The 72,089-nt window shown below is 43.8% G+C and overlaps 1 protein-coding gene across 2 annotated transcripts; it reads right to left on the bottom strand.

Annotated features, from left to right (window-relative positions):
• Positions 1-14,735: 14,735 nt before the first annotated feature.
• LOC121278734 (oxidative stress-induced growth inhibitor 2-like) lies at positions 14,736-55,741 on the bottom strand. 2 transcript variants are annotated; one of them, XM_041189106.1, is made up of 7 exons: positions 55,334-55,738; positions 54,491-54,695; positions 47,417-47,561; positions 31,059-31,195; positions 26,224-26,415; positions 24,329-24,420; positions 14,736-16,780 (listed from the first exon to the last, which is right to left on the bottom strand). In XM_041189106.1, exons 3-7 carry the CDS (start codon positions 47,481-47,483, stop codon positions 15,745-15,747), a joined length of 1,524 nt encoding a protein of 507 aa, XP_041045040.1. In that variant the 5' UTR covers positions 47,484-47,561; positions 54,491-54,695; positions 55,334-55,738; the 3' UTR covers positions 14,736-15,744. The 2 variants fall into 2 exon arrangements, with proteins under 2 accessions (XP_041045040.1, XP_041045041.1); XM_041189107.1 differs by lacking the exon at positions 47,417-47,561 and having other exon boundaries at positions 55,334-55,741.
• Between the last annotated feature and the right edge of the window lie 16,348 nt (positions 55,742-72,089).

Genomic DNA, 72,089 nt, shown 5'->3' with positions numbered 1-72,089 from the left:
ACGAGCTGTTCTAAGAAATGATCTCAAAGACATACTATGACCTCCTCATCTGCACTACCTTTGCACATTTGATTTTTCCAGGCTATATGTAGATTAAAATCCCCCATGATTATTGCTGTATCTTTCTGCCAAACTCCCATTATCTCTTCTTTTATACTCTATCCTACTGTGTAGTTACAACTAGGGGGCCTGTACACCACTCCCAAAAGTGATTTCTTGCCTTTATCATTCCTCAGCTCAATCCAAACCACTTCTACATCCTTAGATAAAAACAAAACACTGCAGATGCTGGAAATCCAAAACAAAAACAGAAACAGAAATACCTGGAAAAACTCAGCAGGTCTGGCAGCATCGGCGGAGAAGAGCACAGTTGACATTTCAAGTCCTCATGACCCTTCAACAGAACTAAGTAAAAATAAGAAAGGGGTGAAATATCAGCTGGTTTAAGGGTTGGGGGGGGTGCGGGGGGTGGTGGTGGTGGGGGGAGGTGGTTAGGACAAGCAGCCAGTGATAGAAGGAGATAACCAAAAGATGTCACAGACAAAAGAACAAAGAGGTGTTGAAGGTGGTAATATTATTTAAAGGAATGTGCTAATTAAAAGTGGAGAGCAGGACAAGCAAGGTACAGATAGCTCTAGTGGGGGTGGGATGAAATAAGACTAAAAGGGCATAAAAAGTATAGATAAACGATGGGTGGAAATACATTTAAAAATAATGGAAATAGTTGGGAAAAGAAAAATCTATATAAATTATTGGAAAAAACACAAAGGAGGGGGAAGAAACAGAAAGGGGGTGGGGATGGAGGAGGGAGTTCAAGATCTAAAGTTGTTGAACTCAATATTCAGTCCGGAAGCCTGTAAAGTGCCTAGTTGGAAGATGAGGTGCTGTTCCTCCAGTTTGCATTGAGCTTCACTGGAACAATACAAGGACAGACATGTGGGCAAGAGTGTTGAAATGGCAAGCAACAGGGAGGTCTGGGTAATGCTTGTGGACAGACCGAAGGTGTTCTGCAAAACGGTCACCCAGTTTGCATTCGGTCTCTCCAATGTAGAGGAAACCACATTGGGAGCAATGAATGCAGTAGACTAAGTTGAGGGAAGTAGTGCAAGTGAAATGCTGCTTCACTTGAAAGGAGTGCTTGGCCCTTGGATGGTGAGGAGAGAGGAAGCGAAGGGGCAGGTGTTGCATTTTCTGCATTTGCTTGGGGAGGTGCCGTGGGAGGGGGTTGAGGAGTAGGGGGTAATGGAGGAGTGGACCAGGGTGTCACGGAGGGAATGATCCCTACGGAATGCCGCCAGGAGTGGTGAAGGGAAGATGTGAAGAGAAGGGTGGTGGCATCATGCTGGAGTTGGCGCAAATAACAGAGGATGGTCCTTTGAATGCGGAGGCTGGTGGGGTGATAAGTGAGGACAAGGGGGACCCTATCATGTTTCTGGGAGGGAGGAGAAGGCGTGAGGGTGGATGCTCGGGAGATGTGCCGGACACAGTTGAGGGCCCTGTCAACTACTGTGGGTGGAAAACCTCAGTTAAGGAAGAAGGAGGACATGTCAGAGGAACTGTTTTTGAAAGTGGCATCATCAGAACAGATGCGACGGAGGCGAAGGAACTGAGAGAATGGGATGGAAGTGGGGTGTCAGGAGCTGTAGTCGAGGTAGCTATGGGAGTCGGTAGGCTTGTAATAGATATTGGTGGAAAGTCTATCACCAGAAATTGAAACAGAGAGGTCAAGGAAGGGAAGGGAAGTGTCAGAGATGGACCATGTGAAAATGATGGAGGGGTGGAGATTGGAAGCAAAATTAATAAATTTTTCCAAGTCCTGACGAGAACATGAAGCAGCGCCGAAGTAATCATCGATGTACCGGAGAAAGAGTTGTGGGAGGGGGCTGGAGTAGGACTGGAACAAGGAATGTCCCACATACCCCATAAAGAGACAGGCATAGCTGGAGCCCATCTGGATACCCATAGCCACACTTTTTATTTGGAGGAAGAGAGAGGAGTTAAAGGAGAAATTGTTCAGTGTGAGAACAAGTACCTGCATGGGCCCCGGCTATGCCTGTCTCTTTATGGGGAAAATGGAACATTCCTTGTTCTAGTTCTACTCCAGCCCCTCAGGTATGATTTCCCCCTCATAAAGCCATGCTGACTCTGCTTGATTATATTATGCATTTCTAAATGCTCTACAATTACATCCTTTATAATAGACTAACTTTTTCCCATTGACGGATGTTAAGCTTACTGGCCTACAGTTACCTGTTTTTTGTCTGCCTCCCTTTTTGAATAAGGGTGTTACATTGGCAGTTTTCCTATCCTCTGGGACATTTCCAGAACCTAAGGATTCTTGGAAGATTACTACCAATTCATCCACTATCTCTGTAGCTACTTCCTCTAATGTGCTAGGATGCAACCCATCAGTTCCAGGGGGACTTATCAGCCTTTAGTCCCATTAGTTTCTCTAGTACTTTTTCTCCACTGATAGCTATTGTATTTATTTCCTCTGTTTCCCCACCCCTCCCCAGCCCCCAACCTTGATTTGGCTCTTAATTACTTAGTGTTTTGGAATGCTATTAGGGTATCCTACTGTGAAGACTGATGCAAAGTATTTATTCAACTCATCTACCATTTCCTGGTTCCCCATTATTATTTCCCCAGGCTCATAAGGGGCTTATGTTCACTTTAGTCTCTTTCTTCATTTTTATATATTTAAAGAATCACTTACTGTCCATTTCTATATTACTAGCTGGTTTACCCTCAATGTTTATTTTCTCCCTTTTTTTTGGTCATCTTCTGTTGGTTTTTAAAACTTTCCCAATCCTCTGGCTTAACACTAATTTTTGCCTCATTGTATGTTTTCCTTTCAATTTGATACCATCCTTAACTTACTTGGCTAACCATGGTTAGTTTATCCCCTTCCTAGAATCCTTCTTGCTCACTATCTTTGTTGTGAGTCATGAACTATTTTCTTAAACATCTGACATTGTTCAGAAACCATTTTTTCTGCTAAACTCCTTTCACAGTCCACTCCAGCCAATTCTGCCCTCATTCCTTTGTAATTACCCTTATTTAAGCTTAGTACAGTTGTTTCTGACCCAAGTTTCTCATTCTCAAATTGAATGCTAAATTCTACCATATTATGGTTACTGTTTCCTAGGGTATCATTTACACTGAGATAATTTATTACACCTGCCCCATTACACATTACCAGATCTAAAATAGCCTGATCCCTGGTTGGATCCGCAACATATTATTCTAGGAAACTGTCCAGAATACACTCTATGAGTTCTTGCTCGTGGCTACCTCTACCAGTTTGATTTTCCCAATCTATATGAAGATTAAAGTCACCTATGATTAATGTACTGCCTTTTTTACATGCCCTCATTATCTCCTGATTTATTCTCTGTCCTATAGTATAGTTTCTGTTAGGGGGCCTAAATACTACTCCCGCCAGTATCTTCTTCCCCTTGTTATTTCTTACCTCCACCCATATGGATTCTACATCTTCTGATCCAAGAAACATTCTTGTGATTGTTTTTATTCCATCTTGTACAAACAAAGCTACCCCTCCACCCTTTCCTTCCTGCTTGTCCATTTGAAAAGTCATATACCCTTTGTCATGAAGCTATTAATGTATATATTTTGGAAAATATTTTTCCCCTTAAAATAGAGGTTTAGTCTGTGGGTGTGTCTTAATTGGATTAAAACCAGCTAGTCTGGATTCTTTGATGTATGCTAGTTTTGATATGTAAGAGAGATAGCATTCATTTGCATTTTTTGAATAAAGCATTCAAGAAGTGGGGTGAAAACTTGACGCCTATGTGGCAGATACCAAGCAATGTGTTTATATTATGAATAAAGTTGGTACTTTGAAAGAGGTTTTATTGTTAGAGAGGTTAAGTTCAGAGGTTGTTGATACAATGAGAATTAACTTTCGATGGGTGTAATAGATATAACTTCAGCAGCTTTCAGGTATGCAGAGCAGAGGCAATGTGAGATCAAAAGGCAGCCATCAGCCTTCAACTGGCTCCACAGGGACCAAATGAAAAGAACCTCATTTTGAATTTGTAAGGTGATAATGCTTTGCCTGGGGTTTGGTTACTGTTGCCTTAATGGAGGTTAGTTTGGGAATTTGTTAAAGGTTATGACAGTAGTAATTTGTAGCCATGTGTATATATATATTTTTTTAACCTGTGTAAATTTAAAAAAATCTTTCATGTAGATTAATGTAAAACCTCAAGAACTGGCGGTCTGATTCCTGAATTCAGAGTTGCATCTCAAGTATTACACTTAAAATTATAGGTTATGAAAATTGTTTAAAGTTTCCCCCTGTGATTTTTAAAAATAACTCAGCTGTACCAAATGCAATTGTCATAACAGTTGGGGGCTCGTCTGGGAATAAATTATATTTCTAATTTCTCGACTGGTTAGGAATTGGTGAATCTTAAGCTTACAAATATGAGAGGCACTTTGAATTCAGGAGTTGGTGAGGTATCTTAGAAGTCATGAGACTGCAAGATGGTTTTGCCAATTGCTAAGAATTGTCTGGGAATAGAAGAAATAACTCTGATTGGGTTGGAGAGAATAATCAAAAGCAAGTTAACAGAATTGGTAGATAGGTTAAAATTGGGGTTATCTTCACGGCTAGGAATCAGATATAGTGAAAAGTATAGCACAGCATCTACAGTTCGAAGTAAAACCTGACACTGGTGTGTCACAGCTGGAGGTAGCGAGACTTCAGTTACAAATGAAGAAGCTTGAATTTGAACAAGCAAAGGATCTGAAAAAGCTTGAATTTGAACAAGCAAGGGAATTAGGAATTGTGAAGATGGAGAAGTAAGAAAGAGAGAGGGAAAGAAAATTCCAAATAAAAACGTTGGCAGTTAGAAAAGAGATATCAAAAGGTGAAGAACAATTTATCTCTAGAATAGAACCCACTGGGGATATGTTTAACTTTGTACAAACTTCCAAAGTTTGAGGAAAAATATATTGAAGCATTCTTTATTTCATTTGAGAAGCTAGCTAAACAGTTGAAATGGCCAGAGGAAAACTATACATTAGGTAGGGGGCTTGAGGTATATGCTTCGCTTTCAGAAGAAATGTTGGTGAATTATGATGTGGTGAAAAAAGCTATTTTGAGTGCATATGAGTTGGTTCCTGAAGCATACAGGCAGAAATTTAGGAATATGAGAAGACAGCCTGGGCAGACTTATAATGAGCTTGAAAGAGTAAAATAAAGTAATTTTGATTGGTGGATACAGGCTTTAAAAATAGACAACATATTCAACTCTTAGGGAAGTAATTTTTTGGAAGAATTTAAAGATTCAATCACTTTGCTAGTGAGAACTCATGTGGAGGAACAGAGTGTTGATTCTGTAAGACAAGCAGCCGAGATAGCTGATGATTATGAGTTAGTTCATAGAGCTAAACCTTTTTCCTGTCACCATTTCAAATTGGAAAAGGATAAAAAGTGGGAAGGTGAAAGGAAGATAGGTGGTCAGGGAAGAGAAGGAGTAGCTGGAAGTTCCCAGGAAGTTTTTTTCTCAGAACAAAAAGGAAGGTACTGAAGGTAGAAGTGACATTTGAAAATTGATGTGTTTTCATTGTAATAAAGTTGGGCATATGAAGTCAGTGTGTTGGAGGTTGCAGGAAAAGTCTGTAGGAATTGTAGGGGTCCAGCAAAACTCTGGAAGTAAAGGTACTGTGGGTTCTGAAGTTCAGGGACAGGAGAAACCAATGGTTTGTGTATGGGTGAAACAGGAAGAATCAGTAAAAGAAAAAGTAGTAGGATTATGTTCACAATTTACTCAAGAGAATTCTGAGGAGCAGGTTGAAGAAATGGTTAAAGACTTTGTATGTGAAGGGAAAGTCTTTCCATGTGTATGGGGTAGAGTAGGTAAAGATGTTAAAATTTGAAGAGACACAGGAGCTAGTCAATCCTTAATTTTGTGGGATTGTGATTTTGTTGCTCAAAGGGAGTGTTACAGGAGAATGTAATAATAAGTGGGGTTCATGGAGATGCTAAATCTTTTCCATCTTGGAAGGTAAATCTAAAGAGCAGATGGAAGATGTGTGAAGTTATAGTTGGAGTGGTGGAAAAATTGCCCATTGCAGGGGTTCAAATTATTTTGGGTAGTGAGCAGCCTGTAGAAGTGTTTTCAACAGAAGTGCTACAAAAGGAACATCCTGGATTGTTTCCTGATTGTGTTATAACAAGATCAAAGGCCCAGCAGGAAGAACAAAATAAAAAGCAGGCAGTTTAAAGGCAAGAAGAAGATGTCAAAATCCAATTAGCTGGCACTGTATTTGATAACATTGTTCAGGAGGAAAGAATGCAGGACAGTTCAGTTGAAGTGTTTAACTCAAAGAGGTTAGTGGAGTTACAAAAAAATGATTTGCAATTAAAACAGTTATATCAGAAAACTTATTCAGAAACTGAAGCAAAATGTATTCCCATATGTTATTATCTTTGGGAAGATATTCTAATGAGAAAGTGGCAGTCGGATCATGTCTCAGCAAATGAAAGCTGGAGGGAGGTGCATCAGATTGTTATCCCATTAGGGTATAGAAATGAAATTCTGAGGATTGCTCATGAAATTCTAATGGGGACATTTAGGAATTAGGAAAACACAGGAAAAAAAACAGAGGGTGTTTTTTGGCCAGGATTGCATAGGGATGTAGTCAAATTCTGTAGAAGCTGTCATATATGTCAACTAACAGGAAAACCACAAGCAGTGATTAAGCCAGCACCTTTAATCCCAATACCAGCATTTGAAGAACCTTTTTACCAGGGTCATGATTGATTGTGTAGAACCCCTCCCTAAGACTAAAAATGGAAATCAATACTTACTGACAATAGTGGATGTGTCTACAAAGTTTACTGAAGTGATACCTTTAAGGAATATTACAACTAATAAGGTCGTGGAGGAGCTAATTATTATTTTTTTTACAAGATATGGTTTACCTAAGGAAATACAATCAGATCAGGGTTCAAATTTCATGTCACAGCTGTTTAAGGAAGTAATGAACAGTTTGGGGATAAAACAGTTCAAGTCAACAGCTTATCATCCAGATTTACAAGGAGCTTTGGAGAGGTGGCATCAAACTTTAAAGGCTATGATAAGAGCATACTGTCTTGATTATGCACAGGATTGGGATACAGGAATTCCATTTTTGTTATTTGCAATTAGAGACACTCTCAATGCATTGACTGGTTTTAGCCCTTTTGAAATAATTTATGGTCATGAGGTAAGGGGACCACTGAAATTGATTCAGGAAAAATTGTTGGGTCACAATTCAGAAACTACTCTCCTGGATTACGTATCAAATTTCATGGAAAGATTGAAAAGAGCATGTGAGTTGATTAGGGAGCATTTGAAGATCTCACAGCAAGTGATGAAAGTGAAAGCAGATAAGAAGGCTAAAATTCAGAGTTTTGTTTCTGGAGAGAAAGTGCAAGTTTTGTTACCAGTTCTGGATGATTCATTAAATGTAAGATTTAGTGGGCTTTACAGGATTGAAAAGAAATTGAGTGAAGTAAATTATTTAATAAATACTCCAGATAGAAAAAAGAAGCAGAGGGCGTGTCATGTAAATATGCTTTAAAAAGTGTTTTTACAGGGAAGAGGAACAAAAAGAGGTGTTAGTGATGGTGGATGATGAGAAAGGAGTAGAAGTGCAGGACTCTGAAATTGATTTTCCTCTAATCAAATTTGATAATGAGGGAGTGCTTGAAAATTTAAATGCAATATTGAGTTACTTTCAAAGTAAGTGTCAAAGTGATTTGGAAAAGCTATTGCAGTCATTCAAACCTGGTTGTGGAAATAAGTTGGGAAAGACACATTTAGCTTTACATGATGTATGTAGAAATATCACCTTCAATAAGGCAACATTATAGATTAAATCTGGCAAAGTTATCGCAAGTACAAAAAGAAATTGATTTCATGCTTCAAAATGATATCATTGAGTCTAGTTGCAGTAACTGGAGTTCACCTGTTGTACTGGTACCAAAACCAGATGGAATACAAAAGCTGTGTGTGGACTATCGAAAGGTGAATGTGGTGATAAAAGCAGATTCATATCCCATACCATGGTTGGATTGTATTGAGAAAGTGGGACAATCAAAATTTATCACAAAAATTGATTTGATAAAAGGGTATTGGCAGGTACCATTGTTGGAGGAAACAAAGGAGATATCGGCTTTTGTAATGCCAAGTGGACTATATCAGTTTAAAGTCATGCCATTTGGTATGACGAATACACCTGCGACATTTCAAAGACTGACAAACTAAGTAATTGCAGGTCTGAGCAATTGTGCGGTTTACATTGATGATCTAATTGTTTTCAGTCAGATGTGGGAGGAGCATTTACAGCATCCGGAAGAATTATTTACTCAACCACAAGAAGCTAATTTGGTGATGAACTTGGCTAAAAGTGAACTTGCAGAAGCGCGGGTTACGTATCTAGGCCATACCATTGGATATGGTAAGGTGACTCCAAGAGATGGGAAAGTCAAGGCTATCATGGATTTCCCAATGCTTACAACAAACCGAGAAGTTTTGAGATTTCTGGGCATAAGTGGGTTTTACCGGAAATTAGTACCAAATTTTAGCCAAGTGGTTGCTCCACTGACCGAACGATTAAAAAAGAACAAGAAGTTTCAATGGACACAGGAGTGTCAGAAGTCATATCATAGTTTGAAAACTGTATTAACTACGACACCAGTGTTGGCTTTACCCAATTATGCCAAGCAATTCAAGTTGGCCATTGACGCAAGCGATATAGGCATTGGGGCTGTACTGTTACAAGAAGATGACACTGGAATTGAAAAATGGATAGGTTATTTTTCACTGAAGCTGAATGTACAACAAAGAAGATATTCAACAGTCGAGAAAGAGACTTTGAGTTTTGTGTTAGCACTGCAGCATTTTGAAATTTATGTTGCAAATAATGCATCAGAAACAATCATTTATACAGACCGTAATCCTTTGAAGTTTTTGGACAAATTTCGAGACAAAAGTGCAAGTACTTTCAGATGGAGTCTATTATTACAACCATTTAATCTATGGGTTATACATATTGCAGATGTGTTTGCCCTGGATCACAATGTTATCCAGGAGCTCCCACATGCTCCAGCCTTGACACATCACCTGTCTTGCCATCCTTAATGTGTTTTAAATAATTACTTAGGTCAGAATTTTTAGGTCTTTGGGCAGGCATGGCAGGCACGCCCGGGAGTAGCCAGGAAAGGGTCCACCACCCGCGATAGGGCCCCGACCGCAATTTCATGCTGGCTGGCCAATTAATGACTGTCCAGCGTGAAATGCAGCTCTGCACTGACTGGGAAAGGCCAAGTGGGGTCGGGGGCCTGTTAGCTGCCGAGTTCAATGGTGACCTGGCAGCTGGTTTAAAAGCGGCTCAGGCAGCCCCTGGAAGGCTGCCACAGAAGGACATCTCCTGTACTCTCGCTATAGATTTAAGTGTGGTTGGGCATGGCAGGCGGGACAGCAGGTTGGGTGAGCACTTGGCCTCTGCTTTTTAGATGAGTGCCTCATCGTCCTCCCAGAGGAGGTAGCTGCCAGGAGCGACACCCTTGGCCCCAGGGATGGGAGGAGGAGGCCACCACATCTCACCAAGAGGGCATGGGAGGAGGTTGCAGCAATGGTTAACAGCCATGATGTGGTGCAGCGCACATGGATGCATTGCTGGAAGTGCTTCAATGACCTGCTACACTCAGGAAGGGTGAGTACCATGTTGGCATGGATCTGTGTGCAGTTGTGTTAAGGTGTGGCCGTCCCAACCATGGTCCTCGGGGGTGCTAGAATCTGAGTGCCAACTGTTAAAGACGCCGGAGCTGGCTAAGGGGGTGAGCCCTGGCTACTTGGGCTGAGTGCCTTGTGGCTTGAGGCCCACGACTTGGATGTGCCCTGCCAGGCGCTCCTCAGCTGGGGTTGGCCAGGCTGCATTGGAGCTGCAGGTACAGGGTGGACTAATCAATGCTCCCCTGTTGTTTCAGGAGAGGACAGCCCACAGTACTGTAAGGTCACGGACTGCCAGAGGACCCGCTAGCCTCCTAATCCTGTCCAGATATGAGCGAGATGCCCTGAAGCTTGAAAGCTGACTCATGCCCCACGCAACTGGGCGTGGAGAGGTGGGGGTGCCAGATGAAGGTAAGAGCACAGTACACAGAGGTGAGACTTTCAGATTGTGCAACCATTCTAATGTAGTCTCTTCATCGATGGGATCCTCAAACCTGGAGTCCCCATTGATCATTGGAAAAGGATGGCACCATGATGTAGATCTCCATTGTCTCACCGGAGTTCCTGGCATGCACAGTGACAGTGTGATGACTTTAATTAATGACAAATCCTTGTTCTCTCTTTTAAATTCGCCGGTAGATGTGCGCTCTGCAGACCTCAAAGGGCCACACCTGATACCGGAGGACCACCGAGCTTCTGTTGCACCTGTGTCACACCTGCTCTCTAAAGCAGGCACCAGCACAGATACCAGCACCTTGGTGGGCATTAGATTGGTGGCTAGTATCTTGATGCACATTAGTGAGGGCACTTCACAGTTGCTTGAGATGCAGGTGGAGGCAGAGAGCCCAGGGTGCCAGCAGTCGGAGGACTGCTGGAGAACAGGACGATGCTCAGTCGAAGGCTGATGATTAGATGTGTGGGAGGATCTGACAGAGATCCATGAGGGTATGGTCTCCAAGATGGAGGAGTTCATGCGGAGCATCAGTACTGCTTTGACTGTCATGGCCGAGTGTACTGCCTCCTCCATGGAGAGAGTGGTGACTCTCATGGAGCAGCAGCTCCAGGAACAGAATCAGGGGTTCCTGGGGTTGCGGTTGGACCTGCAAACCCTCACAGAGCCAATTACCTCAGGTGGTCCTAGTATCCCAGCTAGGTGCCTATCCATCAATGGTGAGCAGGGAGAACAAGAGCGACCTCACGTTGGTGCAGGAGCTGCCTGTCGTCTCTGTGGGCTCCTCTCAGGGTGCTCTGGATGATGGCAGCAGCTCCTCTGCCCCTCCCCCAGTTACCGTGGCATCTGAAGAGGTTGCAGTGACTGGGGAAGATGCCAGCTGTGGCACTGGCTGCTCCCTCCCAGGTGGGGCCAGCACAGGCTCCACTGACCAGAGGACAGCCGCCAAAGTCATCAAGGCCAACAAGACAGCAGAGTCAGCAGGCTATCTCCAATACTGGTGCCTGCAAGGGGGTGGGGGGGGGGGGGGGGGGGGGGGGGGGGGGGGGAGGGGGGAAACACCAAGATGTAGCACACTCAAACGTAAGTTAAAGGCACCATGAGCACAAGAAGGACAGGTCATGAGTGATTTTATGTTCATTTATGTTGACTTTATATGCACTGGTCTGGGGTTGAAGACCAGAAACATTTATGTGTATATTATTGAACTGTCAGAATGAGATAAACTGTGTTTTTGTTGTCATGGCCTGAGTATGATTCACCTTTTTATTTCATTGGTGCAGGGAATGCCAGTATGTAATGCTGGACATAGGTGGATCTCAACTTTATCGCACAGGCACTGTGTTCATTGTGTTCAAATGAAAAGGTCCTTTCGGACATCTGGGATGGAGGCAACAACCCTGGCATGTGGTCGAAGCTGATCTTTGGTACCCTAGCTGAAGGAGCATTGGATCAAGGTGTCCCTACCTCCCTGCAGGTTCCCAAGGTCTGACTCCATGCCCTCAGCATTCTCATCTTCAGACTCACTACTGGATTCAGCATCTGTGACCTGTGCAGAAGCGTCAAGATCCTCTTCCTCCAGTGGCTCCCCCTTTGCCAGTTCCAGATTATGGAGAGCGCAGCATGCAAACATTATCAGTGACACCCGCTCTGGGAGGCATTGAAGTGCTCCTTCTGAACGGTCTAGGCATCAGAAGCGCAACTTGAGAAGACTGATGGTCCTGTCTACCACCGCCCTTTTGACGGCATGACTCGTAGCGCTTCTCTGCCTCTGTTCATGGGTGGCAGTAGGCATCATGAGCCACCTCTTTAATGGATAGCCCTTGTCACCCAGCAGCCATCCATCCAGTCGGGTTGGAGCACTGAAGAGTTTTGGTACCTGAGGATGTGTCATGGCAACTGCCAGGGTATCTTGCACAGACTTGTAGAATCTGCATCCTGTGATCACACACTATCTGCACATTCATGGAGTGGATGCCCTTCCTCTTGAGGAAAGCACCCGACTGACCTGCTGGCACCTTGATGGCCACATTTGTGCAGTCGATGGCACCCTGGACGCAGGGGAGCCAAGAAAATGCTGCAAAGCCGCTGGCTTGCTCAGCCTGGCTGGCCTCATGTGTATGGTAAAGAATAAAGGTCAGAACCTGCCTTAACGGAGCTTCTGTCACCAGCTTGATGCAAATATGGACAGCTGATTGGACACTCTACACCCATCCCCCATTGACCCCTGGAAAGATCCACAGGTAAAGAAGTTGAGGGCCACTGTGACCTTCAGAGCCACTGACATGGGGTGTCCACCCACACAGTCGGAGCTGATCTCAAGCCCAATCATCTGGCAAATAGAGGTTACTGTCTCCCTTGAGAAGCGGAACCTCTTTCGGCATTGTACCTCAGACATATTGAGGTAGCTGCATTGCCACCTATAAATCCTGGCAGCAGGATAGTGGCATCTTCTGTGGCCCCTTCTGCCTTGGACTTCTGCTAGCCATGCGCACCTTGTGCCTACGCCTCTCCTCCCACAAGTCCCTCCCCTGGAGGCTGCATTGGGACACTTGGTCCCCTCTCCCTCCTGCCTCTCTCTTCCTCCTCAGAGGAGGTGCCTCCAGCAGAGAGCACAACCCCCATTACCAGAGTAGCAAAAGGCTGTCTGATAAGGGTCCACTCAGTCTGAATCCTCTGGGGGCCTTGCAGACACCAAGAAGTCCTGAACTGAAGCCTGGAAATGCTAAGAATGAAGCATCGAATAGAGGTGGGGCTACCAAATACCAATAAGCAACCAGCAGCAAACTATCCTTGAAACTCTTCACTACTTACTGGACGCTCACCCAACATCATTGCATGCAATTTTAGGCACGATCGGGTCTGGCACGCACCACCCACAGGATGTAAATTCTGCCCTTAATTATATTAATCACTTAGTTATGATGTTTTCTTAAATATTTTATTAACCTTACCACCAAATTATGTACTATTTTAAACCTTTGGGATAGAATAGAACTTACCCACTTACCAGATATTCACCCAACAGCTAACTCCTTTCCCTGTAGCTAAGCAAGAATGAATTTCTATAGATTGAGAAAGATAGAAAGAGGAAACGAACAATCCCTTCTCTCCCTTCCCTGAACTTCCCTCTCACCAAACTCCAAGTCTTCACTCAGTTAGTCAGTTGCACTCTGTTTGCCAAGTCTGCCTAAAGGACCCTGAATTTATAGTAAACTGAACTGGAGCTACAGTAACCAGATTCAACCAGTTAGCTAATTAACTACTCAGCTCCTACAGCTGGGAATGAGTTTACCCTGTCTAAACTGCAAGAAAGAACTTAACCTGCTTACACAGTACTTTCCAGTTACTGCTAATTACAGGCTAGATTAGACTTTAAGAACAAAATTAACACTTAAAACTCCCCCTCTCACCAAACTCCAAGTCTCCACTCAGTCAGCTGAACTTCGTTTGAACTAAGGTTCTATGAAGTCATTATACACAAATGCACAGCAGTGAGGTGTCACAAATCAGATCCATTCCGGCCCCTTAACCACCGTGCAGTCCTATTGCATCTAGGACAAGATTCCAAATGCAACTGGGAACAACATCCAACCTAATCCAAGCTCACTGAGAGTCATTAAAGAAACCTCAAGATCTGGGCATACTAGCAGATTACCTTTATGTTTCAGAGACTCATGTATTCATCAGTTCTATACACTTATGTAATGTTAACTAAGCTTGAACATGTATCGTAAATAGTTATACTTCTTTGGAGGGGGGCATATTTTTAAAAAGAAAGGGATATGTTGTAATATGTCTTTAAAGGATAGCAGCATTCCATCATCAGAAAGGAAGTGTGCCATGTGATCCAGTCTTGGTTTCACTTTGAGCTGTGAGCAGAACTCAGCTCTGCTGTTGAGTTTTTCAAATTTTCTACCTTTGTTCTTAAGTGCCTAGTCTAAATAAATGAACCCACAACATGCTTAACCAATCCCTTATGAGTGATTGGTGCTTTTATATCTTCATAAAAACATGCTACCTCCTGAGGAGGGATGATGGTTGTACTCTGATCTTTTGCATACCTTCCTGGAAAATTTTCACATCTGTTGAAAGTCGAAGTTTTAGCTCTGCTGGCCAATTTAAGCTACTGCAAGACTTTAAATCCTGCATCTGTATTCAGCTTTCCACCGCCCATATGGCAAACTCCTAATGAGTGGTGTTCCTGATGTCAGTGGATTGATTGCTTTTATTATATTAATTCTGCTCACCTTTAAACTCCAGTGCTCAGCCCACTTCTGTGCAGGCAAGTGCATATCATACTCAGCCATTTTTCTGCTTGGATTTTTGCTCAAGTTGATAATCTAGGTTCAAATCTCTTGACTGAGGTTGGTACATGGAACAGGACAACTCAAGAAACTGAAAAGGCCTGAAGATTCCTTCAAAAGCAGCAAAATTGTCTTCAACCAAAAAAGAAAAAGCACGTTCAGAAACACACTTTGTCACCTTTATAAATAAAAGAACACTTCTGGATTTAACCAAAAAGAGACAAATGATTTTCATTCTAAAAAAAAGCTTTTTATAAAACTGCAGAGTTAATTTTCCAACTTTGGACTTCCACCAGGAAACCTCTTCCCATAACAGCGCACATTAGAGATGTTGGTGTGCATTCTGCATGAATTCCCAACTATTCAATTCAATATATTACAATCACATGGAGCACACATCAAGATTTCTGTTATGCAATGTTGGTGGTTGAGATTCCCTTGGTAACAATGACAAGAAAAATCACTCTAAGGGCTTTAATATAAGCGCAAAGACACTGATTTTCTTCTCCTTACTGGTACAGTGGTGTCACTTATGGAGACATTGCTCTGTGATATTCTTGCAACATCCACTCCATTTTAAATATTCTAGTATAAATATTCTAAATTGTCAGCACAATTTCTCATCAGATGAAGGAATGTGTACGTAATCAGAGAAGCTTTACATTTTGAAGATCTTTAAATGTTTTATGTACTGTTTCCTAAACAGCATAATTGTGATTGAAAACCTTAATAATTACTTAAATGTTCACATCTTATTAATGTCTATTGGGGATAATATACTTAGGAATAGTTGATCATTGAAAATATTAAACCATCCAATGGAGTGGAGGAAGAAAATAGATGGGCAGAAGGCCAAAGCATGAAGCAATTCAGACATGGATTTTAATTTTGCAATCAATTTTTAGGTGCACATTTCTTTTTACAGAATGATTGTATTTTGATATTCAGTTCTAATAACGGATTCCTCGGAATGGACTTGCCCACGCCTTGTTGGTTGTTTGCCAAGTTCATTGCCATTTGTTGCATAAAGAAATGTGCGCATTTTAAATTATTGCAGGGTGCCAATGTTACTACTGAGTACACATTAACTACTTACTGAACTATTTCCTCCACTCCATTATCACAGTATGAGCTGGACCTTGACTGACTTATCTGTATCTTGAAACCATAAAGGACTGCAGTTGGTGACTTGTCATTGTAAACAGAAGTCAAAATTCATCATTAATCCTGAGATTTGTTACCCTTCATCACTTCCTATTTCAGAAATTAACTGTCCCTTTTTCTTCAAGCGTTTCATTAAACAACTTGTGATGCCCAGAGCTCCACCTTTAAGAAAGCGGACAAAGTTGTCCCCAATTAGTGGGCCCATACCAAAGAAGTGAGCTTCTTTGGTACATTCAAATGTATAAGGATCAATTTCAATAGGATTTCGCTTACACGAAATGGGCTTACTTGGATCCATTCCTAAGTACTTTCCATGCTCTTTAAGAAAGGATAGATTAGGGTAACTACCTATCAGCACCAGGGCCATCGAGATATTTAAGACAATGTTCTCTCCTGAGGCACTCTGAAGAATGCACTTCATATCTGGTTGGAAAGAAACAATGCAGCTTTCAGGGAAGCTTGTGTAGTTAGGATGTGAGGTTGTGGTATGGGACTGCTTGCACATCCTGCGATAAACCTTGTGATATTCCGGATAAAGCTTCTTAGGAAGCTGTTTGAAGATCAAGCCTGGATCAGTGACATTTCTTCGGAATGTATGAATAACAGGGATTTTGTGGTGAGAGGCACACAGTACTGCATCTGCTGCAGTCAGCCCTGCACCAACAATGAGAACAGGATCTGATAACTGGTTGACTTTGCAGCTTTTGATGGCAGACTCAAAGGCTGAGATACTGTGAAATACAAAAGGCAAGTCTTCACCCTCAACCCCCAGCCTTGCAGGTAAATCGTAGGTACCAGTGGCTAAGACAACATTTTCAGTGAAAAGGCAAAAAGGTACATGTGATCCATCTCCAATTCTTTGATATCCTCTGACTTCCCAAAGGCTGAGAGCTGGTCCATTTTCAGTAGCAGGCAGCTGCTGTGTGGTAATATCCTTTTTGATACTCTTAAGCATTTTGTCCTTCATATTCTCTTGATCTTGCTGCAACTTTGAGACAGAAGTGACCCAAGTGTTGTTAACAAAGTTTTTCTGAAGACCCATAATCTTAACGTAGTCTTTATAATATGAAGCTATTTCTTCTGGAGTTGCTCTGTCATTCATTAGGTTTCTGTAGAAAAAAAACCACTTGTATTAAATACATACTATTGACCTGGACACCTGCCTATTAATGGTTATAGTTGTTTGTTTATCAGTCTAAAAACTAATACAACTGATTCTTAAAGGATTATTGTGGTTCAAGTCTTTAATCTCAGGTTGCATTTGAACAAAGTTCGTTATGTTGTTCCTATGTATTCAATTATTTACTGGAGCCAAATACTTTATGGAATTCAGCCTTATTTAGAAGTGCGTCACTAAGCACTAAGTATAAAATCCAACCAAACATTCTTAATTAAGTAACAATGTGCGTGGTTAGATGAACAATATTTCTTCTAAATGTTATAGGTAAAACAAAGCATCAGTTCAAACATACTCAGCCATATTTAATTATGCTCAAGCTTTTTAAGCTGAAATGGAAATAACAACACCAAAAATTTCCCAAGGTAAGAACACTGCATGATTAATAAATAATAAAATAATCATTGCTCCATTTACACTTTGACATAGCTGGTCCAGTGTTTGTTTGCACAGTAAAATAGTAATACATGAGATAAGATCACATGAAGTTAGGGGTAATAAATTAGCTTAGATAGAGGATTAGCTAACCACCAGAAAGCAGAGATTCGGGATAAATGGGTCTTTACTGGATGGCAAGCTGTAACTAGTGGGGTGTCACAGGGTTCGGTCCTTGGGCTCCAACTATTTACAATCTATATTAATGACTTGGTTTCAGAGATAGAAGGTACTATTGCTAAGTTTGCAGATGACACCAAAATATATGGGAAAGTAAGTTGCAATGAAGAAATAAGAAATTTACAAATGGATATGGACAGGTTAGATGAATGGGCCAAAATTTGACAGATGGAGTTTAACATGGATAAGTATGGTTATCCATTTTGGTCGGAAGAATGAAAAGGTGACTTATTATTTAAATGCAGAGAAACTTCAGAATGCTTCAATGCAGAGGGATCTGGGTGTCCTTGTGCATGAATCACTGAAAGCTAGTATGCAGGTAATAAGGAAGGCAAATGGAATTTTAGCATTTATTGCTAAAGGAATACAGTATAAAAATAGGGAAGTAGTTGCATTGGAGGCAGTTCAGAGGAGGTTCATTAGATTGATTCCAGAGTTGGGGGGGGCTTGTCTTATGAGGAGAGATTGAGCAGTTTTGGTCCTTTCTCACAAGAGTTTAGAAGGATGAAAGGAGATCTAATTGAGGTATATAAGATGCTAAAGGGGATAGACAAAGTAGACATGGAGCAGATATTTCCCCTTGTAGGACCTTCTAGAATGAGAGGCCATAGTTTTAGGCTAATGGGTGGTAGATTTAAATCAGAGATAAGGAACTACTTTTCTCAAAGTGTCGTGAATCTGTGGAATTCACTACCTCAGAGTGCAGTGGATGCCAGGACGCTGACTAAATTTAAGGAGGAGATAGACAGATTTTTAATTAGTAACGGGTTGAAAGGTTATGGGGAGAGGGCAGGAAATTGGAGTTGAGGCCAAAATGAGATCAACCATGATCGTATTGAATGGCGGGGCAGGCTCGAGGGGCTGCATTGCCTACTTCTGCTCCTAGTTCTCATGTTATTTCCTTGTCTTTTACACAGCTGCCTTGCCTACTTTCAGCTTGTGCAGTGTTTTAACTGTTGGGTTTATGTTGTGCATCATGTAGGCTCTGTATTTTGTGTCAATGACAGGTGTCATCACAATTGAATAGGTCTCAAACCAGTCCTTGTTACGGGTTCTGCCTTTATCAAATGATGCTTCATAGATAACTCAGCTTCATAGATAATTCATCTTAATGACTTCCAGGCTTCATCTATAGCAGTATCAGCCCCTCCCAGTTAACCTTTAGTGGGTAGAAATTGTTCTATTAACAGGTTGAAGTGCTGGTATTTGGCATCATTACTTGTGCAAGGGGTATTGATGCGTGGTGAGCCATTGTGTTTGGAATTGTGAAACCTTCAGGGTACACCTTCATTCGGCTGCTGACAGGAGAGTGGTTGGTGTCACAATCTGTATTGTGATAGGTGTGGGTGTGGAGGATATGCAGATCGAGCCTTCCCATGATGACCAGGTCAAGTTGGTGCCAATGTCCAGACCTCAGTGATGCCATGATACCTCATGGTGATGTCTGCATGGAAGAAGGTGTTTACTTTTTATTTATTCATGGGATGTGAGCTTGATTGGCTAGGCCAGGATTCATTACCCATCCCTAATTGCCCCTAAGAAGGTGCTGGTGAGCTGCCTTCTTCAATCGTTGCAGTGCATTTGGGGTTGGTACACCCACAGTGCTGCTAGGTGGGGGGAGGAAGCTCGGGATTTTGATCCAGAGTTCATTCTGATACAGAGCTCGTTCAGGGCACAAAGCTCAAGAAGGTATTGTCCATTAACATTGATCTTGCCCACCCCATGATGATTGAGGCACATCACATGAATCTCCGTCTGTCCCAACAAGTTTGTTGAAATCACCGAGGATGAACAGCCTCTCACCATTTGGAATGTTCTTAAGGAGTCAGAGAAATACTCTTTGCCTGAGACCTTGTCATACAGAGTTGATACATAGGCACATATGATGTTGACTGTGCCTCCATCAGTTGATACTTGCAGGGAGATGAGGCGCTCTAAGGTTGCAAATGGTGGCTCAATTGACTGTGTCAGCCCATTGCTCACTGGGAAGCCTACACCATGCTCATGATGGTACTCAGCACCCTTTTTGTGCCAGTAGAAGGTGTAATTAACCTCTCCAACAGAGCCTGCATCAGCTAATCTGGTTTCCTGTGCAGCGGCAATGCCAACACAATAACACCCCATTGAAAGTGGTTAGCAAATTCTGCTACATTGGGTCCATGGTAACAGACAATTGTCCCTGATGCAGAGCTAGATACACACATAGGGAAAGCAGCTACCACATTTCACTGATTCACGAAATGTGTATAGGATGACACTAGCAGACCCTTAAGCCCAAGCTGATGGTTTATAAGGCCTGTGTTCTCGGCCCCTTGCTCTATGGGTGTGAATCATGGCAGCTTACATCAACCAGGAAAAGCTCATTAATTTCAATCTTTGCTGTCTGTGGCACATTATGGATATATCCTGGCAGAACAAAATCACGAATGCAGCGGTTCTATCAAAGGCAGAGCTCCCAAGTGTGTTGTCACTAATCAAACAGAGGCAGCTACGGTAGATCAGGCATGTCCACAGAATGGAATACAGTCACATACCCAAGGACTTCCTGTAAGGGGAGTTAGTCAGGTCCATATGAGCAGCGGGGTGCCAAAGGCTCTACCTCAAGGATGCTTGTAAGTGTGACAAGAAGGCCCTTAACAGCGACTGTCAAATCTGAGAGTCACTAGCTGTTGGAAGAGGGAAATGGGAACAGCTCCTGTGGGCTGGCGTGCACTGACACAACATTTATGGCAGAACCTGCCTCATTGGCCTCCACTGCCATCAGCAAAGGTGCACCAAATGTAGAAACCCCCAACTAAATGGATTTTTGCTGTGCCTATCATCTCTAAAAATGGAAGGATGTCATTACAATTTACACTTTGAAACTTATTGCAGGAGATCTGTTGTGTGAATTTTAGTTAATTTGCCAAAAATATCTTTAACATTTGCGCTGTGTAGTATTTAATTAAATTCAAACAGTTAAATGTGGCAATACAAATACTGGGCATGAGAACCTACAACCTCTATATCTGTGCCTGTTGTATCTACGTTGCTGCTGGTATTGCTCCATCACCTTCTTATGCCTCTGTAACATCATCCAGCCCTGACCCTGACTTGGCTCAACTGCTGCTGAGACCTTTCTCTATGTCTTTGTTACCTCCAGACTTACCTATTCCAATGGTCTCCTAGCGAGGCTCCCAGCTCCACCACCAAAAACTTGAGCTCATCCAAAACTCTGCCATCTGTATGCTAACTCACACTAAGTCCCGTGCTTACTGACCTACACAGACGGTGGGAGAACCTGCAGGAACAGACCATTGGAGGGCCACCAGATGTGGAAAGGGACACTCCCCCACCCCCCCAACTTATTGCATGAGGCCCGAGCAGGGTGACCTGCCGAGCTTCATCCTTACCCCTGAACTCTACCCACCAGCCTCAAAATTAAGGGTCATTTCCTACCTGGCCTCAAGTGGCAATAATTGGTCACTTAAGGGTGAACTTAATCCTTGCCTTCCCCATGTAAAATTGCAGACAGGCTGTGGTAAGGTCACCCACGCATCTTTACTGGCCCCAGACCCCTGCATTCAAACCCAGCAGTGGGGGTCCCTAAAATTCTTGACCATAGGCTGCAACAAGCATGGGAGGTCATGCCTGACAAATCTGTTAGAATTCTTTGAGGAGATAAAGAGTAGGTTAGACAAAGGAGAGCCAATGGATGTTATCTACTTAGACTTCCAGAAGGCCTTTGACAAGGTGCCGCACAGGAGGCTGCTTGTAAGATAAGAGCCCATGGTGTTAGAGGCAAGGTACTAGCATGGATAGAAGATTGGCTGTCGGGCAGGAGGCAGAGAGTGGGGATAAGGGGGTCCTTCTCAGGATGGCACCTGGTGACTAGTGGAATTCTGCAGGGGTCAGTGTTGGGACCACAACTTTTCACTTTATACATTAATGATCTAAATGAAGGAACTGAGGGCATCCTGGCTAAGTTTGCAGATGATACAAAGATAGGTGGAGGGGCAGGTAGTATTGAGGAGGCAGGGAGGCTGCAGAAGGATTTGGACAGATTAGGAGAATGGGCAAAGAATTGGCAGATGGAATACAACATGGGGAAGTGTGAGGTCATGCACTTTGGTAGGAAGAATAGAGGCATAGACTATTTTCTACATGGGGGAGAGAATTCAAAAATCTAGAGTGCAAAGGGAGTTGGGAGTCCTAGTCCATGATTCTTTTATGGTTAACTTACAGGGTGAGTCAGTAGTTAGGAAGGCAAATGCAATGTAGGCATTTATTTCGAGAGGACTAGAATATAAAAGCAGGGATGTGCTGCTGAGGCTTTATAAGGCTCTGGTCAGACCACATTTAGAATATTGTGAGCACTTTTGGGCCCCGTATCTCAGGATGGATGTGCTGGCCCTGGAGAGGGTCCAGAGGAGGTTCACGAGAACGATCCCAGGAATGAAAGGCTTAACATATGAGGAACGTGTGAGGACTCTGGGTCTATACTGGATGGAGTTTAGAAGGATGAGATCTGATTGAAACTTACAGAATACTGAAAGGCCTGGATAGAGTGGACGAGGGGAAGATGTTTCCATTAGTAGGAGAGACTAGGACCCGGGGGCACATCCTCAGAGTAAAGGGAAGACCTTTTAGAACAGAGATGAGGAGAAACTTCTTTAGCCAGAGAGTGGTGAATCTATGGAATTCATTGCCACAGAAGGCTGTGGAGGCCAGGTCATTGAGTGTATTTAAGACCAAGATAGATAGGTTCTTGATTGGTAAGGGGATCAAAGATTATGGGAGGAAGGCGGGAGAATGGAGTTGAGAAACTTATCATCCATGATTGAATGGTGGAGCAGACTCGATGGGCTGATTGGCCTTATTTCTGCTCCTATGTCTTATGGTCTTATAGTCTAATAAAAGTGAGTTGATGAGAGTAATGTGGTTGATGTACATGAGATTTCAGATTTCATTTAAAAAAGAGTACTGGTCTCTACTGAGACTATAACAGTGCACAAATCATTAAAGGTAGCAGGGCAGGTTGAGAAAGTGGCTACAAAAGGTATGCTGCGCTTTATAAGTAGAGGCACAGAGTACAAAAGCAAAGAAGTTATGATGAACCTTTATAAAACCCTGCCTGGCCTCAACTGAAGCATGGTGTCCAATTCTGGGCACTACACTTTAGGAAGGATGTGAAGGTTTTAGAAAGGATGCAGAAAAGAGTTACAAGAATGGTTCCAGGAATTAGGAATTTCAGTTGCTAAAGGATAGTTTAGTGAAGATGGGATTTTTCTCCTTAGAGAACAGAAAGTTCAGAGGAGATTTTATAGAACTGATCAAAATCTTGGGAGAGCCTAGACAGAGAGAAACTTCCCATTGGCGGAAGAGTCAAGAACCAGAGGACACTGATTTAAAAGGTGATTGGCAAAAGAACCAATGGTGACATGAGAAAAACATTTTAACACGGCCAGCAGTTAGGATCTGGAATGCACTGCCTGAAAGTGTGGTGGAGGCAAATTCAGTTGTTGCTTTGAAAAGTGAGCTGGATAAACATCTCAAGAGAAAAAATATACAGGGATATGGGGAAAAGGCTGGGGATGGAACTAACTAAGGTGGTCTTGAAGAGAGCTGGCAGAGACTTGAAGGACTGAATGGCCTCCCTTTGAGCTGTAAGCATTCTATGATTCTAAATGAGATGGAAGTACCAGTTTTGCATGCTTCCCACCTCCAACCTAATTGGCTAGGATGGGTTGTGAATCACGAATACCACCCAGAAAAACAGGGCAAGCATTATTTCCCCCCTCAATATCATCACTCTCCAGAAACGTCAGAGTACCTGTATCATCGTTAGAATGGAATCATATAATGGTTACAACACAGAAGGAGACCATTCAGCCTGTCGAGCCTGTGCTGGCTCTCTGCAGTAGCTACTTAGAAGTCTCAAGGGAGCCCCACTTCCTTATCTTTTCCTTGTAGTCCCGCAAATTTTTTCCTCCTTCAGGAACTTATCCAAAGCCCTTTTGAAAGCCATGATTGAATTTGCCTCCACTAATTTTTTAGGCACTGCATTTAAGATTGTAACCACTCGCTGCATCACAATAGTTTTTTCTCAGGTCACCTTTCATTCTCTTGCTGAACACTTTAAACTTATATCTTCTAGTTCTCAACTTTCTGCCAATGGAAACAGTTTCCCTCTATCTATACTATTGATATGGAGAGGAATTTGCTGTGCCTGTGTCTAAGGCCACTGGACTACAATTAAGTAGACAAAAAAAAATTGGTTCAGCTCCATCATGGATATGTCCCCTCTCACGCTCGAATTTTCTGTATTTATTGTGCTCAGGTGATTTAGCAAGTGTAGGAGCAGGAAAGTCAATGCCATGGGGATTGATTTTAATGGACCTCTCTGCCCCTTTAGTGAACAGAAGCATCGCAAGCAAAGTGAACTGCACCTATCCAGGCCCTGGTGCGCCAACATTTCCTATCCTGGTCTTTAACACAGTAAGAGGGGGAATGGACATCAAAACAGGAAGTGCCGGAAAAACTCAGCAGGCCTGGCAGCGTCTGTGGAGAGAGAAACAGAGTTATTGGTTCAAGTCCAATATGACTTCTTCAGGTTCTGAAGTAGAGTCACATTGAAAACAAAACATTAACTCTATTTCTTTAAACAATTTAGGTCAAAAATAGTTTTTACTTTGTATTAGTATGTCTGAAGAGAAGGATTATGCAGAAGTCAATTCTTAGCATCTTTAAATTAACTGCACAATACTAGACAACAGTTGACAAAGCTTTCATTTCCTACAAAGGATACACTTCCATATGTAGAGACTTAAGTAATACTTTGAAGAGATTTTCTTGGAGATTCTAGAGATTTTATTATTCTGGATACCTCCATTTATTGTTGGTCCAGTCTTTTAATTTCAATCCAGGTAGCTCCATCCAGTTGTCCAAACTAATCGTCAGCATGGACCCTTTCATGACCTAAGAACATGCAACAGATTATTTTTATTGAGACACATGAAGGGCCAGACCTATAGTGCTGATAGCATTAATGTTGAAAAAAAGAGATCATATAAATTTATAAAACTAGTCATCAAATGGTGACAAGCTTGGGTTCTAGAAACCTGAAAGTTGGAGGAGAAAGGGTATACTGAGGGAGGTGTGGAGTTACATTGAACGATTGGAGAACAAATGAGTTACAGTAGAATGTCATATGATGAACCTCGAAACAGAAAATATAGGGAGGAATAACAGGATGTGGATTGTGAAAGAGGTGTGGGAGTAATATTGAAATGTTGCCAAACTTGGATTAAGTTAAGAGTTATGAGGGAAAGTAAGTATTTAGAATCAAAGGGATTTAGAAACAAAGGCTATTTTATTAGTGGAGGATACGCCGGAGTTCCCTTTTGAGTTGCCTAGGTAGTGCAGTTACACTGATAAATGAAGAAAGACTACAAGTGGACCATTGAAGGTAGGAAACAGTAGCTGCTGGTTAGGGATACAAAAAAACTGAAGGAAACAAGAGGCCCAATATTCTGCATCCCTTCTGGCATGATTCTATCATAAACTCAATAGGAATACGACAGAATGAACATTAGGTTGGATGCATTGAATCCTCCAAAGTATAGCCTGGCACATCAGAGATGGTGTGACTGGGGTAAAGGAATTAAAAACCAATTTTGAGGCCCACATGGAGATCCAAGCATGGCCTATACCCCCAAAACTTTAAAACTATTTGGCAAATTTTCAGGGACCCTATAATGGGGTTAATGAACATACTTGAAGCAACTTTCCTACAGTCCACATTAATATTCCTGGCCTCTCCTCACTAGTAGATGCCCAAGGTATTTCTATAATGGTGCAGCCACATGCCACAGACATTATAATGAGGTGATGATCCTGTTCATTTCAACAGGATCAACATCAGAGTTAATTAATGGATTGTTTCCAGCACTTAAACTAGGGTAAAAGGCCTATAAGTTTTAAAAAAAAAATTTCATTGACCCATTGTAAAAAAAAAGTTGATGCGAATAATCAGGTTTTTCACTACAAGATGACTGTAGACTGTTAGTACAGATAAATGCAGCATGATGTACTATGTATGAGCAATTCCAAGCACGTATACATCATGTAGCAAGGTGTGCTCAAGAATGTCGAGCTGGTGAATCACAAATCACTGAAGGTCCAATGCTGCGAGACTCTTGAAAAAGTAAATATGCATTTGGATGTATTGTCCAGACATTCAAATGTAAGATTAGAAATACTACCGTTTCTGGGGCTGAAACCCTTATTGTTGCACTTATTGCTTTTGTCACTCCAGGCTTGATTACTCAATATTCTTTTTGCTTACAGATAAACTCTATCCTCATTAACCAACACTAGCTCCCTACCTAGCTTATTCAATTTAAAATGATCTTCCATGTCTTGAAATCTATCCAGCCTTTCCTGTTTCTGTATTAATTGCCAGGCTTACTTCCTAATGCAGTTATTCTTCGATTTCTGGATCCCTGTTCACCCTTCTCTCCATCTACCCCATCACTGTTGACTGATATTTTAGTTTCTCTCTGGAATTCTGCTCCTAAACCCTAGATGGTCTCTATTTCTGTGCTTGTTGTATGAAGTTCTGTGCTGGGAATGCTAATTTATAAAATCTACCCTTATATTCCATGTTCCCACTGTAACTCAAGCAATTATCCTCAACTGTCATTTTGGTAACTTTAGGATATTTAATTATCATTCAATATGCTATACAATATTACGTTCCATATGAAATAAGATACTAACATGCCATGCACCACCGGGCGGACCTTTTCCCAGCACCAAATGAGGAATGCTCTTGTGCTTTTCTAGCTTCCACTGTAGGACTGATGGATAATCAAATCTAAAGTCTGCATCAGGATGAAGAAGAGTGTCAAAGAGAAGTGCCACAGGATTGGATGACCTGCCTTCAAGACCTTCGGATAAATATTCCAGATCCTGTAAAAGGGAAAGATGTATTGATCATTCGTAAGGGTCCGCTCTGGATCTACAGCCCCTCACTTCACCTTCTTGTGGTAAACCCTGTGTACCTCTACCTCACAGTGGAGGGACAGAAATAAAAATAGCTGGAAAAACTCAGCAGGTCTGACAGCATCTGCGGAGAGGAACACAGTTAATGTTTCGAGTCCATATGACTCTTCATCAGGACTGTGGAGGGAAAGATGTTGGAAGGGTGAAACCAAGTTCGTTGCGGCATGGATGGCAACACATACAAGCATTCTGGTGGATATGACACACAACGGTAACACAATGTGAACTGCAGCAGGGTAAAAGTGGAGAAACACCCCGCACCAGCCATCCACTGCAGTTGCTAAGCTAGCTGGATGTCTTGAATCCTCTTCACCACTGGGATCATGTAAAAGCAGCTGAGAGAGTAGGGGCAGCAGCACGTACCCTTCCCCCGATATAATAAAAATCCTTAGCGTAGGTTTAACTGGAAGCTCATCTCAAGGTCAAATGTAAGACCAAGGTTATAAGCCAGCACGTAGAAAGTCCTACAAGAGAAAGGGCCTACAAGAGGAAGGGACAAACTCTGTTTTTCTCTCTCCACAGATGCTGTTAGATCTTCTGAGTTTTGCCAGCATTTTCTGTTTTTGTTTCAGATTTTCAGCATCCGCAGTATTTTGCTTTTAGATAAGAGGAGAGGTGATACTGGGCTTAATCTTAGGGAATGAAGCCGGCAAGTGGTAAAATTGTCAGTGGGGGAGCAGTTCAGGGACAGTGACCATAACTCACAAAGATTTAAAAGTAGTTATGGAAAAGGACAAAGAAGTAAAGGAAGTAAAGGAACTCAATTGGAGGAAGGCTGATTTCAATATAAGACATGATTTGGCCAGAGTGGACTGGGAGCAACTAATTGTAGGAAAGTCTACATCAGACTTCATCAGTGGGAGTCATTCAAAAAAAGAAACAGTGAGAGTTCAGGGCCACCATGTTTCCATAAATGTGAGGGGCAGGACTTACAAGTCCAGGGAACCCTGGATGTCAAGGGATATAGAGCACTGGATAAGGGGAAAAAAAGAAGGCTTAGGGCAGATACAGAGGGCTGAAAACAGTGGAAGCCCTATAGGAGTATAGAAAGTGTGGGGGGGGGGGCGCGGTACTTAAAGTAATCAGGAGAGCAAAGAGGGGACATGAAAAAACACTGGCGGGCAAGATAAAGAAAAATCCCAAGGCATTTTATAAATAAATTAAGGACAAGAGAATAACCAGGGAAAGAGTAGGGCCCATTAGGGACCAAAGTGGCAATCTGTGCATGGTGCCAGAGGATGTAGATGAGGTTTTGAATGATTACTTTTCATCTGTGTTCACTATGGAGAAGGACAACGTAGGTGCAGACATCAGGGAAGGGGACTGTGATATACTTGAACAAATTAGCATTGAAAAAGGAGGAGACATTAGCGGTTTTAGCGGGCTGAAAAGTGGATAAATCCCCAGGCCCAGATGAGATGTATCCAAGGTTGTTATGTGAGGCAAGGGAAGAGATTGCAGGGGCTCTGACACTAGTTTTCAAATCCTCTCTGGCCACAGGAGAGGTGCCAGAGGACTGGAGTACAGCGAATGTGGTACCATTATTCAAGAAGGCTTATAGGGATAACCAGGTAATTACAGGCCAGTGAGTGTAACATCAGTGGTAGGGAAGCTATTGGAAAAATTTCTGAAGGACAGGATTAATCTCCACTTGAAGACACAGGGATTAATCAGGGATAGTCAGCATGGCTTTGTCAGGGGGAGATCATGTCTAAGAAATTTGATTGAATTTTGAGGAGGTGACTAGCTGTGTAGATGAGGGTAGTGAAGTTGATGTAGTCTACATGGACTTCAGTAAGGCTTTTGACAAGGTCCCGCGTGGGAGAATGGTCAAGAAGGTAAGAGCCCATGGGATTCAGGGCAATTTGGATCCAAAATTAGCTTAGTGACAGGAGGCAGGGGGTAATGGTCTAAGATTGTTTTTGCGATTGGAAGCCTGTGTCAAGTGGTGTACCACAGGGATTGGTGCTGGGACCCTTGCTGTTTGTAATGTACATTAATGATATAGACATGAATATAGGAGGTATCATCAGTAAGCTCACAGATGACACGAAAATCGGTGGTGTTATAAATAGCACGGAGGAAAGCCTTGGATTACAGGATGATATAGAAGGGTTGGTAAGAAGGGCAGAGCAGTGGCAAATGGAGTTTAATCCTGAGAAGTGTGAGGTGATGCATTTTGGGAGGGCTTGCTAACACAGCAAGGGAATACACAATGAATGGTAGGACTCAAAGAAGTACAAAGGATCAGCAGAACCTTGGTGTACATGTCCACAGATCCCTGAAACCAGCAGCACAGGTAGATAACGTGGTTAAGACGGCATATGGGATACTTGCCTTTATATTGTATGCCTTGGCTAATAAAAGCAGGGGGATTATGTTGGAGCTATATAAAATGCTAGTTAGGCCACAGCTGGAGTACTGGGTGCGGTTCTGGTCGCCACACTATAGGAAGGATGTGATTGCACTAGAGAGGATGCAGAAGAAATTCACCAGCATGCTGCATGGGCTGGAGTGTTTATGCTATGAAGAGAGACTGGATAGGCTAGGGTTGTTCTCCTTAGAGCAGGGAAGGCTGAGGGAGGACCTGATAAAGGTATACAAAATTATGAGGGGCATAGGTCAGCTATATAGGAAGGAAATTTTCCCTTTAGCGGAAGTGTCAATAACCAGGGGCATAGATTTAAGATAAGAGGCAGGAAGTTTAGAGGAGATTTGAGGAAATTTTTTTTCACCCAGAGGATGGTTGGAACCTGGAACACACTGCCTGAAGGGGTGGTAGAGGCAGGAACCCTCACAACAGTTAAGTAGTATTTAGATGAGCACTTGAAACACCATAGCATACAGGGTTATGGGTCAAGTGCTGGAAAATGGGATTAGAATAGATAGCTGCTTGATGGCCGGCATGCACATGATGGGCCGAAGGACCTGTTTTTGTGCTGTATAACTCTGACAGTCTAGTTCAGCCTCAGACATCTGCTAGGGAGATGGATGGCATCAGTGGCAAGGGTTTGTGATGTGGACTGAAGAAGAGGGGGACAGTGCTCAAGGACAGAAAACTGTCAATAATGTCAGCTAACATAGCAGCCAGGAAGGGAAGTTGAGGATCAACAGTTTAATACAAATAAGGTCAAGGAAGCAAGAGGTAGATCTCATTGACAACATGAGCTTGGCCAACTAGGAGAGAAAGTAGAGAAAGATGCAAATCCAGGGTAAGGGCAAGGAAGAACCTTAGAGAATGTTAGGTCCAGTGAGCTAGGGAAAGAGAGGGAGGCAGCAGAGATAGCTGATCAGGTGGTTTCAATCTTTGTAACAAAGGAGTCTATTTGCTCATCGCACTTAATGTTGGTTAAAGTGGATAAGGTAGGGGAGGATGGTTTATGTGGTGAAGAGAAGCCAGGTATTATCTTTATCTCCCTGGATGATGTTTGAAAATTGGCCTGTTTCAGTAATGGAGAGCAAAGCCTGGAAGTGGTCTAGCCTGATCTGGAATGATTAAACCAGTTGTTCGCCAAAGACCATCAAATCTGCATCCCATGGATTTAAATGAGTGAAGGTGAGGGGTATACCATGGGGAATAATTGGGCTAGGAAAGAGTAATAGCTGTAATGGGAGCAAGGGCATCAAAGGAGGTGGACACAGGTAAGATTTAGCAAATTAATAGCTGCTGAGATGCCAAGTTGAATTAAAAAGGCCAAATGCTAGATAGTTGGAAATTTGAATGCAGAGGTAAATGGCTTGAGGGAGAGTTTTTTCCCAGGGTCAGACACAGAGACAAGTAGGGTTGAGAAGGGAAAAAGGAATGCGAGTTGAGAGCAATACAAGGAAATGATCAAAGGTTGCCTTATCCTTCTCAATAATGATAGGGGTAGTGAGACTGCATGAGATGGCAAGATTGAAAGAGTGGTTTTCTACATGGGTAAGAGGTTTTATGAAGTAAGAGATCTAGGGAGGAAAGGAGGATAGTGATAGGAGAGAAATCAAGGAATGGAGATGGGGATTAAACCAAAGATGAGAAGAAGCTCAGTGCAGAGGCACAGGGAAGAAAGCGGAGGAGATTTCAGTGAGAAGTTTGGAGTGATTTTTGGGTGGGCAGATGCAGAGTTTAATTGAGAGGTTTGAAGGGTGGAACAAGGTGAGATGCTTAAAGGAGGAGGAGAAGTTGCTAGAGTTAGTAGGGAACAGACCAAGGTGTGATTTAGAGATAAAGGCTACACCACCACTATGATGGTTTGAATGAGACAGGGGGTAGAAGGTATAGACAGGTGAGAAAGCTTAATTCAGAGTCATTTGTCTATTGGGCCAAAATGTCAATGTGGTCATCCACAAAAAGTTTATGGATGGCAAGGGCTTTCTTCACAAGCGAATGTACATTTTTGAGGGGCATGTCGAGGGAAGCAGTGAAAGCCGGCCTATGGGCAGAGTTAAGAGCAGATTCTATTTTTGTACATTTGATAAGCTCTTTAAATTAAATCCAAACTTATAAGTACGAAATAACAAATAAACAGAATTGAATACACAAACATACAATATGCTGACAACACACTGACCTGATCTACAACAGAAAAATGCCTTCCTTCTTCCAGCTTGTTATGTAGGACTGGATTCGGATGTACAGTCCCGGGTGCCAAGTATGGTCTATATCCAGAGAGCAGATAGGAAAGACACATCCCAGAAGGACCATTTCCTGGATTAATAATTTTAGCAACATTGTTAAATTGACATAATGTTTCTAAAAACAAATTTAAAAACAAAATGGAATCATGTTAATTTAACCTTCCCAATAGATGATAATTGGCTGGTATGTGTAAGTCACCCACTTTATACATTGTGTGATTTTACTCTCCATTAAAATCAATGGAATGTAAACTTGTGCAAAATATGAAACAAAAGGTGTGAACTAGTCAGTTTTCTGCCAGGCAGGTTAACTTAAAATGAACCATAAAACTTCCCAGATCTGCACCTTCAAATAATACAATGGTTTCAAATATTAACTTAGAGAACAAAATCAACAATAAAAATATAAACTAAAGATTTCAGTTTGTGGTATTATGGCCAGAAGAACTAAGCCTTTCATGTAATTGAGGCTTAATCCATTAAAAAAAAGTTGTCAATAGAGACCCCACTGCTCATACAAATGTGATTTACCCTCAATATGGGATGGCCAGTATAAACGTCTGATAGTGACAAGAGTTTGAACTAAAAGTAGCATTTACAAAGTCAAGTCAGTCTTCACTCTACTTCTGGTAATAGTTAATAAAACTTTCCCATTTTGAATGTAGGGTTGGCTGATTTCCAAAAGACGTTTCAACCAAAAAAATTTGCAATAATTTAAGCAGATGTGGCCCATGACTGGATCATCACATTGCATGTGAGGCTGCATCAAGATTGCATATTGCTAAAAAGTTACTGATTTACACCATTGATATAGCTAGTTATTTCCTGTTGTTATTTTTTGAACAAAAAGACGAAAACAATTGAGCAAACGCTTTGGGCAGGGAATGTAAAATCCTGCCCAGTGGGTTTGAAGGTGCAGGTGGCCATTTCGCCACCTACCTACAAGCCCCTGGCCTGTCTGAAATTTTGTTTGGGATTGGGGGTGGGGGGTTGGGGGGGTTGGGGGGGCGGGGGTGTTGGGGGGGGATGGTAGGGGTGGTGCGTCAGGTGGCCCGCCTGCTCCTAGGCCTAAGTGGCCAATTAATGGCTGCTTAAAGGCCTCATCCCACAACCACCAGTATTTTATTCTGGCAGCACCCACCACCCTCCTCCCCCCCATTTAATCCTTCCCCCAGCCTCTTGAATGCAGCCCCCCAACCTCCTCATCATGACTCCCCAACCCCAGACTTATCTGGGCTCCTAAAGAGCAGTGCAGTTCCAGCAGTGGCCACTGCTCCTAGTGTCCCTACTGGGACTACAGGGCTTCTGATTTGCTGGCAGTTTTCCATGCGGGACTTCTCACTGAGATAGGGCAGAAGTCTTTCCTTAAAGCAATGAATGCTCCTCCCAGTGTTAAATTACTACTGGGAATCTGTTAGAATCGAGGGCGGGCTCCCTACGCCTCTAACCTTTTAGCCAGGAGGGTGGGGAACATGGCGTCCATAACTTCATTAGTTCATGCAGATATGGGCTTAGTTTTGTACCATGTTACTTTTTGATCTTAGGGAACAGTTAAAATCTCAAACGTTATGTATTTCCTTTATCTATTAGTATTAACATAAATTTAAAACAGTGGCTGTTGTAGGATTTTATTGTACCTTCAAGACAGAATCAAAACCACTTGTATCAATTAACTGACACTATCTAAAGTTAGTTGTATAAAAGAAACACTATAATGTGAGCAGCGCACCAATGATGTTACAAGAGATTATCATACTTAAAAACACCAATGGATGACCAGCCCTTGCTGATTGTAGGGCCTATGGTTGAGGCAACTGACCAAATCATCTCCTTCCAACTGCAGCAAAGAGTGCTCATTTTGCAACATCTTCTTAATACAAAATGTCCAATGGAGTGAAATCCCACCCTGACATTATGCAACTTCAATTAGCCTCCTCATGCTTTCCTTATCTCCTTGTTTCTGATGGCCAATTCACAACTCCCTCTGGCCTTCATGCCTACTTTCAAAAATTCAATTGTTCATATTTGCCTGTTATCTCAAAGCTGTTCATAAGAGCTATCCAATCCAACTATTAAAACATAAAGTGCTTCAATAATGTCTACACACTAATTAATATTTGCAGACATTCTTGCCTTTCCCAGGCCTCTCTTATCTATGAAAGAATCATGCAGAAATCAGCAATGCTGTTTACTTTGAAAAGGTCTTTTGGCCTTGTGAACTGTGAGGAAGTGGAGAACTTCAAAAGGGCATAGACAAGTTGGTGGAATGGGTGCATAGTTGGCAGATGCAGCTCAGTGCAGAGAAATGTGAGGTGATACATTTTGGTAAGAAGAACAATATAAAATAGGTACAACTCTAAGCGGATGCAGGAGCAGAGGGGTGTAATGTGCATAAGACATTGAAGATGCCAGGGCAGGTTGAGAGAGTAGTTAATAAAACATACAGTATCCTATGCTTAGAGCACATGGCGCTTAAAGCACATGGCAAGAAGGTTATGTTGAACTTGTATAAGACACTAATTCGGCCTCAGCTGCAGTGTTGCGTCCAGTTCTGTGTGCCGCACTTTAGGAAGGATGTGAAGGCATTGGAGAGAGTATAGAACAGGTTTTGAGAATAGTTCTAGAGATGAGGAACTTCAGTTGTGAAGATAGATTGGAGAAGTTTGCATTGTTTTCCATAGAGAAGCAAAGATTGAGAGGAGATATGATAGAAGTATTCAAAATCATGAGGAGTCTGGACAGAGTAAATAGGAGAAACTGTTCCCATTTGTGAAAGGTTCAAGAACAAGAGAGCACAGATTTAAAGTAATTGTCAAAAGAAGCGAAAAAGTGATATAAGAAAAAAATAGCGAGTAGTTAGGGTCTGGAATGCACTGCCTGAGAATGTTGTGGAGGCAGATTCAATCAAGGCATTCAAGAGGGAATTAGATGGTTGTTTGAAAAGGAAGAATGTGTAGGTTTACAGGGAAAAGGCAGGAGAATGGTACTAAGTGAAATGCTCATTCGGAGAGCCGGTGCAGACACGATGGGCTGAATGGCATTCTGCACTGTAACAATTCTGTGATTCTGTTTATGTAGCTCTACCACTTTAATACTGTTTGTTTTATTCACTCCTCATTTACTATGTAGGTAACACTGCTGTTCTAGTTTGATCTAATGTGGTAACATACTAGTGCGAGTCTAATGAGCTATTTCCTGGTTGAATGAACTACTGAGTAAGCACAGCTGTTTCTGCCCAAAATAAATGGAAAACTTAATAGGTTACAGCCTCCAACTTTGAAATTGACTTTAATGCAAATGGGCAATGACTATCCTTTGTTGCCTAATGTAAGTGACTGCCCAAATGTATCCTAGGCTGTAATAATGAGTCCTGCTCCTTCATGACCCATGCCCTAAGAAGGCATTGGCGACAATGGACTACCATAGGATTCATCCATGACTATACTTGGCAAAGTGTTTTGCTGTTGCCTTCTGCAGTATGGCTGAATAGAAAACTCTCACTCTTACCGCTTGCCATCAGGTGCACTGGAAGGATTTACAGGCTGTTAATCAAACTGTTTGGCCATGTTATGAATGCATTTTCCGTGGCCATCAAGTCCTGAAGCGGGACTTGAACGTGGAGCTTCTGGCCCAAAGGTAGGGATGCAATGGTTACAGCATAAGACCTCCTTAAAAATGAGTGCAGAAACCAAAACTGTGATTGTAATAATCCTACTTCAGTTAGAAGAGTGAAAAAATCAGGCAGAACCAAATGTTGAAAGGAACAGAAGACTGTAGAATAAAGGTCTCGCACATATAGGGTTAATGTGGGACTGAGTATAGTTCTGCCCACACAGTGATGTAAGGGAGCATATGACCCGCACCCAGGGTCAGTCTAGTGTTGGACAGAGCCGTGTGTACCAGCAAGCTTCTAGCTTGTACCCTTTACTGTATATTTGTAGTTTTAAGAGTCAATAAAGACTTACAGTTAACGTACGTATGACTACGAAAACTTCTACAGACTTACCAAACTATAACCAATACCTTACAACATGGTGGCAGCTTGTGAAAATCCCAAGACCTAGCAGAAAATGCAGAGAAAAACTAAAATGCTAGAAGACAGAGAAAAAAATCCACAAAGCAGTCTGACCTGAAAAGGGGCTCCAGAAGCAGAGGTACAGAGGAAAAAAAAATCATCAGGAAAAAGCTATAAAGAAAGGCTTGGAAGCTGAGGGCAGGAATTTTAAATTCCTTACTGCAGCAGAAGACTCCATTGAATCTCCTTTGGAACTCCAGCTTCTAATCCCAGAGTGTATACAGTCAGCAGACCTAGCAAGGAGTGAGCTAAATCTTTAAAATTGCAGATTACAGCAAATCCTGAGAAATCTTTAAATAATTCAGAGTCAGAAATGCAATCTGAAAAATACCATCGCTAAAACCCGATCCCCAAGTAGTCCCTGAACACATGGCATCTGAGCTCACTCCGAAAAAAATCATTATCCAACAGAATCACAACTTCTAAACTCAGCAGAGAGAAAACAAAAGCCAGGATTCAACAATTTTTTGACTTTAAAGTAAAACGCTGCAGGTAGGCAATCCAGAAAGCCATTGTTGATTTTTTTTTTCAAGCTGAGCGTGGTCACTATTGCAGCAGAGCCTGCCAAAAACAGCAAGTGCTGGAAATCCCTTTGTCTCCAAGTGAATGGTGACGTCATTTTGAAGTTCAGAAAGCTTTTAAAGTAGAACATACACTTTTGAAAATTTAACCATGGATCAGAATTCCACACTTCCAAATCAATTCAGACAAATTCAAGGACCAGAGCCACCACATAATTGGGGACTTAGGAGGAAAAGATTCCCAAGATTCAGCATCGCTTTAGATTTAGACAAGAAGTCAGAAACAGAGCAGGTTTACACACTGCTTTACTTGGCAGGCCCAATTGCATTCGACATTATTGCAAGCCAGGGAATCAATGAAGCATCTGCTAAATTTGAGAAGTGCTAAAGTCTTTCAACATTTATTTCAATCTAAGAAGCAATAAACTACTTGAAAGAGCTAAATTTAACAAGTGAGCCCAGCAGCCAGGAGGACCTGTCGATTCTTTCATCAATGATCTGTACAGGATGGCAGAAGGTTGCAAATACGGAGACCTAAAATCTGAACTCAGAGACAGAATAATGGTAGGGGTGGCGGACAACACACTCTCTGATGTCATGCAAGCAAAGGAAGATTAACGCTGGAAAAGACATATCAGATAGGTAGGCAATCAGAACTCCATGAGTGGCACAGAACAATTTTAAGGGGAGAAAATAAGCCATTGTGCAGAGGCCAACCCACAATTCAGCTAGTTAAGCAACAAAGACACAAGGACACGTCAGACCAAGGAAAGCAATACCCCAACTGGCCAGCAGAGCAACCATGCCAAATCTGTGCAGCAAAGTGCCTCCATAAGCGAGATCAGTGTCCTACAAATTTAGCCCAATGTTTTCAGTGCAACAGGATTGGACACAATGGCAAACTGTGCAAGATAAAAACTGAAATGCACAGAAGGCCCAAAGATTGTCCACGAGGTCAAAAATGCAAACCCAGAAGACACAGCCATGCTTCTTGGGGGAGGTCAAAGATCTCGGTTTCGCATTTTGGAATGCAGACATTTCTGTCAGTGGCCATTTAACAAATTTTAAGCTAGACACAGGAGCCAGCATAACAGTCTTGTCAGACAAAGAACCATGGTTGTTGACCCAGTGGCTGACACCAGTGACCAAGCAAACTCCAACAGATCTGCCAGGAACAAATGTGCAATGGAATGTGCCTGTATCTGCAGATAATGCAAAGAAGAATGGCCTCAGCAGATACCAAACAGAGGGACCATGAAAAGCTGGTTTGAACAACAAAAACCTTTATATGAGGCAGGAGGCTTAAAGTACCTGGTGAAAGGCACCCTGCAGGCAACACTGAGATACAAGAATAAAACAAATCTGTGAGACCCTCTTTGTGATCCATAACCAGGACTGTTCATTACTAAACCACAAAGCCTGTGTTGAACTTAACCTATAACAGAAGATTGACGAGGTCAACCAGCAAGGGCCTAGTTTCAAGTACAAATGTGCGTTCCCGAAACTCTTCACAAAACTGAGATGACTGAAAAATGCATACAGGAACACACGGGATGCTAAACCCATGTGCCTATTCATGTTATGTAAGATCCTACGCTCATTCATGAAGCAGGCGGAGCAGCAGCTGGACAAGATGACAAACATGGGAGTCATCATCCCAGTCACACAACCAACTCCATGGTGTTCCGGGATGGTCCCAGTCCCAAAACTGAACAGTAGAGGAACATGACTACAGACTCACGTCTGTCTTCGAGCGCCTGCAGAGAGCAAGGCTGACACTGAATGACAAATGCAAGTTTTCTAAAACATCAATGTGATTCTTGCCACATCGTCAGCAATAAAGGCATCACAACAGACCCACAGAAAACCAAGACTATCAGCAAGTCCCCAACCCCATCCTCAATTCTAGACCTCCAGTGATTTTTGGGGATGGTGAACAAGCTGGCAAATTTTTTGCTGAATTAAGCAGAGATCACAGAACCCTGGAGGCATCTATTTAAGACAGACCAGGCACAGGGACTCACAGCAGGAGCAGGCATTCACTTGCATCAAGGCGATGCTGCTCTCCACTGATATTCTGGCCCATGATGAGCCAGCCATGCCCACCACCATAGCAGCAGATGCTTCATCCACAAGCCTGGGAGTGGTCCTGTTCCAGGAACAACTAGATAGAAGTCGCTAAGCTATGTACTACGTGTCCAGAGGGCTCTTGGACATGGAGATAAAGTACGCTGTCATAGAAAAGGAAGCTCTTGTCGGCATGTAGGCATGCAAGAAGCTTTCAGACTATATCATCGGCCTCAAGGTTACAATCAGAATGGATCATAAACCATTAGTTTCCTTATTGGATGAGAAGGAGCTGGCTAAGAAGCCTCCCAGAATCCAGAGGTGTTGCCTGCACCTCATGTGGTTCATTTATGAGATGGCATACAGCCAAGGTAAAACCCAGACACTTTCAATGGCCAAAGCAGGCCTCCCAACAAACTAGAATATCAATATCATCATACAATTGGAAGTGTGCTCCCAATTGACAAGTAGAGGCCTGCCAGTGACCAAGCAAACTCCAACAGATCTGCCAGGAACAAATGTGCAATGGAATGTGCCTGTATCTGCAGATAATGCAAAGAAGAATGGCCTCAGCAGATATCGAACAGAGGGACCATGAAAACCTGGTTTGAACAACAAAAACACTTAATGATCATAGATGACATCCTGGTCTACAATAAGCATTGTCGTCCCTGTGGTTAAAGATCCTTCAAAAAAAAAATACACCAGGACCACCTGGGCATCATCATGTGCAGCGCTCAGGCCCAATCTGCTCTCTAGTGACCAGGGGCAGAATTTTGCCATCGGTGTGCGGGGCCGGGCCTGACACTCTGATGCGTAATGACGTCAGATTGCGTGTGCGTCCCGATGTCACCGTGCACCATCGCAATATTTCGGAGGGCGGGTGCTATGACTTCCGAGGCACGCCCGCCATTAATTAACGGCCACTTAAGGCAGCAATACACAGTGATTTCTAAGCAGCCCATGCGATTTTCAGTGAGTCGCGTGGGCACCATGGGTAGGCTGCATTTTTAAAAGCCTCATCCACGGGCGGGATAAGGGGGAGTGAGTGGGCTGGCAAATGCAGGTTGTTAGTTCTTTACTTTTTAAATTTACTGCTACTTGCTTGTGTGAAAAGGAGAACTTCAAATCTCTTCAGAGCAGCTTTGACAGAAAAAACAGGCTTCAGTTCAGGACTCTGGAAGAAATATACACTTGGGACCTTACAGTTATTAGAAAGCCTTCCCTTACCCTGGGAATGGGGATTGTGCTCTCCAATGGGGGCATCTCCTCTGAGGAGGAAGAGAGGGCCAGAAGCGGGAGGAGGCCAGGAGTCCATATTTCAGCCTCCAGGGGAGCCACCTTTGGGAGGACAGGCACAGACACAAGGGGTTCAGGGCCAACAGAAAGTCCAAGGTGGAAGGGGCTGCAGAAGACGCCACTATTCTGCTGCCAGGGTATACAGTGGCAAAGCAGCTACCTCAATATGTCGAGGGAGACAGTGACTTCCATCTGTCAGATGATCGGCCTGAGATCAGCTCCAACTGTGTGGCTGGTCACCCCATGCCAGTGGCACTAAGGTTCTTGGCTGCCCTCAACTTGTATGCCTCCGGCTTTTTCCAGGGGTCGGTGGGTGATCTTTGTGGAGTCTCCAATCAGCTCTCCATACTTGTGTCAAGCTGGTGACGTTCTGTTCAGGCGTGCATTGACTTTCATTCATTACCACTCGGATGAGGCCAGCCAGACACAGTGAGCCAGAGGCTTTGCAGCAATTGCTGGCTTCCCCCGCATCCAGAGTGCTATAGACTGCACACATGTGGCCATCAAGGCACTAGAGGGTGTCAACAGGAAGGGCTTCCACTCCATGAATGAGCAGATAGTGTGAGACCACAGGATGCAGATTCTGCAAGTCTGTGCAAGGTACCCAGGCAGCTCCCAGCCTACATCCTGAGACACTCCCAGATGCCGAGGCTCTTTGGTGCTCCAGCCCGACTGGATGGATGACTGCTGGGTGACAAGGGCTATCCCCTCAAAAAGTGGCTCATGATGTGCCTCTCCGCCATCCAAGAACAGAGGCCGAGCAGCGATACAAGAGGAGCCATACCTCCATAAGGGCCATGGTAGAGAGAGCCATCAATCTTCTCAAGATGTGCTTCTGATGCCTGGACTGTTCAGGGGGCGCATTGCAATACCCGCCAGATCATGTGTCGCTGGTAGTGGTTGCATGCTGCACTCTCCACAATCTGGCGCTGGAAAGGGGGGGACGCAGTGGAAGAAGATATAGACACAGATGCTCTGGCTGCAGACGATGAGTCCAATAGTGAGTCCGAGGACGAGCACGCACAGCAGAATGCTGAGGGGATAGACGCTGACCTGGGCAGCCTCCAGGGAGGCAAGGACGCCCAGGAGGCTTTGGTCCAATGCTAGCCTACCACAGATGAACCTCCAACACATGCCAAGGCTGCAGGCCTTGATACCTCAATACCTGAGAACAACATCTGCCGGTTTGGGAACATTAACTATGTGCCTTGTCAATAAAGCTCAATGACAAACAAGTCACTCATAACATCATGGGTTCCCCTTCACCTGCAAAAGTAATGAAGCACCCAGAGGCTGGTTGAGAACCAAAACATTTAATGATTGGCAAATTGCATACTGAAATGAAAGTGCATTAAAAGGTGTTGAACAGCACACCAACTGAAAAATAACTGAAACGGGGCCAAAAGAAAACCACCAGTGATAAGCCTGTGGTGTGCCTGAGGCAATTTATGTTTATGTTTACGGGTGATATGCCTAGGTGCTCCCCCCTTGCTGGCACTAGCATTTGAGACAGCCTGCTCACCCTGCTTTCCTGTTGGCCTTGATGACCTTGGCGGGCATCCTCTGGCCCTTGGAGCCTGTGCTGGCCCCAACTGGGAGGGAGCGGCCAGTGGCACAGCTGGCATCTGCAGCCTTATCAAATGCCATGGTCACTGGCAGAGGGGCAGAGGAGCTGCTGTCCTCATCCAGAGCACTCAGAGAAGCCCGTAGAGATGACAGGCAGCTCGTGCGTCAACGTGAGGCCAATTTGGACCTCACTGTTCATCATAGATGGATGGGCACCGAGCTGGGATACTGGATGCCCAATCCATCTCCCACACTGACACTGCCCACCTGAGGTCAATGCCGTTGTGAGGGCTTGCAGGTCCCAGAGCATCCCCAAGAAGCCGGGATTGTTCTACTGGAGGAGCCTCTCCATGAGTGTCGCCACTCTCTCCATGCAGGAGGCATTGCATTGAGGCCATGAGGGTCATTGCATTGCTCAAGCTCTGCATGGACTCCTCGATCATGGAGACCATGGCACACATTCCCTCATGTGTCTCTACCAGATCCTCCCGCACACCCTGCTGGACTTCCAGCACCTGCTGCCTCAGGGTCGACTCTAGAGGCACATCATCAGCCACCGACTGAGCATGTTCCTGGTACCCAAAAGTCCTCCGACTGCCAGCACCCTAGGCACTCTCTACCTCCGCCTGCACCTCAAGTGAGTGTAAAGTGCCCTCACTGCTGTTCACTGAGACACTAGCTGACGATCTTAGCCCCACCGAGGTGCTGGAATCTGCGTTGGTGCCTGCCTGGCTGAAAGGGTATGATGCTGGTGTGTTTATATCTTCAGGGCCCTCAGGGGTCTGTGGCGGTCCCTCTGCCTCCGGAGCGTGGGCGTGCTCCAGAGAGGCTGAAAGGAAGAACAAGGACATTTGATTAGTTGAAGTTGTTACACTGTTAATGTGCCTGCCTAGCACCTGGATCAGGATGCGCTCCTCCTTCCATTCTATCAATGGGAAAACCATGTTGATGCTGCAATCAATATACAGTCAACAGTGGGATTTTTGCACTGACAGACATTGTGACCTCAGTGCACAGCACTCTTACCTCCCAGTGGCACCCCAACCTCACCACAGCTGGCTGACCTAGGCACATGGCACCTCTCCAGCTTGAAATCCTTCTGCTTGTATCTGGCCAGTATGAATAAGTGGGCCTGCCCCCTGCCAGTCTGCAGGCATTCACCATTATTGTATGTGGTCTTCTCCTAAAAGGAAAGAGGAGCATTGATTAGTCCACCCTGTACCTGGATTGCCATTGCAGCCTTGCCACCCCCACCTGAGTGAAACATTGCAGGGCTCAGCTGATTCGTGACCCTGGAGCTGCAATACACTCATCCCAAGCAGCCAGGGCTGACCCCCTTGCCCAGATGCTGCCTCCAGCACATTTGCCACTCACACTCTAAGACCTTTCAAACCAACAAGCACTACCACCCAGAAGGACAAGGGCAGCAGATGGATGGCTACACCACCACCTGGAAGCTCCCCTCCAAGTCAGTCAGCATCCTGACTTAGAAATGTTTCGGTGCTCCACCACTGCGCCTAGGTCCAGATCCTGGATCTCTCCCCCAAACAGCACTGCGGGTGTACCTGCACCACATGCAGCAGATACCGAAGGCAGCTCACCACCACCCTCTCAGGGTGGGCAATAAATGCTGGCCCACCCAGCGAAGACCACATGCCGTGAATGAATGAATGCAATAATAAAATTCTGAGTTGGAGGGGGGGGGCACTGGGTGGCAACCTAATTGCTGTGCTAAGTGACTCATGCCAGCGTGGTACTCACCCTTCCCGATCTGCTTGCAGCACTGCACCCAGGTGCGTCTCACCACATTGTGGGAGCTGACCATTTCTGCCACCTCCTCCCAGGCACGTCTTGTCATGTGAGGGGGCCTCCTCCTCCCGTCCCTTGGCACTATGATGTTGTGCCGTGCTGCCACCTCCTCGAGGGCAGCGAGGCACTCATCCAAAAATCTTGGGGCATACTGCCCCACCGACCTGCCCTCCCGCCTGGCCTGCTCTCCGAGAGCGCTGTCTGACATCCTCCTGTGCGACATCAGTGGCTGCTTTTGGAATGCTACCTGCGCCGTCTTTGAATAGGCCACCAGGTCGCCATTGGACCCGGTGGTCATTGGACTTCGGCCGCTGCCCGCCCCTTCCTGCTGTTCTCGGGAGCGCGATTCACGCAGGGTGGACCTTAATTGGTCTGCCTGCATAAAATGGCAGCACGGAGCCAATTGCAGGCAGCAATCGGCTCTGCGCCCACCCATGCATGCTCCCAAACAGCCCGCCTGCCATAAATAAAATCCTGGCCCAGGCGTTCCAAGGCACCACTGCAAATTGCCAGGTGCTTGTGTTGCACAGGCAGGACCAAAGAAAGCCCCTCATCCCCATACAATTCCCTACCAGGCCATGGGAGAGGCTAGGTGTTGACTTGTGCATCTTCAACAGCAAATTGTTCCTTATAGTGGTGGACTACTTCTCCAGTTGGATTGAGGTGAAGCAACCATATATGGCTACCAGAGAGACAGTAATTAAGGCACCAAAAGAGCTGTTCACGAGGCATGGTATCCCGGACTAGATTATGTCCAGTAATGGCTCACAATTTTCAAATGAGTACTTCGCACACTTTGCCACCACATCCAGCCTCCACCACTGTACCAGCTCCCCAAGATACCCACAGTCAAATGGGGAGGCTGAAGGGGCGGTCTGTGCAGTAAATACCCTCCTAAAGAAAAGATCAAGGACTTCCCCAAAGCACTACTCACATACGGGTCTATCACTTTGCAATGCAACCTGTCCCCATCCGAAACCCTGATGGCAGGAAACACTGCACAGAACTTCCAATCCTGCCAAAAAGCTCATATCAGGGTTGGTAACCAAGGATTTTTAAAAAGTCATTCACGGGATGTGGGCATCACTGGCTAGGCCAGTAATTTTTGCCCATCCCTAGCTGCCGTTGAGAAACATAGAAACTAGGAGGAGTAGCCTGCTCCACCATTCATTATGATCATGGCTGATCATCCAACTCAATAGCCTGCTCCCACTTTCTCCCCATATTCTTTGATCCCTTTCGCCCCAAGAACTATATCTAACTCCTTCTTGAAATCATACAATGTTTTAATCTCAACTACTTTGTGGTAATGATTTCCATAGTCTCAACACTCTATGAGTGAAGAAATTTCTGCTCATCTCAGTCCTAAATGGTCTACCCCATATCCTCAGACTGTGACCCCTGGTTCTGGACTTCCTCACCATCGGGAACATCCTTCTGCATCTACCCTGTCTAATCCTGTTAGAATCTTATAGGTTTCTATGAGATCCCCCCCTCATTCTTCTGAACTCTAGCGAATATAATCCTAATCCACTCAATCTCTCTTCATATGTCAGTCCCCCCATCCCAGGAATCAGTCTGGTAAGCCTTCGCTGCACTCCCTCTATAGCAAGTACATCCTTCCTCAGAAAAGGAGACCAAAACTGCACATAATATTCCAGGTGTGGTCTCATCAAGGCCCTGTATAATTGCAGCAAGACATCCCTGTTCCTGTACTCAAAACCTCTGGCTATGAAGGCCAACATACCATTTGCCTTCTTTACTGCCTGCTGCACCTGCATGCTTACCTTCAGCGACTGGTGTACGAGGACACCCAGGCCTCGTTGCACATTCCCCTCTCTCAATTTACAGCCACATAATAATCTGCCTTCCTGCTTTTGCTACAAAAGTGGATAACCTCATATTCATCCACATTATACTGCATCTGCCATGCATTTGCCCACTCACTCAGCTTGTCCAAATCACACTAAAGCATCTCTGCATCCTCCTCACAGCTCACCCTCCCACCCAGCTTTGTGTCATCTGCAAATTTGGAGATATTACATTTAATTCCCTCATCTAAATCATTAATATATATTGTGAATAACTGGGGAAGTACCGATCCCTGCGGTACCTCACTAGTCACTGCCTGCCATTTGGAAAAAGACCCGTTTATTCCTACTCTTTGTTTCCTGAGAAGGTGATGGTGAGCTGCTTTCTTGGACTGCTGCAGTCCCCATGATGTAGGTACACTCTGAGTACTAGGACATCCAAGTAAGATAGCAGATTACAGGCAGAAGCAAACTTCCATCTACAACAGAAGGTACCGCACAAAGACACTTGCCACAGTTACAGAAATGGTGACATGGCTTGGATTAAAGACCGCAAGAGAGAAGGTACCATCATTAGAAGGAACGAGAGCCAACCTTGCTCCTACCTGGTTGGCACCGCAAAGGGCACATTCAGGAGAAACAAAGGGTCTCCTCCCCATCCCTAGACCGCTTGTCCTCGCTGTGCAATGGAGAGATATTGAGAAACATACCCAGATGCCAGAACGTCCAAACCTACAGGAAAAACCAACAGCTCCTCCAATAGTAGTGCGAGCGAGATATAAAAAGATTATATGGCCTCCACATTGCCTGAGTTCATGGGCTTGAAGAGGTGGGATGGGGGAGTGATAATGTGGTAATATTCTTTTTTTGTTAGTTCATGGGATGTGGATATCGCTGGCTTGGCCAGCATTTATTGCCCACTCCTAGGTGCCCTTGAAAAGGTAGTAGTGAGCTGTCTTCTTGAACCATAGCAGTCCACGTGGTGTAAGTACACCCACAGTGATGTTAGGGAGGGACTTCCAGGATTTTGACCCAGCGATAGTGAAAGAACAGCAATATATTTTCTAGTCAGGATGGTGAGTGGCTTGGAGAGGAACTTCCACGTGATGGTGTTGCCATGTATCTGCTGTCTGTCCTTGTCCTTCTAGATGGTAGTGGTTGTGCGTTTGGAAGATATCTAAGGAGGCTTGGTGAGTTAATGCATGGCATTTTGTAGATGATACACACTGATGCCTCACTATGCAACGGTGGTGCAAGGAGTGAATGTTTGGGGATGTGGTGCCATTAAAGCAGGTTGCTTGCGCTGGATGGTGTCAAGCTTTTGACTGTTGTTGGAGCTGCACTCATCCAGGCAAACAGAGAGTATTCCATCACACTACTGAGTTATACCTTGTAGATGGACAGGCTTTGGGGAGTAAGGACGGGAGTCACTTGCTGCATGATTCCTAGCCTCTGACCTGCTCTTGAAGCCACAGTATTTATATTGATTGTCCAGTTCAGTTTCTGGTCAATGGTAACCCCGAGGATGTTGATAATGGGGGATTCAGTGATGGTAATGCCATTGAATGTCAAGAGATTATGGTTCTTGTTGGAGGTCGTCATTGCCTGGCATTTGTATAGTGCAAAAGTTACTTGCCACTTGTCAGCCCAAGCCTGGATATTGTCCAGGTCTTGCTGCATTTGGACATGGACTGCTTCAGTATCTGAGTCGTCATGAATGGTGAACATTGTACAATCATCAGCAAACATCCTCATTTCTGACCTGATGATGGAAGGAAGGTTATTGATGAAACAGCTGAAGATGGTTGGGCCTAGGACAATGTAATTACATGATCATAATAACAACGTAAGACATGAGGTAAATGATAATCACAACACACGTTGGATAAAGACTTAGGGGAGGTGTAGTATAAGGGTCTGGCACATCTGTAATTAATATGGGACTGAGTACATTACTGCTCACACAGTGATATAAAAAAGCACCCAAGGTCAGTCTAGTGTTGGTCAGAGCTGTGTGTACCGGCAAGCATGAAGACAGCTTCAAGCTTGTACCCTTTATGTATATTTGTAACTAAGAGTCAATAAAGACATTCGGTTAACCTACGTATGACTATGATGACATCTTCAGACCTACTGAACTGTAACCAACACCCTACAATAAATACTAGGAAGCAAAATAAGTCAGTAGTTTGCTGGATAGGTAGGGAGTCCTTCCTTGTAAATTGGAGAGGTGTTAGCTCATAGCCGCTTGACAAGTAATTCTCCTGTGTTAATAGATTGTTGAAAAATATACTGTAACATTGGTGCAAACTCACTCACTTTAAGTGCATAGTTCGGGATGTCATCAGGACCACAAGCTTTAGGTGGGTCAATGTTATGGAGGAATTTCTCAACACCTTCTATTGTAATTATAACATTCAACATTTTCTTGTAAGGCTGCCCTCGTACAACAGATTTGTACTTAGGTGCACTGAATCCTTCCAACAGTGCCATGAGACATTTTACATCCACCTGAGAGGACACAGCTGGATGTGTCCTCCATTTCATCTGAAGGACAGCATCTCTAACAATATAGCACTCCCTCAGTTCTGCAATGCAGTGTCAGCTGAGATCAAGTGCTCAAGTCTCGTTGGATTGGAAACCCATAATGTGCTGACTCAGAGATAAGAGTGCTAACACTGAACCAAAGTAGACACCTAAGAACAAATGCACTTAGATGGCACCTTTTGCACACACCTTTTGTATTACCTTGGAGTTGTAGCTGATGAATTACTCTATAAGTACAGATATTGATGTGGGGAAATACCAGCCAATCTGTCCAACAAACAGCAATAAGATAAATGACAAGTTAATTCTTCGCAGTTGGGGCACTTGAAAAACTTTTGCAGTAAAAATGGCTCACATGCCAATTAGATTTGATATCCTCAATATGGTGAGCAAGAAACTCAAGTATTCTAACTGATCTCTTAACCTGAAGGCCATTAAACAGCAGCAGAGCTGATGTTAAACTACTGTGTAGCAAATTAAAAATCATCCTATTCTGCACATATAATCACACCTGTAGTCAGTTACTCCTGAAAGATGCTTGCCTGAGATTCATAACGATCATCAATATTTGCAGTAAAACGATAGAGGGAACTTACCTATAATTGTGACAGGAACATTTAAGGAGAGATCTCCAAGGAGGGTGCTTTCTTCCAATAATGGCATTACAATCTTTCTGGAACAATAATTGGGCAGCACTTCTATGGTTTCATTCTCTGTACGCAAGCTTCTTAAATCTCAAGTCTGTTGTGGTTCAGATTAAGCAAACGTAAAATACTTCAATCACAGTGCATTTTCCTCTCAAGGTAAGCGACAATCTTTTATGCACACAAGCTTTCAGTGTCAAAATAAATTTGTACAACAATATGCACAATTAAATAGTAAGTGGAATTAATATATCTTTACAATATGTATATTTATTACAACTTTCAGTTGTAAATAACCCATGTGCGATGAATGGAACAGAACAAAAGTATTTTCCTTAATTTAAAATAGGAAAAAGAGCCACCCAGTATTTATTAATAGAGTTCTGGTTTTTTAATCACCATCATGAACTTTAAAGAATATGGTGGACAACTGGTTTAGCCATTCATTTCCAGATCTGGCTGGACCACATGAAGCACTATCAGGTACTGTTCTTATCTGCTAAAACAGCTCACTAGTGCAGAATCAAATAGAAAGATAACCCTAGCTTCTTTCCTCTACTCCAAACAATCTTCATAAAACCCTTTTCCCTTCCTCCACAACCAGAGCAAGGAGCTCATGAACCTCTTTGTCACTAAGAGCAAGACCATGCAAAGAGCTGGCTGTGTCACTCCTTCCATAAAAAGTTAAACCACTTTTCCCTTAGGAATGTAAAGCTGAGGTTGCTAATTTGAGATCCGGGCCAACTGTCATCTAAATCTCTCCCCTGCCCTAGCTCTGAACCGCGATCTTTCTCTAATTTCTCTCCTATCTCCACTCATGCCTTCTCAGAGCTCATCTTATCCATGAGCCCCACCTCCTGCTCCCTTCCAACCTATTCCCACTACACTGCTGACCAACCAACTTCCTCTCTTTATCCCCATGTCAGCTGACATTGTTGACGGTTTTCTCTCTTCAGGTGTTGCTCCTTTCTCTTTTAATTTTCTATCAGCACCCCTCTCATCAAAAAAAATCATTGATGCCACAGTCCTTGCAAACTACTGCCCAACCTCCCTTTCCTCATCAAAGTCCTTGAATATGTTGTCACCTTCCAAATCTGTGTCTGCGTTTCCCAGAATTCCATGGTCAAATCCCTATAATATAATCACCCTGCCACAGTACCAGAAAGCTCTTATCAAAATTGCAAATGAAACCTTACATGTGTCATGGGCAGAATCTGTGTGTTTTCTTATTGTCCATGATCTAAGTGTTATGTATGTGTGGTGTGTGTACTTTTTACCCTTAGATTGGTTGGCCCAATTTAAATAGCTTCAGTAGCAAGCTTTTTCGTGAGTTTACAAATAAAGAATGTTACTTATTATCCGACACTTGACCTGGAGGTTTAAACACAATGTCTCACTCAAAATTAGATAGCTGTTAAGAAAAAAAAAATACAATTACAACTATTTCAGTCTCTTTTGTAGTAGGCCTGTAGTTTCTCAGATGAGTTGATGCTTTGGCTGGAGTGAAGTCCTTGAAAAGTTGAGTACACCAGAGGTTGGTTCTCAGGTGAACTTGAAGTTGGAACAGGTTGGAGAAAGAGACCTTCTCCCACTTTCAAGGTATGGCTGTTTATTACCTTAGCTGCTTAGTTGACTGCAGCTGGTTCAATGAGTTTTTGCTGGTCTCTATATCTCCGCAGAGCTGATTCTTGCTGTTTTAAAAGCAGGCAAAAACATGGCTGTCTCACCCATGTGATGTGGTACAAGTCCAAAGTCCTTTTCCAAATAAGGTGATGTGTTAGGCCAATAAACATCCTGCATTGTGGTTTTTGACACGGAGTTTGAGATAAGCAAGGTCTTTATAAGAGATCATCACAATACAATCAAAGGTCAATACGATCCATTTCACATTTGTCTAACAACTGCTGAATTTCGATACCCTAATGAATCATGGAGACGAGTTCTCTGTAAGCCACATTGTCTGTAGATTTTTATCCATATTTAATTGGGTATTCGACCTAGGCTCTACTATCTACAGTTCAAATGTCAAAAGTCACATGGTTTGCCAGAGCCAACATAACAGCTTGTGTTCACTTTTCAAAATGTATCTTTAAAATTTATAATATCTTTACACCTGTACTGGGCTGGGCACGACATGATTATGACAAGGTTAAACAAACCTTCCTCATCCTTCTCGACCTGTCTACAGCCTTTGGCATGGTCGACCACACCATCCTTCTCCAATATCTCTCCATTGTTATCCAGTTGGGGACTGTTCTCACCTGTTTCTATTAAATAAATTTTATTGTAGCCAAAGAATCACTTGAGATGGCTTCTTTGCCCCCTCCTGTACCATTTAGCTCTAGTGTTCCCCAAGGATCTATCCTTGGCTTCCCACTATATCTCATCCATATTGCCTTTTGGTGAAATCATCCAAAGCATTAGTTTTCACATGTATGGTGACATCACCCAGCTCTACCTCACCACTGCCTCTCTCGACTGCTCCACTGTTGCTACCTTACCAGACTGCCTCTCCAACATACAGTACTGGATGTGCAGAAGTTTCCTTCAATTTTAAATATTGGGAAGAGTGAAGACCTTGATCTTGGTCCTTCTTCAAACCTCATTCCCTAGTTACCGACTCCATCCTTCTCCCTGACAACAGTGAGGCCAAACCAGTCTGTTAACCACCTTGGTGTCATATTTGACCCTAAGATGAGTTTCTGACCACATATTCAAACACACAAATTAGGAGTAGGCGCAGGAGTAGGCCACTTGAGCCTGCTCCGCCATTCAATAAGATCATGGCTGATTCGATTGTAAACTCAGCTCCACATTCTCATCTACCCCCATAACCTTTCACCCTCTTGCTCATCAAGAATCTACCTCAGCCTTAAAATTATTCAAAGACCACCTATGGTGGTCCTTGCCACTGCCTTTTGAGGAAGATAGTTCCAAAGACGTACAACCTTCAGAAAAAATTTCTCCTCATCTCTGTCTTAAATAGGTGACCCCTAGTTTTAGATTCTCCCACAAGAGGAAACATCATTTCCATATCTGCCCTGTCAAAACTCCTCAGGACCTTATAAGTTTCAATTTTACTCTTCTAAATTCTAGCAGAAACAAGCCTATCCTGTCCAACCTTTCTTCATAAGACAACCCACTCATTCCAGGCATTAGTTTAGTAAACCTTCTCTGAACTGCTTCCAACACATTTGCACAGTACTCTAGATGTGGTCTCACCAATGCCCTGTATAACTGAAGCATAGCTTCCGTACTTTTGTATTCAACACCCCTTGCAATAAATGCTAACATTCTATTAGTTTTCCTAATCACTTGCTGCACCTGCATACTAACCTTTTGTGACTCTTGCACTAAGACACCTAGATCCTTCTGTAACCTCTCACCATTTAGATAATGTGCTTCTTTTTTATTTTTCCTGCCAAAGTGGACAATTTCACATTTTCCCACATTATACTCCATTTGCCAGATCTTTGCCCACTCACTTAACCTATCTATGTCACTTTGTAGCCTCATGTCCTTTTCACAACTTACTTTCCTACCTATCTTTGTTTCATCAACAAATTTAGCAACCATACCTTCAATCCCTTCATCTGAGTCATTTATATAAATTGTAAAATGTTGAGGCCCCAGCACTTATCCCTATGGCACACCAGCTCCTCACATCCTGCCAACCAGAAAATGATCCAATTATGCCAATGCTGTTTTCTGCCAGCCAGCCAATCTTCTATCCATGCCAATATGTTACCCACTACATTGAGCTTTAATTTCACATAATAGCCTTTGATGTGGCATCTTACCAAATTCCTTCTGGAAATATAAGTACAGTACATCCACCAGTTCCCTTTTATCCACAGCAAATGTCACTTCTTCAAAGAACCTCTATAAATTGGTTAAACATGATTTCTCTCTCACAAAACTATGCTGACTCTGCCTGATTACCTTGAATTACCAAGTACCTTGCTATAACGTCTTTAGTAATCACTTCTAACATTTTCCCTATGATAGGTGCTGAGCTGACTAGCCTGTAGTTTCCTGCTTTCTGTCTCCCTCACATTTTGAATAAAAGGAGTTACATTCACTATCTTCCAAACTAATGGAACCTTCCACAAATCTAGGGAATTTTGAAAAATTAAAACCAACGCATCAATTGTCACATGAGCCACTTCTTTTAACACCCTTGGATGAAGTCCATCAGGACCCAGGGACTTGTCAGCCACAGCTCCAACAATGTGCCCAGTGCTGCTTTCCTTGATGATTGTAATTTACTCGAGCTCCTCCCTCTCTCCCATTTCCTGATTTACAGCCATTTCTATTCATACCATCACTAAAAACACCTATTTTTGCCTCCATAATATTGCCAAACTTCTTGCCCGTTTCAGCTCATCAGCTGCTGAAACCCCCATTCATCCCTTTGTTACCTCTATACTTGACTCTTTTAATGCACCCCTGGCTGGTCTCCCACATTCTAATCTCTATAATCTTGAGCTCATCCAGAACTCTGCTGCCCATGTCTTAACTTGCACCAAGTCCCATTCCCCTATCACCTCTGTGCTTGCTGACCTACACTGGCTGCCAGTCAAGCAATATCTTGTTTTTGAAATTCTCATCTTTCTTTTTAAACTCTCTCCATGGTCTCACCCTCCATATCCCTGTAATCTCCTCCAGCCCTCCAAGATATCTACACTCACCTAATTCTGGCCACTTGAGCAGCCCGAAGTTTAATTGCTCCACTACTGATGGCTGCATCTTCAGCTGCCAAGACCCTAAGTTCTGGAATTCCCTCTCTACACTTCTCTCCCGCACTTTCCTCTTTTAAGACATTCCTTAAAACCTGGCTCCTTGGAGAAACTGACCTAATATCTCCTCATGTGTCTCGGTGTCAGATTTTGTTTTGAAATGCTCCTGTGAAGTGCCCTATGATATTTTATTACATTAAAGGCATTATATAAATATAAACTGCTGTTGTTAATGTGTCACACTGCTGTACAGAATGGGAAGGTCCGAGATTCAGTTCAGGTTTGCACTCAAGTTAGATATTTCAACCAAGAGAGCAACATTGGCATTACATTTCACCTAAGTGTCTCTGGACTAGAGGCACACTTCCAATACCATTCATAATGCAATGAAAACTGTAATAAAGGATATTCTTTCATGACTGAGTTTGATAGAAAAGCAAAATATTGTAGATGCTGCAAATCTGAAATAAAAACAAAAAATGCCAGAAATACTTAACAGATCAGGCAGCATATGTACAGAGGGAAGCAGAGTTTATGTTTTTGGTGAATGACCCATAAAAGGTAATTGGCCTGAAACGTATACTGTTTGTCTCTCCACAGATTCTGTCTGATGTGCTAAATATTTCCAATATTTTGTTTTTATTTGAGATTGCTATATTTTTGTTAGGTAAATGCTTCAAGGGATATGGAGTCAAGGCAGGCAGTTGAGGTTCAGATCAGTTAAATTGTAATTGAAAAGTGGCATAGGTTTGAGGGTCTGAATGTCATACCAATGTTCCTCGGTGTCTGTGCTAATGTGCATGCACACAAGGGATAAACCTTGGATGTGATGCCTCTCATGGGCAAGCAATTACTGGCTAAGCTACGTGAAGAACACTTGAATGATGTACCAGTTGGTTGCTGGTACCTATGGAAATATACCACAATATGAGAAAGCATCTTCGTAAGAGGAGAGGAAAAATTTAAATAGTTATTAAAATTTATTTGAGCTTTTAAAAGACAATTAGATAGTTCACTTTCATTTGTAGTAGGTGGATCAACAGTTGGAGGAAAAAAATTGAAAAGTAATTCAGGTACAATACTTCATCTACATTTCCATTTTAATTTTGGATTTCCAAATTCTTAGCTTTCTTTTTATTCAAAGTTTTAACAGTGTCATCTTGTGTCTGAATTTCCAGTATGTGTTGACAACAGGCATGGACCACATCAATAATACAAACTTCCAAAATTATATTTGAGATATTAAACCATGACCTGTGTGCTAACACAAGTGATACCACATGAAAGAAATCAGCAGCCATGGCCAACATTCTTCCCTCCATCACCACCAATCACTGATCATAATAGGTCATTATTTGTGTTTGTGGGTGCAACGTTTACTTACATCATAACAATCAATGCACTGCAAACAAATTGTGTCTCAAACACAGATTTTTTTTCTGAGAGATGTGATAATTGCTATGTAAATCCAAGTTTTTAAAGGAAAAAGGTTTTTTTGAAACATTAAGCTGAAGAAGTTCATGTGTTTGAAATTTGTAACCCTGTTGGATTGTTCGAGCTACTAATTGCCTATAGAATGTGTTTGGCTGTAGCTCGTGAGTTACAATTAACAATATTTACACAGCATTGTTCCCATTCACCAGGAATTTTGGGTTCTAAACAATGGACAGCATTTGTGGATATATGTAAGTGCACTGTGGCTCACAGCTAATCATCTGGGTTTTTACACAGTGCTGAAATTCTCATATTCAGGACAATTTACTCACATGGAAATAGTTTGGATGTATTTAGCACAGTGTGATTCAGCTGGCACTCAGTTATTTTTATTATTGCCTAAATCTACATAGTTCATCATTTCGAGCTCTCATTGTGTACTAACAATAAACCCTGTTTTTTAAATCATGCATCCATGTACTCAGCAATTCTTTTATCTGTGCTACCAACTATCTTGCATTGTCTTGTACTGTAACACTGACTAAAAATATTGTTCTGCAACTCCTGCTTTACAGATTTTGTTCTATTTTCTCACTAGATCTGTAAATAGGATATCTTTGCTTTAGAGGTGATGATGGGGGTGAGAAATATCTCATTTTGATCAGGGGAAATGAAACATAAATTAGAACTGATGGAATATTATTAAAGCGTAGCATCAAGGTGGTCTGTGCCCAAGTTAGCACTTGGCTGAGGTAGCATAACTACAAATGTTGTCATTGCTAATATAAAGAACAGAATAACTGAGAAACGGTACCTGTACTGGACATTTATCTTGTATTGCTTTAACACTTACTGCTATGCTGGCGATTTATCCTGTCCAGGCATTATTACACCATAAGCATTGGAGACCAAGTAACTCATTCTGTTGATTTGTGGGCTCGGAAATCACATCCAAGATTGGTTGAGACTATGCAGCAATATTAATCATCGCACAGGTTGTGAAACAGTCTTGGCAATACTTTTACAGCCAGGTGCTATTCTTTCGAAATTCGCTGGCACTGGATGAAAAGTAAGGTTAGAAGCGGGTGCATTAAAATATATAAAAGTACGCATGAAATACAGAATAGGGATAGAAAGAGACGGTGAGGAAGAGGCTTACGATATGTGATTTTTAAAAACTGTTCATGTTTATTTTTGTGCACGTCTCTCATAATTAGAAGTCTCAAAAATAAACTTACGAACTGTTAATACAAAAATGCTTCCAGTGCTCAAACTTTAACGATTTAAGATCAGAATCTAAATCGTCTTAGGCAAGTGATGCGATAACAGAAACTTCACGCGAGTGTTAACGTGCTGTTGAATCCGCTGTGAGGAGCTGGGCTCAGACCTCAGCCGCTGGTTGCAGCGTTCACCTGCTTATTACAGAAGGTCCTATGACTGTGTCCTGATTCGAAGTGGGGGCGGTGTCAGAGCCGGGATCCCATTTCTTTGTTTCTGCCACTGTATATGATCCAGGAAAACTATTCACCTACATATTTTTGCACTAAATAAATCAAATCTAAATGTTCGAACTAAATACTTATAAAATCTATATTTATATTATCCTGAAACTAATGCTATGCAAAATAATCAACCAAATAGCGCCTGCAAAATAAAAGCTCAGGCATGACGAAATGAAAAGTTTGATTAAACTGACCAGATCGATTGGATTTCTTGTGCTGTCGATGTTTGAACCGTCCGTCCACTGTTACGGCCCTTACACCAGGTAAACTGGCCGACAATTAACCCTGCAAGGAGGAATACTGGATTTACTCTTTCTGCTGGCAAGGAGATGACCTAGACACAGCAGCGTTTATACACGAGGAAACCTAAAGCATTTCTCCCGAGTTTTCTGCTCCCAATGCCAGTGCGGCACGGCTGGAGGCGGAGTTCTGATGTAATTTCTGCTGATCCCACTATTTCAAATAGTCGAACCGAAGTCAAGAAACGTAATTAGCACCAATGCTCTAGATAGCAAACTGAATAACGAAGAAGTTCCGACATACAATTGCTTTCAAGTGTAGGCATAAAATCAATGCTTTATAGTCTAACCGGTGAGGGGGGTCCCCGTCCCCGTCCCGCTAAGTCATCTGAAGGTGGTATTTGGTATCTAGGCTGTTGGATTCGCCTTCAGGTACTTTTGAGTTCTGGGAAGTATACCAATTACCTCTCCTCCCAACGTGCGCAAACAACAATTTAGATAGTGCATACAATATAATCAAAATGTTCCAAGGCACTTCACTGAGAGATTCTTTGACAGATAAAATGTGACATCGAGCTACAGAAGGACATACGAGGACAGGTGACGAAAAACTTGGTTAAAGAGGTTGGTTTTGATGAACATTTTAAAGGGAGAGAGAGAGGTAGATAAGTGGAATGGTTGAGGAACTGAATTCTAGAGCCTAAAGCCAAGGCAGCTGAAGGCACAATGGCCAATAGTGCAGCAATAAAATTGAGGATGTGCAAGCGGCCAAAATTGGAGAAGCATAAAGATCTCAGAAGGTTGTGGGACTGCTGGAGATTACAAAGATAAGGAAGGAGTGAGGCCTAAAGGGATTTGAAAACAAGGAAGTGAATAAAGGTGCAGCCGGACTCGAAATCAATGTAGGTCAGCGAGCACAGGCATGATGCATGAATGGGACTTGGTGCAAGTACAGATAAGGGCAGCAGAAGTTTTGATAAAATTAAGTTTACCAAGGGTGTGTAATGGTAATATGTATATGGTAGTACTGTATATGTTGTGTAAAGGCAAGAAATTTAGGTCAACGTTGAGAAAATAACTTCTATTTAAAGAGTGCCTTTCAGGTCCTTAAGGCATCTCAGAGCCATCACTGTTATGTACATAAACACGATAGCAGTTTGTGTAGACCTAGGTCCCACAAACCGTATGCGAAATAAGCAACTGGTAAATGTTTTGATGGTGTTGGTTAAGATGTAAGTGTTGACCAGGGCACTAGGGAAACTCTTCCTCACATAGCCCAATTAAATCTTATAAGTCCACCTGAGACTGCTGATGGGCCCACAATTTACTATCTCATTTAAACAAGCACACTTCTGAGATGCAAGTCTAGGGTGGGTGTTATGATCACAGCCAATGTTATTTGCTGAGCACGCCAAATCCTTGAGAGAAACTTGTCTTACTGATTATAACTTCTTTTGTATTTTGAAACCTACTGATCCCAGCAGCATAGAATCTCAGTAACACTTTCTGGATTTTAAAATTAAAAGATTTATTAACAAGAAGAAAATAAAACTTAAGCACATAAGAGTAAAATTACACAGTTAAAATAGTCTTATAAAACATTCCCCCCAAAAAACCCATTTATTCAAAACACACAAGTAAATTACTTGGCAACAGTTCCCTTACAGATTTTTAACCATAAAAATCCAGTAATATTGCCCAAGGATAAATTGCTGCTACTTAAATAAAGTATACCACACAACTTCTCACTCTCTTTCACTCTGCTGTGGAAAGGAACCTGAAGGAAGTTCAGAAACAGACTGTTCACTGAAAACAAAGACTTTTCTGGCTTGAAACTGGGTCGTTGCTTCAAATTCACAACTTTTCTCAGCACAGAGCTGGTCTCAGGACATCTCCCCCACACAGTGACCTCAACTCAACTAAACATCTTTCCTTAAATATCTTTTTCCCCTTTGATCTTAGACTCCTTCTCTAAGAACCTCTTTGAACTAATTTTTTCCAAAATATAAAAATCTTCCATATTTTGCTATTGCCTCACTTTCAGGTAAAATAGTATTTTAATAATCTACCCTTGTTTACCTATGAAACCTTTATAAATTGTAAAAGTTGTAAAAATATTTTTAAGATAACATCCAGTGGGGTAAAGGAGCACATAGATATCGAAGTACAAATATACAAATTACTAAAATTTGTGCCACAGGTTAGCAAGGCCACAAAAAGTAAGCTAAACACTTCATTTCTAGAGAGATAGAATTGAGAGGGAAGTTGTGCTAAATCCGTGTCAAACCTGGTTACATTACTTAGAGTACTATGTGCAATGACGCTATTGAATCACCTCCACACCACCATGTTTTGAATGAGATTGTCCTCGATCCATCTCAAGCCAAAATCACCAAGGCCATAAAAGAACCATCAGTGGGTAAGCTTCCAGGAGTCGATGACATTCCAGCTGAAGTCTCAAGTATGGAGGAATTCATGTGGCTATGAAATTCACTAGCCTTTTCTGCTTAATCTGAAAGCAGGGCATTTTGTCCCAAGATTACAAGAATGATTCCATAACTCACCTGTACAATGGAAGGGAGGCAAGTTCATCTACAACAATCATCGTGGTATTTCATCTCTCTCTACAGTGGGAAAAAATTCTTGTGAGATTTATTCTCAACAGGATTGTCACTCATCTTACAGACTCAGTGCGCCCAGAATCATAGTATGGCTTTTGTGCTGGATGAGAAATGGTTAACATGATTTTTAGATGCATCAAATTCAAGAAGAGTTCTGCAAGTAGAACAAGAACCTCTACAGAATGTTCATTGTCCTGATCAAGTAAACTGTAAAGGCCTGTGGAAAAGGCTCTCTAAATAAGTCTGCTTTGAGAAGATGATCAGGGCGACCTGCTCATTTCATAGTGGCGTGATGGCTAGTGCGACGCACTTGGTGCCTCATCAGATGCCTTTCCTGTCACCAATGACACCAAACAAGGCTAACTAATGGCTCCAGTTCTGCTGGCCATCTATTTTTTGACTATGGCTCCTATATGCTTTCAAAGATCTCAACAGAGGACTACACCTTCAATTCAGACAGACGGCAACCTCTTCAATCAGCAAAGGCCCAAGCTTGCGCAAAGATCTCAGAACAACTACAAAGTGAACTCCTAGTCACTGATGACTGCTCTCACAGCACACACTCCGAGGGACATTAAGTTGCTTGTTGATGCTTTGCCCAAGCCTTAAAATACATCTGGAGAAGAAAGTGATTCTGTACTCCTGCTCCTGGACACAAACTTCAAAACCCCTTGGCCACGATCAACAATACACCCCTCAACTCAGTTCAGGAGTTCTGTTATCTTGGGATACCATCTCCAACAGCACCAAGTTGGATAATGAAATCACCCATCATCTGGCAAAAGTGAGCTCAGCATTCGCTCGGCTCACCCACAAGCTTTGGAGAGAGCAAAGAATTTGTCTCAGAACAAAGATCAAACTCTAACCAGTAGTATTTCTCACATAACTTTTCTGTAACTGTGAGGCATGGACAACTTAATCAGCACCACATAAAGCAACTAGATGCATTCCACATTTGCTGCTTAAGATCTCTCTGCAACATCAAGTGATAGGACAAAATCCCTCATACCAAAGTTCTTGCAAGGTGCTGCATACCTGGTATTGAGAGCATGCTCATTAGAGCTCAGCTTCACTGGGTCAGCCATACGAACATACAAACAAATCAGGTACCAAAGGCAAGCTGAGCATGGGAACTCTTACCATCAGATGTCCCAAACTTACATGAAAAGACATTCTGAAAGCCAATCTCTGAGCCTATAAATTGGACCCCACTACATGGGAAAAAACAATGCTGGACGGATCCAAATGGAGATGTCTCCATCATCAAGCAGTCTCAACATTTGAGGAAAATAGAGTTAGGTCCCTACAGGACAAGTAAGCATGCCACACAGCCAGTGCCTCCATCCACCCCTCCAACAGTGACTTCATGTGCAATATTTGCAATTAGATCTGCAAATCAAGACTTGGTTTAACTTCACATATGTTAGGACAGCAACCTAGATGGTGAAAAACTGGTCTCCTTGCTGAACACTCATCAGTCAAAGGAACGAGATAATCTATCAGAGTACTGTGCGCAGTTCTGGTCTGTTTTCTACTGAAAAAAGAAGGCTGAGGGGTGACCTAATTGAGATCTCTACAACTATGAATGATTTTGATAGGTTAGATATAGAGAGCATGTTTCCTCTTGTGGGGAAGAGCATTACCGGAGGCCATCAATATAAGATAGTCACCAAAAAATCCAATAGAGAATTCAGAAGAAACTTCTTTCCCTGAAGAGTGTTGAGAATGTGGAACTCACTATCACAGTGAGTGGTTGAAGCGAGCACTATAGATGCATTTTAAGGGAAATTAGACAAATGTTTGAGAGAGAAAGAAATAGAGGGTTACAATGATAGATTTAGATTAGGAACAATGGGAGGAGGCTCAAGTGGAGCATAAATGCCGGTATGAACTAGTTGGACTAAATGGCCTGTTTCTGTGTAATATAATCTATGCATGTAATTCTATGTAATCCTCTCAGTATCACACTAAAATATCAGCTGAAGTGACGTGTTTAAGCTTGGTGTGGGACTGCCACAATTTTCTGACTCATGTGACACTTAACCAAGTGACAGTGGTGGTGGTGGGGGAGGGGATTTATCTGTAACATGAGTCATTGTTGTGGATGTTACTATGTTACTGACTCAGGTTGTCTGATCCTTATCAATTGCAAAAGGCCCTGAGGTCTTCCCATAAAGAGTGTCTTGTAGCGCCTCCTCCCACTGTCTGGTCCCCATCACTTACCTGGTGAAAGCCCTGGTCTCAGCTGAAGCTTTCAGTGGTACAGCTGGTCAGCTGTTTAGGGAAACTGGGTAAGGTCATTCGCCAGCTTTTCTGGCACTGCAGCAGTGTCAGCCTCACACTGGCAGACTCCCTCTTGGCTGGAAGATTCCTGTTGAGAGCCCCCAGAACCCAATCTCAGGAAGATTTGGAAGGATGAACATAAGTCTTGCCTCACTGCACCTCTGCTTGAAGTGTGAATCTCAGCAACAGTATCTGTGCATGTGCGTGTGTATGTATGTGCATCCTTCACTTCACAGTAATGTGATTGGACAGCACAATCAGCGTACTCCATCAGCATCACAATTAAAAGTACACAAGGCTTCATTGGCTGCTGCCAATATGAGCATCATAATCATGTGATAATCCAGTTAGTATAATGCTGTCAGTGTGATATTCTTTATTTACTCAGTGCCTTTGGTTGGATTAAAGTGGGACTAAAGCCTTTTTTTCATATACAGCCTGTGCAGCCATATCCCACTGTGTCACCATCTCTGGGATTTTTAAGTTTCTGAAACAATAAACAAATAAACCCTTGTTCTATAACATAGTAGTTACTAGCCAGTGCAAGGAATAAGCTTTGAATGTTGTGTAGATTTCACTTTGGAATATCAACAAGCAAAGATCTATTAACAGTCTCAGTGGTTTGGGTGAGTTTGAGCATTACCTTCTAATGGTGTAAAAATCATGAGTTGTGACAACTACTATTGTTTTGATATGTAAATATTTCAAATGGTCAGCGAAAATGGGATACTGGTATGTTACACGCCCTAGCACTATCATCATCCTTTTTGCTTGATGAGCATAAAGGTTTCCTATTTCAACATTCAGAATTGATCCAAAGATGTATGTTGCCAAGTTGGCCAATGTACATTTCACTGGTTCCTTTCAGCTCGACCAAAAATATTCAATGTCAGTGTGCTCAGACTGTATTAAATGTCACTCTTAACATGAATTAAAAAAACACTTAGGCCTGAATTTCACGCTTGGTGTGTGCTCCAAGTCAGTGGGAGCAGGAGCGGATGTGGAATCTGCTCCCGGCTGCGGTCGTGTTCCAAACGCGGTTTCACGTTGGATGGACAATTAAGGCCCACCCAGCATGAAACGCTCAGTGGTCGGGAAGGGCTGGGTGGAGGAGGGAGCCTGTCGGGCGCTGGATCCAATGGCCAATGGGTGCTTTAAATCCGGCAAAGGTAGATCCCTGAAAGCTGCCGGGGAGAATCCGTCCAGGAAGCTGGAACAATGGCCTCACCAGTGACAGGAAATGTCAGGCGAGGGGGGGGCAAGTCGGGTGGGCACTCAGCCACCTGTTTCTCGGACGAATGTCTCGCGGTCCTCATGGAAGAGATCGGTATCAAGCGGGACACCCTCATTCCCAGGGATGGCAGGAGGAGGCCACCGCACCTGACCAAAAAAGGCTGGGAGGACGTGGCAGCCGATTCAGCAGCCAAAATGTGTGGCGCATATGGGTGCAGTGCCACAAAAGGTTCAATGAGTTGCTGTGCACGGCAAGGATGAGCACTGAGTTGGCATGGATCAGTGTGGAGAAGTGTTAAGGGGTGGCCACACCCCCATGGAGCTCAAGGGCAGGGGGGGTGCTAGAGTCTGAATGTCAACTGTCACTGACACTGGAACTGGCCAAGAAGGTGAGCCCTGGCTGCTTGGCCTGAGCGCCCTACAGGTTGAGTGCCATGGCTCGGATATACCTGGCAAGGTGTTCCTCAGCTGGGGTTGGCCAGGCTGCAATGGTGCTGCAAGTAGAGATGGCCTAATCAGTGCTCCTCTGTCCTTCCAGGAGAAGAGAAGCCAAAACAAAATTGAGAGGTCAAGGACACATAGAGGCACCCCCCAAACCTCCTAATTCTGACAAGGTATGAAATGGATGCCTTGAAGTGGAGAGCCGCCACCCACCCCGGTCAGCCGGTCGTGGGGAGGCAGGGGCCTCTGACGATTCTTGTAATGTCTCATCATTAATGGGAGCCTCAAACCTGGAGTCCCCATTGATCATTGAAGACAATGGCACCATTGTCTCACCAGGGTGCCTGGCATGCATAGTGACAGTGTGATGACTTAAACTAATGACGTTGTTTTTCTCCCTTAGATTCGCCAGTTCACACTCGAACACAGGACCCCAAAGAGCCACCCTTGATGCCAGAGGACCATGGACCTTTAAATGCACCTGCGTCACACCCCCTTTTTGAACCAGGCACCAGCGCAGATACCAGCACCTTGGCGGGCATTAGATTGTTGGCTAGAATGTCGGTGCACAGCGGTGAGTGCACTTCACACTCACTTGAGGAGCAGATGGAGGCAGAGAGTGCCCAGGGCGCCGGCAGTCAGGGGACTGCAGGAGACCAGGATGATGCTGAATTGAAGGCAGATAATGAGCCTCTGGACCCATTAGGCAGCAGATGCTGGATGTCCAGTGGGATGTGCGGGAAGATCTGGCGGAGATCCATGAGGGTATGCATGCCATGGTCTCTGTTGTGGAGGAGTCCATGTGGAGCATCAACATTGCATTGACCCTCATGGCCGAGCGCACTGCCTCCTCCGTTGAGAAAGTGGCGACTTTCATGGAGAGGCAGCTCCAGGGACAGAATCAGGGGTTCCTGGGTTTGCACATGGACCTGTAAGCCCTCACACAGGCAATGACCTCAGATAGTCAGTGCCAGTATGGGAGGTGGATGAGGCACTCAGTATCCCAGCTAGGTGCCCGACCATGGTGAGCAGGAAGGTCCAGGGCAACCTCACGTTGGCGCACGACCTTCTTGTTGTCATTATGGGCTCCTCGCTGGGTGCTCCGGATGGCAGTTCCTCAGCCCCTCTGCTAGTGACCATGGCATCTGATGAGGCTGTGATGACTGGGGAGATGCCAGCCGTGGCACTGGCCACTCCCTCCCAGGCCGGGCCAGTACAGGCTCCAATGGCCAGAGGATGACCGCCAAGGTCATCAAGGCCAACAGGACAGCAAAGTCAGCAGGCTGTTTCCAGTGCCACTGCCAGCGAGGAGGAAGCAATAAGACATAGCACTTAAATGTAACAAATGTAAGTTGAAGGCACCATGAACACAAGAGGGACTGTTCACGGGTAATCGTCTTTTCTGCCATGTTTTGTTAATATGTTTACTGGTGTGACTATTAACAGCATCAATCGTTATATTCATTTGATGTGGGTGTCAACATGATATAAATTTTGCTTTTGTCTTAATGATCTGAGTATGCTTCACTTGTTTTGTAGGTGCAGGGTATGCCAGTATCTGACGCTGAACGTGAGTGGCTCTAAAATTTATTGCACAGGTACTGAGTGGACTATGAGTTCAAAGGAAAGAGTCATTCAAACATTCGGAATGTTTGAGGCGGCAGCCCTGGCATGAGATGGAAGCGGATCTTTGGCAGCCTAGCTGAAGGAGTGCTGAATCAAGGCGTCCCTGGTGCCCCTGCCTCCCTGAAGGATCCAGAGGTCTGCCTCCACGCCCTCACCGTGCTCCTCACCGAGGTCCTCTTCGGACTCACTACTGGATTTATCCTCTGTGGCCTGTGGAGCTGCCTCAAGACCCTCTTCCTCCAGTGGGTCCCCCCTTGCCAGTGCCAGATTGTGGAGAGCGCAGCATGCAACCATGATCAGTGACACCCGCCCTGTAGTACTCCCCCTGAATGGTCCAGGCATCGGAAGCGCATCTTCAGAAGACCTATGGTCCTCTCTATCACTGTTCATGTGGAGGCATGGCACCTATTATAACACTGCTCTGCCTCTGTTCTTGGGTGGCAAAGAGGCATCATAAGCCACCTTTTCAACGGAAAGCCCTTGTCACCCAGCAGCCATCCATCCAGTCAGGCTGGAGCACTGAAGAGCCTCGGCACCTGTGAGTGTCTGAGGATATAAGCATCATGGGAGCTGCCAGGGTACCTTGTACAGACTTTCAGAATCTGTATTTTGTGATCACACACTATCTGCACATTCATGGAGTTGAATCCCTGTTGACGAAGGCACCCGGTTGACCCGCTGGCGCCTTGATGGCCACATGTGTGCAGTCGATTGCACTCTGGACGTGGGGGAACCCAGCAATCACTGCAAACTTTCTGACTCACTCAGCCTGGCTGGCCTCGTCCATTCAGAAATGAATAACTGTCAGTACCTGCCTGAACAGTGCTTCTGTCACCAGCTTGACGCAACTATGGACAGCTGACTGGGGCACTCCACAAAGCTCTCCCACTGATCCCTGGAAAGAGCCGGAGGCATAGAAGTTGAGGGTCACTGTGACCTTCAGAGCCACTGGCATGGGGTGTCCACCCTCACAGCTGGAGGTGATCTCAGGCCCAATCATCTGACAAATGGAGGTCACAGTCTCCCTGGAGAGGTGGAGCCTCCTTTGGCACTGCATCTCGGACATATTGAGGTAGCTGCATCACCGCCTGTAAACCCTGGCAGCAGGATAGTGGCGTCTTCTGCGGCCCCTTCAGCCTTGGACTTCCTGTTGGCCCTGCGCCTCTTTTCCCACAGGTCCCTCCCCTGGAAGCTGCATTGGGACACCTGGCCTCATCTCCTTTCTGCCCCTCTTTTCCTTCTCAGCCGAGGTGCCATCAACGGAAACCACAGTCCCCATTACCAGGGTAACAGGAGGCTGCCTGATACCTGGAAGGATCCATATGGTCAAAATTCTCCGGGGGCCTTTGAGACACCAGTGAGTCCTGAAATGAAACCTAGAAATGCTAAGACTGAAGCTCAGAACAGAGATGAACTGTCAAGTTCAAATAAGCAACCAGCAGCAAACTATCTTGTGAACTCCTCACTACAGACAATGGCAATGCTGCAGACCCTTCTTATCTTGCCCTTGGATGAGGTTTCGTTAAAAGTGGGCCACCTGCCTGCCCATTTTGCTGATGTGACGAATACAAAATCACACAGGCAACATAAAATCGTGAACAGTTGCCTTTTTAACAGCCTTAAGTGGCCTTTTAATTGTTGGCGGGCGCGGTTCCAACACCTGTGCATGCCCACCGACCTGAAGATTGCTCGCTTGCGGGATGATGTGGGGGCACTCGCCCAACATCATCTTGTGTTATTTCTTGTCAGTTTGGGTCCGGCGCACAAAATTAGAATAGAGGAAGTGAAAAGCTACAAAAGCTTCATGGGCTCAGTGGAGAGGTAAAAGGCAATTCTCATTATGAATGAAAAGTAATACCATGTAGAAATATAGGAATTGGAATAGGCTATTCAGCCCCTTGAGCTTGATCTGCCAGTCAATTAGTCATTGTTGATCTGTGTTCTATCTACCCACCTTGATTCCATAAACCTTAATACCCTTGCCTAAGAAAAATTTGTCGCTCTCAGTTTTCAACTTTCTAATTGACCTTATCTCAACAGTTTCTTGGTAGGGTAGAATCACAGAGCTCTGATGTTAATCTATGCCCCCTTGTTCTGGACTGTCCTGCCAGAGAAAATAGTTTCTCCCTATCTACCCTATCAAATATTAAACACTTATATTAGATCATCCCTTAATCTTCTATATTCAAGGGAATACAAGCCTGGATTATGCAATTTAACCCTTTCCAACCCAAGTATAATTCTGGTGAATCTGCACTGCATCTTTTCCAAAACTAATATAGCCTGTCCTATGAATTTATTTCAAAAACCTAAAAACTTCAGTCGAATCATCACTTAATCTACTTGCAAACGCAACCATGGATTTGATGTTTTCAGGGTTAATAATTATGAAGTATTAACACAGAGCCAAGCTATTAGCCCAACATGTTCCAATGCCAATGTTTATGTGGCAGCCCCTCCCACTCTATTTCATTTAACTCTAATAGCGTAGGTCTTGATTCCTTTTTCTTTCATTTGATTATCTAACTTCCCCTCAAATGCATCTATGCTATTCACCTCAATAACTCTCTGCGGTATCAGGTTCCATATTCTAAACAATCTCTGAATAAAGAACTTTCCCCTGAATTCCTTTTTGGATTTAGTCACTAGCTTATACTTACAACAGTTAATTTTGGATCCCTCATAAGCAGAAACATTTTCTCTACCCTATCAAAAACTTCCATAATTTTAAAGAACATATTAGGTCGCCCCTCAGCCTTTCTTTTCTAGAGAAAAGAGCCCAATCTGTTCAGTCTTTCGTGTTAATTATAGACTCTCAGTTATGTTATCATCCTCACAAACAAGAAGATCAGTAATTAGTACTGGCAGACATTTCTTACTAATATGAGAAGTAATTTCCCCCAATCCAAACTGATTAGAATAACATCAAATAGAGCAAAAAGATGCCATGTGAAAAAACAAATCTTAAGAAATCCAAGATTGATTGTAGAAAGGCTATAATTTTTGTCATTCTGGGATTAAAGCCATGACCCAATGACACAATAACAGTTACAGAACTATCTCATTATCAGATATGATTGACAGAAGGAGGAGGGGCAGGGACACCTAGCACATGTGTCACTCTGATTCGCTAAGTGAATATTGGGAGACTTCCCCCAAAATTAAGATAGAACAATAGACCATGCTGTACCTCCTGAGCCATCAGCAGTAAAAATAATGTTAGTAGTGCAGTAGTGTCTCTCTCTTCGTCTTTGTAGAAGTAGCAGTTTCTCTGTTAGAAATAAAACCAGAAAATGCGGGAAATACTCAGCAGGCCTGGCAGCATATGTGGTGAGAGAAATAGTGTTAACATTGTAGCCTTAAGTACCCCACATGCAAGTCCCCTAGTAAAGATCAATGGTTTCAGGTTATTTTGTGCATGTGTATGTGCATAGACACAATGACCTAGATCATTGTTGCCATGTAGAATTGACCTGCTACCTGACCCTTTTGTAATTTTTCAGTCGATACTTCCGGTCCTGAAGCCATTATGGGTCAGTGCAAACATCCATGGGGAAGACCATCAAGCACAACATGAAGGGGGTGGGGGGGCGGAATAGCCCCTTTTCATGACATTTGCTGTCGTATTCATGTAAGTTTTATGGCTCTCAAACCCTTCAAAGAGATAGTGAGTGGATAAGTGGGTGAGTGAGTGAATGGGTTTGGCTAGTCAGGTGGGGTGTAGTCGACCTGCGTTCAGGCAGTAGTTAGGTCAGACCTGGCGGGGGGGCGGTGGGGGGGGGGGGGGGGGGGGGGGGGCGGGTGGGGGTGTGGGGGGCAGTCGGGTGGGAGGGCTAGTCAGGTCGGGTGGGGGTTGTTGGTCGGGTGGGAATTGGAAGTCAGGTCGGGTCCTGGGGGTTGGTGATTAGTTGTGGTGCTCGGTTCACTGAGTTAGAGCAGGTATTAACCGGCATAACATTTCTTGGAGCAGAATTTTATGTCCCACAGGCAGGTGCATGCCTGACCTGATAAGACTTAAAATTGTGGGCGATATTTCGCATGCCGGACAAGCGCAAGAGTCGGCAGTGTGTCTGCTGACAGTTAAGAGGCCTATTAAGGCCATTAATTTATTTATTAAGGGAGATTTTTCACTGCCCGTCCAACGTTATGGTTGGCAGTTGGGGCGAATCAGCCAGGCGGCGCTTGCATTTTTGAGGAAACCTCATCCACAAGCAGGATGAGGTTCCCAATATTAATAACAAAAAAATGTTTTGACATAATTTTTATCATGTACATGTTCATGTGCGTGAGTCCTATGTGAGGACATTTTTTTCAGAATTTCCAAATCTTTATTTTAGATTTTAAAATTCTTCAGCTCCCTGAGGCAGCTCTCTGCCTTCAGGGAACTTTTATTGCGTGCCACCCTGCGCCTGCGCAGACTTCAGCGCTCGCCCTCCTCCCGCCCCCACTGCGGCAGCGCTGAGCCTTTCAGCAGACGGTTCGCAGTCAGGGGCTGACCACAAGCGCCGGACCGTTTAGCAGCCACTCCCGGGCCCACCCACTGCACCCGCACAACGACCTGAAAATCCGGCCCTTGGTTGAGTATCCAGGTAGGTCTTGTGTATCTGGCTCAAGTCTCTGACGTTGAGCTCAATGTCGGAGATATTCACATAGTTTAAACTTCCTGGTCAATTGAATGTTTGTGGATCAGGACTTCCGTGGGGTCCTGACACCTTTCACCTAACTTGCGTTCAATCTCCGACAGAACTGATACCGAAAGATTTGGGTCATTATGTAGAGCTTTTGCTTGAAAATTACATCTCATTATAAAGCTATACTAAAATAGACTTAATAATATAATTAAACATTCTGGCCCCGAAAATCCACATCCCAGCATTAAGTACCCATTAAGTGTCCATTGCAATTGATCTGTGGGATCAGGGGAAGGTCCTACAATTTTAATGCATTTGCCAGATCAGAGGCATATCTGGTGCATCCTCCTTGCCAAAGATGCTAACAGTCTAGTCAAAGAGTCCTGAGCTGGATGGGGGAAAGTTTTCAGTCTCACCCTGCACCCCTCCCCACCTCCACCAAAATACCTTGCAGTTGCCCTGCATAGGAAAATGATTATTAATCATTAATCACGGATGGCGTAGTGGTATTGTTGTTGGACAAGTAGCCCAGAGACCTGGGTTCGAATCCCGCCATGGCAGATGGTGGAATTTGAATTAAAAGTCTGATGATGACCATGAAACCATTATAGATTGTTGTAAAAACCCATCTGGTTCACTAATGTCGTTAACGGAAGGAAATCTGTCGTCCAGACCCCCAGCAATGTGGTTGACTCTGAAATGGCCTAGCAAGCCACTCAGTTGTATCAAACTGCTACAAAGTCACAAAAAAGGAATTAAACTGGACAGATTACCTAGGTATCAGAGACAACAATGGCAATCGCAGCCTTGTCGACCCTGCAAAGTCCTCCTTACTAACATCTGGGGGCTAGTGCCAAAACTGGGAGAGCTGTCTCTCAGACTAGTCAAGCAACAGCCTGACATAGTCATCCTCATGGAATCATACCTTACAGATAATGCCCCAGACATCACTAACCCTGGATATGTCCTGTCCCACCAGCAGGAGAGACCTAGCAGAGGTGACGGCACAGTGGTATACAGTCGGGAGGGAGTTGCCCTGGGAGCCCTCAACATCAACTCTAGACACCATGAATTTTCATGGCATCAGATCAAACATGAACAAGGAAACCTCCTACTGGTCACCATGTACCGCCTTCTCTCAGCTGGCAAATCAGTGCTCCTCCATGTTGAACACCACTTGGAGGAAGCACTGAGGGTGGCAAGGGCGCAGAATGTACTCTGGGTGGTGGACTTCAATGTCAACCACCAACAGTGGCTCAGTAGCACCACTACTGACCGAGCTGGCCGAGTCCTAAATGCCTTAGCTGCTAGACTGGGTCTGCGACTGATGGTGAGAGAACCAACAAGAGGGAAAAACATACTTGACCTCATCCTCACCAGCCTGCCAGCCGCAGATGCATCTGTCCATGACAGTATCAGCAGGAGTGACCACCGCACCGTCATTGTGAAGACGAAGTCCCACCTTCACATTGAGGATATCGTCCATAGTGTTGTGGGATAGATTTCGAACAGATCTAGCAACTCAAAACTGGGTATCCATGAGGCGCTGTGAGCTATGAGCAGCAGAATTGTATACAACCACAATCTGTAACCTCATGACCCGGCATATCCCCAGCTCTACCATTACCATCAAGCCAGGGAATCAACTCTTGTTCAATGAAGAGTGCAGGAGGGCATGCCAGGAGCAGCACCAGGCATACCTAAAAATGAGGTGTCAACCTGCTGAAGCTATAACACAGGACAACTTATATGCCAAACAGCATAAGCAGCAAGTGATAGACAGAGCTAAGCAATTCCACTACCAACGGATCAGAACTAAGCACTGCCACACCCAGTTGGGAATGGTGATGGACAATTAAATTCCTCACTGGAGGAGGAGGCTCCACAAATATCCCAATCCTCAATGATGGAGGAGCCCAGAACGTCAGTGCAAAAGATAAGGCTGAAGCATTTGTTACAACTTTCAGCCAGAAGTGCCAAGTGGATGATCCATCTCGGCCTCCTCCGGAGGGCCCCAGCATCACAGATGCCAGTCTTCAGCCAATTTGATTCACTCCACCTGACATCAAGAAATGGCTGAAGGCACAGGGTACTGCAAAGGCTATGCGCTCTGACAATATTCCAGCAATAGTACTGAAGACTTGTGCTCAAACACTTGCCACACCTCTTGCCAAGCTGTTCCAGCACAGCTACAACACTGGCATCTACCTGGCTATGTGGAAAATTGCCCAGGTATGTCCTGTACACAAGAAGCAGAACAAATCCAACCAGGCCAATTACTGCCCCATCATTCACTCTCCATTATCGGTAAAGTAATGGAAGGGGTCATCAACAGTGCTATCAAGGCTCACTTGCTTAGCAATAACCTACTCATTGATGCCCGGTTTGGGATCTGCCAAGGCCACTCAGCTCCTGACCTCATTACAGCCTCGGTTCAAGCATGGACAAAAGAGCTGAACCCCCGAGGTGAGGTGAGAGTGACTGCCCTTGACATCAAGGCCACATTTGACAGAGTGTGGCATCAAGGACCCTTAGCAAAACTGGAGTCAATGGGAATCAGGGGGAAAACTCTCCACTGGTTGTCATACCTAGCACAAAGGAAGACGGTTGTGATTGTTGGAGATCAGTCATCTCAGCTCCAGGACACCACTGCAGGAGTTCCTCAGGGTAGTGTCCTAGGCCCAACCATCTTCAGCTGCTTCATCAATGACCTCCCTTCCATCATAAGGTCAGAAGTGGGGATGTTTGCTGATGATTGCACAATGTTAAGCACCATTTGCGACTCCTCAGATACTGAAGCAGTCCATGTCCAAACGCAGCATAATTATGTACATGTTCATGTGAGTGAGTCCTATGTGAGAACATTTTTTTCAGAATTTCCAAATCTTTATTTTAGATTTTAAAATTCTTCAGCTCCCTGAGGCAGCTCTCTGCCTTCAGGGAACTTATATTGTGTGCCACCCCACGCCTGCTCAGACTTCAGCGCTCGCCCTCCTCCCGCCCCCACTGCGGCAGCGCTGAGCCTTTCAGCACACGGTTCGCAGTCAGGGGCTGATCACAAGCGCCGGACCGTTTAGTGGCCACTCCCGGGCCCACCCACTGCACCCGCACAATGGCCCCCAGATGTTAGTAAGGAGGACTTTGCATGGTCGACAGGGCTGCGATTGCCGTTGTCGTCTCTGATACCTAGGTGGTTTGTTCAGTTTCATGCCTTTTTTGTGACTTTGTAGCAGTTTGATACAACTGAGTGGCTTGGGGGCTATTTCAGAGTCAACCACATTGCTGTGGGTCTGGACGACAGATTTCCTTCCATTAATGATATTAGTGAACCAGATGGGTTTTTACAACAATTTATAATAGTTTCATGGTCATCATCAGACTTTTAATTATGGAAAATATCAGGCTTGGGCTGACAAGTAGCAAGTAACATTCGCGCCACACAAGTGTCAGGCATTGACCATCTCCAACAAGACAGAATCCAGCCAATTCCCCTTTATATCCAATGGCATTACCTTCACTGAATTGTTCACTATCAACATCCTGGGGGTGACCATTGACCAGAAACTGAACTGGACTAACCATATAAATACTGTGGCTACAAGAACAGGTCAGAGGCTAGGAACTGTGCGACGAGTAACCCACCTCCTGGCTCCCCAAAGCCTGTCCATCATTTGCAAGGCACAAGTCAGGAGTGTGATGGAATACTCCCCACTTGCCTGAATGAGTGCAGCTCCCACAACACTCAAGAAGCTTGACACCATCCAGGACAAAGCAGCCCGCTTGATTGGCACCCCATCCACAAACATTCACACCCTCCACCACCGATGCACAGAGGCAGCAGTGTGTACCATCTACAAGATGCTTTGCAGCAATTCA

Source organism: Carcharodon carcharias, chromosome 6 (assembly GCF_017639515.1).
Source record: "Carcharodon carcharias isolate sCarCar2 chromosome 6, sCarCar2.pri, whole genome shotgun sequence".
In the NCBI taxonomy this organism is placed as follows: Eukaryota; Metazoa; Chordata; class Chondrichthyes; order Lamniformes; family Lamnidae; genus Carcharodon; species Carcharodon carcharias.
Note: the sequence above shows the minus strand (reverse complement) of the source record. Positions and strands in the feature narration are given on the sequence as shown.

What these genes read in the sequence shown, in the direction of transcription:
- LOC121278734 (XM_041189106.1), bottom strand. Translation starts at nt 47,483, where the DNA reads ATGCCATTATTGGAAGAAAGCACCCTCCTTGGAGATCTCTCCTTAAAT. An exon ending in ATTTTTCTGTTGTAGATCAG is followed by an intron (nt 26,416 to 31,058) that starts GTCAGTGTGTTG and finishes TCCCTTTTACAG; the next exon opens with GATCTGGAATATTTATCCGA. An exon ending in TGGACCAACAATAAATGGAG is followed by an intron (nt 16,781 to 24,328) that starts GTATCCAGAATA and finishes TTTTTTCTACAG; the next exon opens with AAACCTAATGAATGACAGAG.